Source organism: Schistocerca gregaria, chromosome 7 (genome assembly GCF_023897955.1).
Source record: "Schistocerca gregaria isolate iqSchGreg1 chromosome 7, iqSchGreg1.2, whole genome shotgun sequence".
NCBI lineage: Eukaryota > Metazoa > Arthropoda > Insecta > Orthoptera > Acrididae > Schistocerca > Schistocerca gregaria.
Genome location: NC_064926.1, coordinates 440,706,530 through 440,778,618, shown reverse-complemented (window position 1 = coordinate 440,778,618; position 72,089 = coordinate 440,706,530). Strand labels below are relative to the sequence as shown.

The following is a 72,089-nucleotide window of genomic DNA, read 5'->3' as shown; positions in this document are numbered from 1 at the left end:
CCCGAACATACCCATTTCAAGTCAATGATCGGTTCAGATGCACCACAGGACCCAGTCCTTTCCATTCAAAGCATTGTGGAGCCAGCACCGGCTTGCACGCAGCCTTGTTGAAACTTGCGTCCATGGCTACGAGAGTTCTGATCCACACTCGAACCTTACCATCATCTCCTACCAACTGAAATCGCGACTCACCTGACCATGCTGAGGTTGTCCAGTCGCCTGGGGTCCAACCGATATGGTCACGAGCCCAGGAGAGGAGCTGCAGGAGATGGGCTGTTAGTAAAGGCAGTCGCGTCTATCGTCTGCTTCCATAGCCCAGTAAGGCTTGAAACGTCCCCTTCGAAAAATTAATGCATTACAGTGACCAACTGCCCAACACTACAATAGCAAATATTCCAACAATGAAAACCAGCCACAGACTTCACAGAGCACAGTCAGTAATTTTCATATAACGCGCTACGTGGCGTTACCAGGATAAAAAGCCAAACAGCCTACTTACGAGGTAGACTGTGATTGAGCGGGTAGTGGAGCCCCTCCCACTTCCTCGTGGTGGGAACGGCTACTGGTCCCCTTCGAGGGCTTGCTATGTGGCAGGTTTGTAAATGTAAAGAGAAGCATTGTAACAATGCTAATCACTGTAGTTAAAAATTGTCAATAAAGACTGTTAGTTGTTAGCTGTTCTTAGTCGTCTGTTTTTGTTACCAAGTCAACAGACCAGTAGGTAATTGTAGATTTTTGGCAGTTCGTTAATTTCTGATACGTCTGCGTGTTAAGACAGTGGGAACTGGCATTTCTCCGCATCGTCGAACAAATTTTTTTACTGCAACGTTATGAGCTCCTCCGTCATGATTAGTCTGAATACTTCGCGCTTCTTCAATACTCATCCAAATAATATACAGTCTTCTTGCTCTTCCCTACCTTCCGTGTACTTTCGGACTACCAGAATTAACATGCAGTATTTTTTAGATCGAGCAGTGTGTCCTCCGCTACTACTGTCTCGCATCAATGCCCCCACCCCCGCACCTTGCAAGACGTGTCTCGCAGCTCGCTGGAACTCGCGTCGCGCCAGTGAAACACCGAATATTGCTCTCGCCTAGGAGAAATTGTAGCAGTCAACGACTTCCGACAAGATATAAAAAGAAATTCAAGCCTTTCCGTAACTTTTCTCGTTTTCAGTTTCTCCCCCCCCCCCCTCCCCCATCCCCCACAAAAAAGTATGGGAAAAACCTTTGTCGTCTACACATTTCGGATGTTGATTTGGTAACACATTTTTTAGGAGATGTGACGTGATACCGTATTGAGTAGCACGAAAAGTCAACTTCCCTGGAAAGTTTAAATATTTCTCTCTTTCAGTAGCACGAAATATGCACTGAATTAAAAGCGAAAAATTTCCGCACCTAGAAGAACCCAGCTCTAAGCGAAACAGTCGGACACCCGGAATTTGCGAGCTAGATACTCTAGCTCACACAGTGCTGCTTTTGCGAACCTATTCTATTTACCTTTGACTGATCTTATTCAGCCACTTACCTTTACACTAAGTTTGTCTACTATTTTTAAATGCATTGCTATGAAGTTGGATACCAGAGTGCCCATTCTCTCCCTCCGAATATGTCAGGATTAATTTTCTAGTTACCATCACCAAGCACAACATAGATCAGATGATAACAACCGGTATGCCGAAACGTTTTACTGTGTTGCTTAAAAAAAACTAGTATTTTGTGAAATTTTGCTCTGCCAGACTTATAAGGCATATATTGCAATACTTATTATTTCTTAACGTGAGCTGTAATTATTTATAAATATAAATATTGTTCTACCAAGGACCGAAGGCAGAATCAGTTAACAATTTATTAACAGTATTGAAACATGTGAATTTTAAAATTTTCCGGCGAATTGAATGTTCAAACGAAACAGTCTACACAACAGCGGGCAACAGCCATTTTGTGTTTGTCTGTCATTAGAGCGGCGGTAAAAGTCTGGAAAAGTACTTCGCTACTCTTGCCACTTAACGAAAACGAGACTTGGAACAGCTTGGTCACTTGCTTAGTTTCAGCTTGTACATGTCGTAATTAAGCAGCGATCCAAAAATTCTATCTCAGTTTTATCATGGAGGGACTTTTTATTAATGAAACATAAACTAGTGGTTAAATTAGTGAAATAACATCACATTAGGCATTACGTTCGTGGTTTATGTGGTAGAAAAACAACATGTTTAAACATTTTATAAGTACATAACACTGAATAGGTTTCCCACAGTTTATCATTGCCAAGAGCGCCGTGTGTTCTTAAACTGACTGTGACGATTACTCGATATTACATCCTTGACAAGAAATGATTAAGATCTGATGACGGAGAACAGGTGAATCTAACGATAATGAAGCCGTATTATATTATTGTACGGCAAATAATTTACTGGGCATGGGCGAGTAAAATTGGTACATCTTCCGCAGGTAATGCCAGCAGCTCAGTTCGGTCCAGCCAGGTGAAATTACTTCAAGGGCTACCTGCTCATATGACACACTGTATCCGCGGCTTACGTGACAAGAACTGATGCTTTAGCAAAACAAAGACATGGCAAACCCCCATAATACTCCTCATATCTAGTCAGAGGTATGACAATCTGGCAGCCACCAAGTCGCGAGCAGGACAGGGGCCAGGCGAGGGAACGGGTGGACAGTATACCAGACTACATTGATCAGTCTCCACTTCTGGACTCTACCATTACCATCTGTAGCCTGTTGTTCGAGTAGAGCTCAGTGCTGTGGAGCTAGCGCTCTCCAACCTGCGGCTAGACCCCCAGTCAGTGCCAACCTCTTACTATGGAGGTCTATAGTCAAGGGCCGTGCAGCTGCTCAGACGCCTTCGTTTGTGTGCGCAAACTACTTGCTGCCCACTCTGTTCGTGTGGGCAGAAACTGCTGTTGCTCAGCCACATTGGCTCCAACGCGTGATTCTCCACACCTCAGCTTGGCCCATTCTGTGCAGCTATCTACATTGTGGGCCGTGGCTCACTGCTGTGCTTACGATCTTTGGCGTATCGTTGCCGTCATCTCTCCACCGAGCTTCGATGTTGCACATCTCCACTTTGCCTGCTGACGGCCAAACCTCTTCGCAGCTCGTCTATCACTTATGTCAGGAGAAGTTGGTCTCTCCAAGTATCATCATCACTGTTGCAGTTGATGAACAATGAATGTATAGTGGAATTACATTTTCCCTGAGACATGATTTTTATTGGGGAGGGCATTCGACTAGAGCAGTCTATGCAACTCTGTTAGCCACACGGTGACAATGGCCTAATGGGTCACACATCTGCCTAGGAAACAAGAGACCTGGATTCAAGTCTCAGCTGCGGCACAAATTTTATTCCATTTCTTCAGCTTGCATTATTATCAGAATTAATGAATATTTTTGCTGTGATGCTTTCCTGACGATAGCCTGACAGCTGCCACGCATCCACTCATCACCGTATTGTTACCTCGCCCAGGGTGGAGAATTACTGGTCTCCTGGCCTCTGCCAAGACCTGCCACCCTGGTCTCTCTAAGTGATATCGGAAGTGGCTGCATCTGGGTCAAGAACCATGTCTCCTACCACAATGTGCAGTTAAGTAGTTTGATTTTGGTTTTTTTATATATTTGTGGCATTTTTGTTTTGTTTTGTTTCGTATATGATCATGGTTGGTAAAGAGATGTGAATAGGAACATGATGTTAAAATTTGTGAAACCTGAGGGATTGCTGGATTTGTCACAGTTTAGAAGGAGTTGTAGAGACTGATGTTTACAGCCATTGATGATATGCCCTTGTGATTGCCGAATTATTGGCATGAGGCACATCAGTGCTCATAGTCTTGATGGTTTATGATCTGTTGTAAGGACTGATATCATTTCTTGTATTTATGCCCAGGTATTTATGGTAGCTGTCCTTGCTTCGTTAATGTGTGGTGGACGCAAGGTATGTTGTATTTTCGGTAAGTAGAGCTTCCACAAATGTAGAAACACGAGCAATGGCAACGCGGGAAGCAGTTGATGAAGCACATGGCCTAAAGTATAGGAGAAGAACATCTCGTTACAAACGCAGGTGGACTCTTTAACGGCAGGTAATGCGCATAGACAATGTGAGCTACCCGGGACAGTAGAAAGAAAAGCTTCAGTCATTGTATCTGTTCCTCCTGTGCAATCTATTGCGGCTAGCCTAGTGGCTTCTTTTTCAGGTAAAGCGACTGACATGTGTCGGCGTCTATTGGCGATCTAAACATCTACGTCTCATCTCATCAACATGGCACAATTGGTCAAGAGTGGGATTTCAGCCAAATTGAACAACATTACAGTTCTCAGCAGGACAGCTAACCATAAATGTTACAATACTTTATTGCTCAATCCTGTCTCATTCTTCGGCCTTCTGAGTTCAAGGAGCGTGTGTGGCGGGTTCATGCTATGAACGTGCTGTAGGTTTTAAATGGTCACAGATACGCTCTGTCATATGTAGCAGAGCAGATACTGCAAGCCATTCCATTCGGTTGAATCCTGTCAGTCGAAGGGAGGTGTTCACAAAGAGCGAATGGCTCACTCAAGCGTTGTCGAAATGAAAGGAGTACCATAGCTGATCTGGTGACTAAAGGGCCGGAAAATATGTTGAAGGATCCATCTCAATACTGTATTCCATCAAATTACCCTCAATAGTGATGAGAATCATCCTTCATCCATACATGGTGCCGGCCCAAAATATGACTGACCCACCTCCAGAATAAATCCATGCAGACTTGACACCCACCTCTTACCTGTGGTATGCGAGCGGGCTAACATGGAAGGGGTTACATGAGCAGACGACAAAACATCAGCCATGCACGCTGACAAGGCCAGCATACGGCAACGCGAGCGCCTCTAGAGGTCGCCCGCCCATTGGGCCAGTTTACTCCTGTGGGCCACGTGATTGCAAATAGTTCCGCTCTAGGCGGACTGGTGATTTGTGGAGGTGCAATGCCGCTCGAACCGAATCATTCGTCGATCCCTGGGCCACGTGCCGACTGGAATCGTTACTACGTACGACGTGATGCCGTTTGGCAGCCATGGCCAGTCGAGCAAGCCACCACTATACATCACCACCATCACCAGGGCTTGACCTCTGCATTGGGAGTGACCAGGTCTCGAGTTTCAGCCGTCGATCTTATTTTTGTAGTTTGTTCTTCTACCAAGTGAACCTTAGACTGTATGCTGGTTTGTGAGCAAGTGATTATCAGACTTGCACCGTTTCATCATTAAGGCCTTCAGCGTAGGTTCAGACCCAAATAAATTCGAATAAATGATGACTAACTGAAAACCTCAGCTGCCGACAGGTGTTGCTGATATACCTCGATGTGGACAGGTGAAAATGTGTGCCCCGACCGGGACTCGAACCTGGGATCTCCTGCTTACATGGCAGACGCTCTATCCATCAGAGCCACCGAGGACACAGATGAATAGCGCGACTGCAGGGACTTATCCCTTGCACGCTTCCCGTGAGACTCACATTCCCAATTGTCCACAAATTTGAGTCTCACGGGAAGCGTGCAAGGGATAAGTCCCTGCAGTCGCGCTATTCATCTGTGTCCTCGGTGGCTCGGATGGATAGAGCGTCTGCCATGTAAGTAGGAGATCCCGGGTTCGAGTCCCGGTCGGGGCACACATTTTCAGCTGTCCACATCGTGGTATATCAACAATACCTGTCGGCAGCTGAGGTTTTCAGTTAGTCATCATTTATTCGAAGGAAAAGCTGCACGGTCATCAACAGTAACTGTTCTTTCGAGAACAAGTTACTGTATTCCTAAATAAATTCAATGCTAATGACGAACTATTGTTGTGATTAACTTCTCTCCAATGAGGAGTCTTTTGTTGTTGCATTTATTAATAAACCTGTGCTACATTGATTGCTGAACTGTCTTCCCATTGGGCCTCAATCGGCGCAAGACGTATCACCACGCAGATCTCATCCATGCCTTGATATCTGGCAGCCTCTAAACGCTTCTACGACGATCTTTTGACATCAGCCCAATCCTGTATTTTTCGGTGCAGATAACCAGATGCCCCTGGTCCAGGTTCCTGTGCATATATACCGTTGGTCAGGTTTTCGCGCAGTTACAATGCTGGGTGAGGTTGGGGGGGGGGGGGGGGGGTTGAAATTGTTCAAGCAACAAGACGCATAGAGGCTAAATTGATCGTGTGGAACCTGTTGCGTACTGTGAATGCAGCCCTTCCGGTTATCTCCAAAAAGGTAGCTCGCAGATCTATTACATTCACTGCGGGGCAACAACATGCAGTAACGAACATCAGCTGATATTTTGGGCAGCAGGTGACCACTTTAGAAAGTTCTTGAGTGGTTTGTATCTCACAACTGCGGCTGTGTTTCCGAATGCCGTCGCTGTGTTGTAAGTCAATTCAGCGGACAACTTCCCGTACCGACAACCCTTCTTGCCGTTTAGTGACAATGTTGGTACGACCTAATCTTGAAATGAGCCATCGAGGTACGTTGGTAAACTGAACAGTGTACACAAGCCGTGTTTTTCCATCTACTTAAAGGATTTAGCGGTGACATAAACAGAACGAGAGCCTCAGGAATGTTACTGAACAGAAATATTTTTCTCCATTAGAGGTAGTACAATGATCATTTGAGTCGAGTTAAAATATTGATCCCTGTGCCTGAACAGCGGTAAAATCCCTGCCAGAGTACTCTGGTAGGGAAATTGAAAGAATACAGAGAGACAAACGACACGCTGGTGGAACAGTTCGACTTTAATTGTTCTCATCGCGCGCTCACGGCCTCGCTGGCCCCGATACGTCAGCGACAGAAGCGTGCTGCTCGCCTCTCTGGGAGTATTCCATTATACTGCAGCAGTAGCTGCTGCGTCCGTAACCAATCGTAATGGCTGCAGCATCAACCGGCAAGATGTTCGTGGTCAGCGCCTATCTGTGTACGTATTTAACGTATACCCAGTAAATTCGTCCGAAGAACCATGCACATTTACAATAACATTTTGAAACAAACTGCGCTGAATAGCCAACAAAATTTAGAGCCTGCAGTCGGATGTAATCGACCTATTAGTGAGAATAAAAATTACTTATTTTCTTGTTATTACTTATCTCCAACTAGGAGATAATATTTATTTTCACTAATTGAAATAGACTGCGAAGTGGCAAGACTTCACCGTCAGTCGCATTAGCTTGGTAGTCGATGTTACATATATCCGCAAGAACACCAGGTTATCATAACCCTTGTAATCACAGCCGGTGATGCTGACTTACGTCTTCAAACAACAGTCATCTTACAAACTGATAATGGCTTGAAATGAACTCTCGTGCCAAATACACGGTTTAAAACCTGCGCAGAATAGTCCTAAACATCTCATTTTATGACATCATTTAAAGTATTTTATATTTTGTATGATATAAAATAACAGGTGTTGTCCGTATTTTCAAATAAATAATTTGGCGGCGATGCTTGAGTCTACAATCGATATTAATAAAAATTTTGAATCTTTGAATCCCGATGACAGCATCTACTACACACGTCAGCCCCGTATTGTGTCAGTAGGGGCTCACAATAGGCAAATATTCCAGGCGAATATCAAAAGCTGGAAAGAAAAATTGCAAATACGAGTAGAAATTGGACACATTATACTTACGAACTGTCCTTTTAATTAGTTATATCATCTACCAGTTTACTTCCGTATTTCTCTTGATAACCCAGTCACACAAAAGTTACGTGGTAGCTGTGTCGCCATTGCATACCATAGAATAATAATTGGTAATGCAATGGTCAGCGATAGTAGAAGTGCTGGGTTGATTAAGATAAATAAACGACTGTGGACGCCGTTGACCTACGACCATGGTGGTACCTCCGTGCTTTCGACACATCGCTGTGAGGGTATTTTAACTGATGTAGACCAATCATGTAGGAATAATAAGGGGAGATGGCACTACAGACTTAACTGTACTTTGCTTTCAAGCCGGCCCCGCCGTGTTTCATATCCCATAACAAGCAGGCTGCGGTTTACGATAGCTTCTTATTGTTAATTCCTGTCGTGTGCATGCAACAGTTGTTTTCAATAGAAAATGTTACAGTGCTTTAGCAATTAAGACAGCTTCGGGAAGGCATTTTCAGACTTTTCCCTGATCTGAAATGCGTATTTGATACAGTAATACTTCGCATTTCACCCCGCCAGTGTAACTTTCCTTTGTTATATGTTTTGAATAATGAAGAAGAGAAGCATGTAATATGAAAAAACTGGTTTGGAAAACAGCATTTTCCTTAATACGGACTACCGAAACTGATGTCAGCTCTATACCGCCGATCAGTGTGGCCGATCGGTTCCAGGCTCTTCAGTCTGAAACCGCGGGAATGCTACGGTCGCAGGTTCGAATCCTGCCTCGGGCACGGATGTGTATGATGCCCTCAGGTTAGTTAGGTTTAAGTAGTTCTAAGTTCTAGGGGACTGATGACCTCAGATGTTAAGTCCCATAGTGCTCAGAGCCATATGAACCATTTGAAGCTCTATACCCTCTTCCTGAAAATTCTGAGAACATGCTATGTTTGGTCTGTTTCCAATCTTTTCTTCTAACAGCCTTCACGCAGAGAGTTTCTCAAGTTGAGTTGATAGGAAATGTAAAGTCAAATTACAGAAATAAAACCAGTAGAGTAAAAGCAAACAGCGCAACCAAAATTCACGTATTGTATGTAAAAGAAACTACCACTTCTACGAGTCCATTTATGGGTGAAATGTGTTTTTTTTTCACATTTTAGGCTATACTCATAACGATTAGTTCACCTGAAAAACGATGCAAGTTCGCAATTTTTATCAAAACACTTCCATTATAAGCTTGTGTTTGGAGCAACTAACACGGCATACGGTGGCTGCAAGTATGTTACGTCGTGACAGTTCCCCTTATTACAACTCCGTGAAGGCAAGCCACAAAAGCATGCAATGTTTCGAATGTCCTTCTTACGTAAAAGATGTTCCCATCATTCCTTAAGGTAGTCATTGTCTCCAGTTGCATATATCACAGGACACTCTTCGTCGGAGATGGACTGTTAATTTCATTGCTCTTTCCTCAGTACTAAGACAAAGCACTATGGTTTCCAAGATGATTACTAACTTCAGAAGGATACAGGGAATAACTTACAATGAGGTGACAAATGTCATCGCATAGTGTTATGCACATTGTACAGGTGGCGGTAGTATCGTGTACAAGTATAAAAGGGCAGTGCTTTGGCAGAGCTATCATTTGTACTCAGGTGATTTATATGAAAAGTTTTCAACGTAATTATGGCCGCACGAAGGGAATTAACAGACTTCGAACGCGAAATAGTAGTTGGAGCTAAACTCGTGGGACATTCCATTTCCGAAATCGTTAGGGAATTGAATATTCCGAGATCGACAGTGTCAGGAGTGTGTTGAGTATACCAAATTTCAAGCGTTACCTCTCACCACAGCAACGCAATGGCCGGTGGCCATCAATTAACGACCGAAGGCAGCGGCGTTTACGTAAAGTTGTCAGTGCCAACACACAAGCAACTCTGCGTGAAATAATCGTAGAAATTGTACGACAAACGTATCCGTTAGGAAATTGAGGCAAAATTTGGCGTTATGGGCAACAGTCGACCGACGTGAATGCCTTTGCTAACTGCTCGTGACCATATCGGTGGGACCTTTACGAAAGAAAAATAGTGGCCTGGTCGGATGAGTCCCGATTTCAGTTGGTAAGAGCTGCCTGTAGGATTCGAATGTGACGTACATCCCCACGAAGCCATGGACCCAAGTTGTCAATAAGGCCCTGTGCAAGCTGGGCCAACTGAACCGATCATTGACAGGAAATCGTTATGACCGGCTGCTTGGAGACCATTTGCAGCTATTCTTGGACTTCTTGAACCCATGACAATGCGCCTTGCCAGCGGACCACAAGTGTTCGCGACTGGTGTGAAGGACATTTTGGAAAATTTGAGCGAATGATTTGGCCACCCTGATCACCCGACATCAGTCCCATCGAACATTTATGGGACACAATCTAGAGGCCTGTTCGTGCACGAAACCCTGCACCGGCAACACATTCGCAATTATTAATGGATATAGAGACGGCATGACTCAGTATTTCTGCAGAGGAATTACAAAGACTTTTTGAGACGATGGCATCTCTGGTTGTTGCACTAAACTGGGCAACAGCAGGTCCGACAGGATATTAGAAGTATCTCATGACTTTTGTCACCTCTGTGTAATGTGAGCATTACCAAAGTAGAAAAACTTTGGTGTGAAGGTAATGATAAAGTTGTAATTATCACCTCGAAAAAATAAAGTCACGTAATTATTTGTTTGTTTGTTAGCAAATATATGTTTGCAATCCTGGTAAACACCGAAATGCCCGCGCAACAGTACGGCAGCAAGCCGCTAGATGTCCGAAACAATATGGCACACCCAAATGATGGAGTTCCTCTGCCAGCGTGCTACGGAGCTGTGTCGCAGGGATTTCAATGTGTACTAGAACTGCAGACATATACCTGCAAACAAACAAACAGTTAATTACGTAACTATTTTTAGACGTGATAATTAAAACTTTACGACTACTTCAAATTCGTGTTGTCCCTTAGTAACAAAACAATCAAAATGCCTTCCCTATATCGTCTGCTTGTTTCACAAATATCAGATCAAAATGTGATGAAGAATATGAGGTGCAAATTGGAGTGTTTAAGTTCTTCAGAAAATCCTTACAAGTCATTAGTACGAAACAGCTGCAAAACGATTGGCTCAGCTGATCATGTGAACGGCCATTTTTTAACACGACAAAAACTTGAAATTGAGATCAAAATAATAAGTATCCAACGTATCCACTGTTAGCAATAATAATGTATAATTTTTTCACTATTAAATAACGAACGTATGCTTTTAAATAGTTTCTCAGTACACAATTTATGTTGTTGTAAGGATTCCAAATGTTAAAATACACACAGCTGACCATACAACAAAATATCATTCATTACATCAATCGCCAGCCGCTGTGACCGAGCAGTTCTAGGCCCTTCAGTCCGGAACCGCGCGACTGCTACTGTCGCAGGTTCGAATCCTGCCTCGGGCATGGATGTGTGTGATGTTCTTAGGTTAGTTAGGTTTAAGTAGTTCTAGGGGACTGATCACCTCAGATGTTAAGTCCCATAGAGCTCAGAGCCATTTGAACCATTTTTACATCAATATTCCTGTTCTTACTTTCGTGTTGAATGCCGCTGCTTTACATCTCGTTTCAGCTGCCTAGCAGTAGTCATTTTATAGAAATTCGGCGCATTAATAGCCTTGAATAATTTGAGTTAATTCGCGAAGCGTTGAAGTGTGCATCGTTCCTAAGCAGGGTCGGCCAGTCACCTCGCTTCGAATTGCAGAACGTGTGTGGATTTGCCTCAGTAAAGAGTACTTTGTTACTCATACCCTAGTGTAAGCCCGCCCTGTTGGACGTGCGGTCTAACGCACGGCTTTCCGGGCGGCATGGAGCGCCCGTCCCCGACTCGATTGTGTCGAGGTCCGGTGAGCTGGCCAATCTGTGGATGGTTTTTAGGCGGTTTTCCATCTGCCTCGGCAAATACGGGCTGGTTCCCCTTATTCCGCCTCAGCTACACTATGTCGGAGATTGCTGCGCAAACAAGTTCTCCACGTACACGTACACCACCATCACTCTACCACACAAACATAGGGGTTACACTCGTCTAGTGTGAGACGTTCCCTGGGGGCCGAACCGCACAATAACCCTGGGTTCGGTGTGGGGCGGCGGACGGGTGAAGTGGACTGCGGTAGTCGTCGTGGGGTTGCGGGCCACTGCCGTTGCGGCGGGGACGCAGCCTCTCCGACGTTTCTAGGTTCCCGGTTAACATGACATAACATAACATACCCTAGTGTTAATAATACTACGTCGTTTCAGTAGCGTTCAATTCCATGTGCAACAGTTATCGATAGGACCTCTTCAAGACACTCTAGCAGAAGAATTTTGCGAGACCCACCAGCTAGCCAACTAACTGGAGTGCGTAGAAGACAAATCAGTATCAAATCACGAGATACCAAGTACGTTGTCACAGCCGACAGGACCAATGACAAAACCCCGCAAACAACAGAACAGAAACTTTGCTGAGCAACCGCGTGCAAATTCAAACACGGAAAACTTAATCAGGATCTTTACTTCATATAACCTTTAGAAATTATCCTTATTCCTTTTGTCAGTTAGAGTTTAGTGCCTTTAGTTGGCTGTGGATTTCACTTTATTTAATGCAGTTCCTGGAAAAATTTGTAGGAAAAATTCTTTGAAATACTGACACGAATTTACTGTAAAGTACATTTAATTTCAGATTAGCGTCTTTTTATGAATTATTCATCCCAGAAATAATTCATCCCGAGCCATCTCTTTTATCTTTTCATAGAGTCATCGGTAATGCTCACATTTTTGTATGACCATATCTCACTGCTATAGAGCTACACAGATAATTTTCAGTACTTATGGAATATAGTTAGACAAAGCATTAACAACAGCGTAAATATTATTCTTTCACCCCGAGAAATGTGTATAAAAATGATATCATATGTGCTTGACATTCTTTAACTATGGGGCAGATCTAGATTAATATGAAAATAGAAGTAAAAAACGATTTTAAGTCTTTCATTTAGGTTATTGGTTTCGGCAAACCAAGTTGCCATCTGCGTATCTGTAAAACACAGATCGAAATTGTAAGCACAATAGATTCTTATGTAAATGTGTGTGTTACATTTTAATATATATATATACCTCATGCAACAGATTTCAATGAATCTCGACCATGTGCACATTATACCGTGTCATATCACAAAAATCATTTCAGAGCATTAAAAGCACAGCACATCGGCATGTCAAGAATAAAACAAACTTTACATAAAATTCCATGCATACAGCACCGACTATACATGTTCATACTTGTACAATAACTGAATGAGTACTGGGATTCTAAAGTAAACAACACATTTCTGACAAAACTACAACGAACAACAGTGTACGTTCTACCTTAGATTTCATGTTGCACTGTTGTTGGTAAGTAATTAAGTGATTTGCCATGGTGGTTTAAAAATGCACTAGTTAATTGTTTTTGTGTTCAAATGGCTCTGAGTACTATGGGACTTAACATCTATGGTCATCAGTCCCCTAGAACTTAGAACTACTTAAACATAACTAACCTAAGGACATCACACAACACCCAGCCATCACGAGGCAGAGAAAATCCCTGACCCCGCCGGGAATCGAACCCGGGAACCCGGGCGTGGGAAGCGAGAACGCTACCGCACGACCACGAGATGCTGGCGTGTTTTTGTGTTGCCACCAATATCACGACATGTACATTCATGTTCATAAAAAGCAGAAGGACTAGAGATAGGACGTTCATATTCACACGACATGTATGTTAATATGTTCTGCAGAAATGATTAGCATTTCAATCACCTTGGCTCAGAATGTGCCTAGTAGGCACTGGGTCCTCTATGGACCCTGATAACTTGTTCCATGCGTGATGCCATCGAATCGACATGTATACGACGCGAATGGCGTCCTGTGGTACAGCCATCCATGCTGCATTCACCTGGTTCCAAAGTTCACCTGTGGTGTTTGGTATTGGGTCACAGCGCTGCACCTGTCGTTTCATCATATCTCACACATTTTCGATTGGCGACAAGTCTGGTGATCTAGCGGCCAGGGCAAAAGGCTGACATCCTGTGACACCAAGAAGGCATGTGTTTGTGCGCCAACATGTGATCGCGCATTGTCTTGCTAAAATGGTGTGTTGTGCAGAAAGGGTATTACTACGGCTCGCAGGATGTCATTCAAGTAGGTCACCTTGGTAACAGTGGTCACGCACAAACTGTGATAAGTGGTTGTACCCAATAGCACCCCACACCATAGCGCCCTGAGTCGGCGCTGCACATCTTTTGCGAATGCAGTCACTGTGATGCCACTCTCCCTGTCTGCGGCGAACTAAACTGCTGCCATCATTTACAGACAAACAGAAACTAAATCCGCCAGAAAACACTATCCGATACCATTCCTGTCGTGTCGTCGTTCCAAACGCAATTGTCGACTAGTATGTTATTGTGCATTCGTCACAGGTAAGCGGAGAAGTGGACGACGCGCAGTAACCCGTGCTGTTATAAACGGTGACGGACTGTCACCCCCAGTAGTGTACGATGTGTTACACTGTTCCACTGCTGCGCCATAGCCGAGGAGAACCCGGATCTGTCCTACAATGCCATTCAGATGAGGTGTCAAGTTTCTCAGGAGATGATATGGGTAGTGCGATCTGACCCATCTCGTCGTGTTCTACGGCCTTCCATGAACCATTCGGCACACACCCGTTACACTGCCGAAACCCTTCGTCCCACACGAGAAGCAATTTCCCGCATGGATGCGTCACATTCTCTCATGCCAATAATGTGCCCTGTTTTAGACTCGCTGATTTGACGGTACGGTTCCCGCATAACTCTGCGAGGCATCCTGCACGTCTGCTCAACTCACACTGATCCACTGCCTCTAGTTTGTAGCGACAACGAGAGGAGGAGCAGGCACATTTTACGGTAGGTAATGTTGCGCCACGATATCTATGTAGACTTTATGCCCGCGGGGCGATATGGTTCAACTGCTAATCATTTTTGCAGAACATACTAATGTACATGTTCTGTGAATATGAACGTCCTATCTCTAGTCGATGAAGGTGTTTTTTATGAACATTCTACATTTCTATATTGTCTCTGTATCCTTGTTATATAAATATCAGGTGAGTTGTGTAAGCTATTTTCTTGATATATCTTCTGTATGAACAAACAACGTAACTGGTTTCACTACATATGTATTAAGTGATAAACTTTGTGTAATCGTAGATAAGATTTAATATAAAAAGAATTTAGTTTCTTAAATTTTAAGGAAGGCTTCTTAAAATGTACTCTGATTTGAATTATTTCGTGTTATATGTATAGGCGAAATGAATAATTTAATTGTATAATTCTTGGATGTTATTTACCCTTACGCATTATACGGTACGGTGTATTCCATCTGTCACTACTATAGTGCCACCTGGTGGTTGATCATAATATCTGCGGTGTTTGCTTCGGAATCTCAGTCTTCATTCCCCTGTTGTACGAAGATGAACTTCTATAGTCGGTACAGTAGGCATGGTATTTTATGTAATTTTCTTTTATACCCAACATGCCGATATAACATGGTTTTCATGTTTTTGAAACGTTTTTTCATTGGTTTTTATTGAGTAGTAACAAATTAAAAACGTAAGTTTGAAGGTTCTAATCTACACATATATTATATACTTCGTTTCCAGATTTGTCTCCTCCAGTAATTTATGGTTCTGTTCCCTCATATTCTTTGAGGGAACATATGATTGTAGTATTCAGAGGTCAAACGTGAAACATCACTCACCAAGGAAGTTTGAGACAGATATGTCTGCGTCCTCGGCTAGCCTAATGTTAAGACGATGGCTTGCGAAAAGCAGGATCTCTAAGTTCCAGCTTATTTCAGTAGTCACAACATATTCATTTCTCCTGGGCTTCGTTTCATATCACTGGTAAACATAATTTTGCATCATATATCAATTCCTATGTATTTTTGGTTTTAAATTCAAAATTGACGCTAAGAAATGTGGTCTCACGTAGGTTTCTGAAATATTTAAAATCATCCTTTTTAAAAAAATTCTCTGTTGTCTTATTTTATTCTTTTATATTTACGAAACTTAAAACTACCATTATGAAGTTACTCGCTTATTTTTTGCTTTATATTGTCTTAGTTTTTTAAACAGTCGCTACGTAGTAAGTCAGTTTCACTTGCCAGGTTCTTTGATTGACATCTTGAGATGTTGGTACCAGTTTGTACTAAAAGGAGCAAATTGTAAACTAAATCTGACCTATTAAACATATCTGAGGAAGTGAATCAGATATTCCATCAGTAAACAATCACATTCGCGAACCACAAAACACCTAACATTATATCCTAGTCAGAAGTAAATGATTTGGCTTGTGACTTGAAATTGTCTATAAAAACTGAAATTCTGTTTTTTTTTTTAAATCACAACAGTGAAGCCTTTCAGCTCAGTACTTTTTAGAGCTTTACAGGATGGCTTCACAACAAGTGTGTTTTCTGTGTTTTTGGTGAAGCAGAGACATTGAAAACCAATACAACATCAATGAATGGCCTATGAGACAAATGTATATTGCATAGGGAAGAACAAACCATCAGCTCTGCGAAGAAAAGTCATATTGCTTCGGCTTCGTTTTAAGTTAGGACTGATGCAGAATTTTACAAAGGCACTTGACAAACAGGTTGAAGCTTTCAATCATTTGAAAGAAATGATATGAAATGAAAGATCTGTGAGATTAAGTTTTAAGAACGTATATTTATCGGACCGCAAGTCAGACAACTGTCGATCGATGAGAAATTTTATGCTAAATACACGAATGTTGAGTTACATGCTTGATCGTACTTTCAAGGACATTTCTCTTGGCTTTTGGCCAATAGAAGAGAAGAGAATCATGTTGCAAGAGTGACTGCTCTGTTTGACCATTAAAAAAAGAGGTGTAGAAGGACGTTAAAAATATTTTTTTTTAGTTTCACACCTTAATTTTTTGCCACAAAACAACGGTGCTCTTGTCGATGAACAGGGTGAACGCTTCCACTAAAACTTTCTTACCATAGATCATTGCTATCAAGCACTGAAAAAGCTTCATCTATAAGCCTTATTGTATAAATGATGAATGTTTTGATGTTTTATGTAAGTATTTGAATTATTTTCGGGTTTTATGTATCAGACCTTGGTTTTATCAGTTTTTATCAGTTTTTGGGAATAAAGTCGATGCGACTTGCATCTCAGAAATGTGACGTCACAGAGAAAATCTAGTTGTGCTTTTGAATTCAGCTTCCCAAAATTAGATAAATCCACCCATTTAGAAACCAGATGCTTACAGAAGTTTCATTTTGATGATCTTTGTATTCTTTCATGTCACCGCATCTTCTTTATTTTCGTCCTCACAGAATCGAATTTAATTTCAGCGAGTTTAATTAAAGTTATAAATATCCTTGTGGTACGTCTTCCACTAAATCCATTGGCGAAATTGTGCTCTGAACGCTCCTAGGTAGGGAAAACTATGGTCGTAAGGTTCGAAAATTATTTATGAGACCAGCAGTTACAACCAAAGTTTGAATCAGTCCTAGAGGCATCTTCAAAAGCTGAATAGTTAGGTTATAAAATCTAAAATAACGCTCCTCGCTCACTACGCAGAGTAGGCTACATGGGTGCGAACGAGAAGAACAAGGTCGGAATTTCTCTGACATGTGGCAGTTGGAAAAATAAACTTTACGTCTTAAAAGTTGGCTTTTCTCGGGAGCTGATAGAATGAATATCTTTAAAACTGCCTATCTGCTCACACACTTCCAATCCTGGACGCCCAAAGAATTAGTGGGAGGAATGATACGGGGACTCTCAACCTCGAGATGTCAGCTGAGGAGGTACTTCACCGAGTAGTAGCGGCTGTACGGTCTAGAAAGTCTGCAAAGCGGCGGGAAAGCGGTGTGTTGAGCACATGCCTCTCAGTAACGCATCCACATGACGCCTCAAAGCAGAGGATGACACGGCGGTCGGTAGATATTCCTTGGACCTTCACATGATCAACGGTATATTATAACTAAATGTTAATACCTGACGTTATTTTCCGATCTCACTGTGTTCTGTACGAGTTCTTTCACGTGTGAAATCTAAAGTTCACGTTCTCTCAGAGAATCAACAAAATTCCCGAGAATAAATATTTTCTCTGCTCGCAATTGTTTCTCAACTTAAAAATTAAACTATTCTGTATATTAAACTGCAAATCAACATACACGGTTCCTAATTATCAAACAAATAATATCCATCTGCGATAAGAACGAAGACACTGCAACTGCCGTAACACAACTTCCGATCATATTCTGACCCTTTTCACACCACACGCACTTCTCCAAATTTTACCTATCTATACTTTCAACTATTCATATAACTATTCATATAACCTTGAATGGAACGATCTATTGATACGTAATCAGCATGGTTTCAGAAAATTCTTGTGCAACGCAGCTAGCTCTTTATTCGCACGAAGTAATTGCCGCTATCGACAGGGGATCTCAAGTTGATTCCGTATTTCTAGATATCCGGAAAGCTTTTGACACCGTTCTTCACGGCCTATGGGATATCGTCTCAGTTGTGCGACTGGATTCGTGATTTCCTGTCAGGAAGGTCGCAGTTCGTAGTAATAGACGGCAAATCATCGAGTAAAACTGAAGTGATATCAGGCGTTCCCCAGGGAAGCGTCCTGGGACCTCTGCTGTTCCTGATCTATATAAATGACCTGGGTGACAATCTGAGCAGTTCTCTTAGGTTCTTCACAGATGATGCTGTAATTTACCGTCTAGTAAGGTCATCCGAAGAGCAGCATCAGTTGCAAAGGGATTTAGAAAAGATTGCTGTATGATGTGGCAGGTGGCAGTTGACGCTAAATAACGAAAAGTGAGAGGTGATCCACATGAGTTCCAAAAGAAATCCGTTGGAATTTGATTACTCGATAAATAGTACAATTCTCAACGCTGTCAATTCAACTAAGTACCTGGGTGTAAAAATTACGAACAACTTCAGTTGGAAAGACCACATAGATAATATTGTGGGGAAGGCGAGACGGAGGTTGCGTTTCATAGGCAGGACACTTAGAAGATGCAACAAGTCCACTCAAGAGACAGCTTACACTACACTCGTTCGTCCTCTGTTAGAAAATTGCTGCGCGGTGTGGGATCCTTACCAGGTGGGATTGACGGAGAACATCAGGAGGACATCGGAAGGGTGCAAAAAAGGGCAGCTCGTTTTGTATTATCACGTAATAGGTGAGAGAGTGTGGCAGATATGATACGCGAATTGGGATGGAAGTCATTAAAGCAAAGACGTTTTTCGTAGCGGCGAGATGTATTTACGAAATTTCAGTCACCAACTTTCTCTTCCGAATGCGAAAATATTTTGTTGAGCTCTACCTACATAGGTAGGAATGATCATCAAAATAAAATAAGAGGAATCAGAGCTCGAACAGAAAGGTTTAGGTGTTCGTTTTTCCAGCGCACTGTTCGGGAATGGAATGGTAGGGAGATTGTGGTTCGATGAACCCTCTGCCAAGCACTTAAATGTGAATTGTAGAGTAATCATGTAGATGTAGATGAAGATGTAAATGCAATAAAAGCCTTGGCCTGGCGCAACATAAAGTATTACATCAGTCATTCAGTTATACACATACAGGACAGCTTTTAATTTCGTAATGTCTTCATAGTACCAGTGGCGCTCTGACACTCCGTGGCTGCCAGAGTGCTGTCATTCTGCTATGTGGCGCATGCAGTCCAGGCTGGATACTATGGTCATGAAATTAGTCACCCCTAGAGAAACCAGTAAAAGCAGAGTTTAATAGCGTGTAATTCCGTCCCTGTACTTGATAACCTCCTGGATTCGGTTATCGACTGAGACCACAAGATTGTGCAGCTGCGTCGCATTCAGGAAGTCACTTATTAAGGATTTGATTGTGCAATGTCACCAAATTGTGCGAATGCTGATCTCGGTATTTTACCCACTGTTCCAACATATCCCACAGATTTTCTATGGGGTTTAAGTCAGGACCCAAATGAGATATAATTGAGTGGGAGAGTGTTCAGAAAATCAGTCACATATTCTTCCAGCCCGATGAACTTTGTTGTTGCCGTCTTTACGTGCACGTGTGAGCAATGGCCTTTTGCGAGGTGACCAATTCCAAATATTCATTGCATGCAGTTTTCGTCGCAATTTTCTGTAGCTAACAGGTTCGAATGGACCTTCATTCACTGCCTGGCACAATTCCTGTCGGATTTGGAAGCGAGTTTGATTCACAATCCGTGAAACGCGTCTCCGGACTCTCTCAGTCAGGGTCCTTTTCCGAGAGCAAGTCTGACATCGTATGTCGTGGCCACGAGTGATATACCACTGTCTGCAGACACGACGAACAGTCCGGCTCGAAACACAACACATCCACCACCTTCACACACCTTATCACCACGGCCAAGGCCAAACACGATTGTACCTTTTTGCTACTCCGTCATGTCCATACAACGTTCGCGTGAAAGATAAATGTCTCACCCATTACTTACGCATTATGCACAAGCAGCGGCAGCGTGTGAATGGCTGAGCACGTCACTGGATTGCTCCGTCTACTGTTAAGGCTCAACGATCTATCTGTGTGTGCACAGAGCGGTCAGTAGTATTTTATCCACTGAGCTTATATCTTCCACAGTACTTCCAGACACTGTAAGGCATCGCTAATATTTCTTCTACAACAGTTCTATAGTAGATGAGCACAAAAAACCCAACACTTATGATTTCGCTTGGCCACCCAGCAATGAGTCATTTGTAAGAGGAGTGAAATTAACATACTAACGGTCGTGATAGGCCAACAGTCACAAGATCTATACAAGAAGACCATTGTATAGAAGATGTAGCTTCATAGATCACCCAGATAAATGATGCACTTACTTGCAGAACATACAGTATTCCTTATCACCGATCGCGAAAGTTACAAATCGCTAAGAATAAAAGGAATTAAAAACCGTCAACAACAGAACTCATAATAAAATTAGAGGGATCACAACACAAACATGTCATAGAGTTTTCTTGTGCAACTTGCTATTTTTACAACGCACAAGTTCGCAGAAAGATATCACAGCCAAACAGCCCTCCTCCCCCCCCCCCTCCCATTCCCCTCTGGTGTGAGGAGCACTGGAGATGTCTTGGTACTTGAACTTGATCCACCAACTAGCTCTTGTGTGGGTTAGGTGTCGCGGAAGCAGTGACACAGTCAGCTGCGGCTCCGATATGTCCATTAGCTGCGGAGAGGAGTCTGTTCGTGTTTGCAAAGTACGACTCGTCTGCCCTGACTTGTTGTGGCTTGACATGTCGACCAGGTGTCAAAGGTTGTTGCGGGTAAAATCCACGCCAATTTAACACGTTCAGATGACATTTTCAACAAGGTGCCGTTGCACAAAATGTCTATATCTCTGCTCAACATCGGAAAAGGGTCAGTCTACGATGACTGAATGGACGACCTGATTGAGTCCCTTCGCAACCCCTCATGTGAGTAGCTCTTAAAATCCTTACGTACATATGACTAGTGGTCGCTGTGACGAGAAGGGGACGAGCAACATACGTTGCTGTAGTGGTGTTTTAACTGTTGCACCAGTTGCCGAAGTTCCTGTGTATCTGGCAGTGATTCTGGTACTAAATAGTCTACTGGAATCCGTAGACCACCATATACCATTTCTGCACGGACGACCTAATGTCCGGTTTTTATGCCATTCGAAGGCCTAACAGCGCCAGAGCTGTCCATTTTTCTTGGTGAAACATATGTGATCCTTTCAAGGTTCTGCCTCAACGTTCTACCACAACTCTACAGGCAGTATGGTAGCTGTTTGTCTGCTGTCATTAGAAATCACACAGCCTACCTAGCTGCAGGAACAGTAGGGACTCAATCTGGCGTCTTGATCAGCTGTAAAATGGCACACAGAGTGAACAATGCACGTCCTCATGTGTTTTTATTGTTGTTTCAGCTGATATATCTGTTATCGGTGTTACCTCTGCCTACCTTGTACATCTGACTATTGCTGTGAATAAGCATCTGCATCCATCCTATGGCGGAAGGGGACTTACCTGGTCGACGTGTATATGGTCGAATGTAGCTGGTGCACCTTGAAAGTTACCGATCTCGGAGTGTATGTGGTGGCCCTTTACTTCATTTTCATGGAACACAGAAATGTATTCACTTGTGTGTCTTTCTTCATAGTAGTTAACGTGAAACAGTCCATAAGTAACATGACTGCAATATTGGCTTCAGGATGAGAAAGTTGTCTTTCAGAACTTTTTCAGAATGTGTGGTCGTGGTTTGTCTCAATAAACGTCGCACTACAGTTTCGATTTAGAGGAGGAGGGAGGGAGATTAGTGTTTAACGTCCCGTCGACAACGAGATCATTAGAGACGGAGCGCAAGCTCGGGTGAGGGAAGGATAGGGAAGGAAATCGTCCGTGCCCTTTCAAAGGAACCATCCCGGCATTTGCCTGAAGCGATTTAGGGAAATCACGGAAAACCTAAATCAGGATGGCCTGAGACGGGATTGAACCGTCGTCCTCCCGAATGCGAGTCCAGTGTGCTAACTACTGCGCCACCTCGCTCGGTTTCGACTTAGAGCTGGATACTGGACTTCGTTCGAGTTTTAGTCCTGTAAATGATTCATTTAACAGTTGTTGTAGCTGTGGGTCGTTGGCTTGCTCCACAGAAAGTTCTCTATAGTCTTTAATCTCTAATATTCCACAAACTAATCAGCCACTAAGTTTTCTGCCCGTTTTATGTGGTTACAGCTGTTACGCATTCAAAGTATTGGTACTGTCTTGATCAGCATTTGCCAATGTCATTTTTAATGCAGAGATAACGGGCTTACGATCTGTAAAAATGCACCAGTCGAGACTCCATTGGTGGATGCAAATAGCTCACTGCTTCGTATGCTGTAAAAAGTTGCCTGTCATATGCAGTCCACTTGCGTTGGGCCATTTACACCTCCTTAGAGAAAAACTTCAATGGTTTCCATTGTTCATTCACTTGTTGGTGGGATGCTGCACTGTTTGCCAACCGACGTGCATCCACTGCAACAGCCAGTTATTTGTAGAGAACTGGGTGAGTGAGGATAGCATTGCCGGCTTAAAATCGCCTGGAAGTCGCTGGTGTCCACTTAAGAAGCTTTTACACTGTGGCCTCATGTCCGGTTAGTGCATACGTGAGTGGTGTCTACAGTTCAGCCATTGCCAGAAGATGTTGCCAGTAAAAATTTACCATTCTCAAAAATGTCTCAGTTGTTGGTAATTTTCTAGTTTTGGCAGTATCGTAACTTTTTCTGCCAATGGGTGGACGCTGTCAGCTGAAACACTATAGTCCAGGAAGGTGACTTGAGTTTTCACCATGATGCCTTTGTTTTCATCGAACACCACCCCATGATCAAACATCTAGTTTCGTACTTGGCACAGGTGTTGTTCTTGCACTTGAGCGTCACAAGAGAACACTAAAACATCGTCTAAGTAATCAAAATAAAATGATAGTCTTTTGAGTATCTCATCGATGAAACATTGTCATGTCTGTAATGCATTCTTGGGGCCAAAAGCCATAAATAAAAATTTGAATAATCTCAATGGCATAATTATAGCCATCTTTGGAATATCGAACACAGGTGTCCAATCATATTTTCTTTACAGTTGAGAAAACCAAAAAATTTTGGTCTGGCCAGTGTACATATGAAGTCTTGTATGTTGGACGCCGGGATCCTGTCCAGGATTGGTCTAGCATTTAATTCCCAGTAAGCTGCACTTGGTCTCCTCGCTCCATCTTTCTTGCAGACTAGCTGTAGGGGCAAAGAACATTCGCTGTCCAACTGACAAGTAACTCCTGACTGTAACATTTCCCCCAAGACCTTCTTTGTATCTCTCAGCCTTTCAAGAGCAGTTATGCATGCATGCGCGAGACAGCTATCCTGGCGTTGAATGGCTGTGATTTGCCGCACTGTGTTTGATTCCATTGTGGTATATCTGATCTTGTGATCCATCTGCTGATTCTCCTCTATAGTCGCCTGAAGACTTACATGTTTCAGCTGTGTTACATTCCTTTGAGGAGAACGTATTGTCAGTTGTCTGTAATACTGCATAAGTTAGATGACTCTGAGCCCCTGGCACTGTACCGTTGTCCATTGATCTTAATAAATGTGCTTCCTGTACATCAACTGCTAGCACAAAATGTGCTAATAAGTTGGTGCTTAATACAGTTTCTGAGATATCGGCGATAACAAAACACTAGGTGAACAGACTGGAGAAACCCACATCGATGATGAACATTTTTGGTCTGTAAGTGTTGCCTGTTGTCTTCAACCATTGTTATACATACTGTTTGTTCCAAGGCGCATGACTGATATGGAGCGTGCTGGTGTTGCACTCAGTGTCTAGCTAGAACTTCGTGCCGGTATGTCCGTCTGGTACATATACTTTTCTTGACGTTGTAGAACGTGCATACAGGGGTGTTTGTTGTCAGTGGCATGTAGACAGCCCACTGTTACTGTAGACCCGTTTGTCCTTTAGCTGAGGGCAATATGATATGCAGTTTGCAGCGTCTCTGCCAAAACATTTGTGATACCAACACACTTCATGCGGGTCTTTCTGCTACGTCACGTTTTGAGCAGCAGTGTGCCTGCTTTGAACTGATCTTGATTTCTATTATTTACGTCTTGTCGTCGCTGCTGCATGCGCAACTGCTTTGTCAGTACCTCCATTCCGGCTCTCAAGTCCCTCCTGACATCGTCTGTAACGCTCGGTGGACATTGCGACTTGATGGCCTGCAGTCAGAAGTTGTAGATTCAATTGGGTTCGACTGACTGCCGCCAATTTCGTTAGACAAGTCCAACGATGGCACAGCAGCTGTTGCGATTTGTAACGTCGCGAGTCTAACCGCAATAGTATTTTATTGCAGTAAGCTACCTTGCAGTTCGGGCTCGTAGCTTTGGAGTCGGTGGCGGTGACAGCCGTTTGTATCTCGGCGTGATTCACTCGCACCTGTCGCTAGCACGACCGTGGGAAGCGCTTCTTTTGCCAGTTCCAGCGACAGAATATTCGAGCCCGTAAGAATCTAAATATAAAATGACGTAAATGCATCTGTGAATTTTGATTGGAGTAAAACAGTTTAGGCGCGAATATGATCTTGAAAAATTGACCTGATTGGCTGTTCATTTGATCAACCAATCAGAGTGAAGTCTTTCCCGCCCTCTATCAAATAGGATGTCCGCTGTGAGCAACGGCATTGAGGCAGCCGTAGTGTCGCTGTCGGACGCGTAAGTCATGTTAAATGTGTCCGAAAAAATTATATGTAAAATGAAGAAGGTACTGTAATTTCGCGTTCGGTTTATGTCACCGCGAAAGCAGATGCATTTACGGGACAGATTGTGAAAATTTGAGCTTTTTGAAGGAATTAGTTGGAGAGAACTCTCGGCTTTTGTGAAGAATTCCGAGTGGCATATTTCGTAATCGTTTACGGAATAGTTGGCGGGCAACTTCTTTTAAAGGAATCCACTGAAAAAGACAGAATGTAAAGCTCATGTTGTAGCTGAGAATAAACTGTGAAAATCGTGTAAAAAATTCAGGTTGAACATTGATACATTTCTGGCTGTCTTGCTTATGTACCAAATGGCAGATGAGGACAATGATATTAGCTATTAGTTTTAAATGCGGGCTGATGGCACCTATTTCATTTGGCATCAAAAGCAAAATAAAGAATTATTTGCCAAATTTTGACATTTTTCTAAGAGATGAAACAATCGCCCTCTACCCGAAAATTGCTATAAGATATTTACGTGACATTTAGCTACAGAGTTAATGAGGACTTTGCTAAAGTAAGTATTGACGATGTTTTTCTTCATCGCTGCTTTTAACATCGTCAGAACAGTATTTACGTTGCAGAGAAGCGGGTTGGTAACCGGACGCCGTAATCAGGTAGGTGGAACTTTTTTGGTGTTCACAATACGACGAAAGAAGAACTAAGCAGTTACGCGAATTTTAACCCAGCGACGCCGAAGGTTGATTCGAGTATTCCATACGCTCTGCGGTGTGCACAAATTTGTTGGGTGATCTCTTTTCATATACCGCAAACGCTGACCGCACTTTGACCTGAAGTTGTTGCTGCCAAACAACAATGCGAGGTGCATTCAAGTTCTAAGGACTCCGATTCTTTTTTTTCTCCAGACTGGAAAGAGATAGAAACATGCGCATTGTTTTAAAATGAGGCCGCGTTCATTGTCAATACGTCCCAGAGATGGCAGCACCGTACGGCAGATGGAATTTTACCGCCAGCGGCGAGAATGAGAACTGTTTTAAATACTTAAAATGGCGACGTTTTCCTTACTTGAACAGCGTGCAATCATTCGTTTTCTGAATTTGCGTGGTGTGAAACCAATTGAAATTCATCGACAGTTGAAGGAGACATGTGGTGATGGAGTTATGGATGTGTCGAAAGTGCGTTCGTGGGTGCGACAGTTTAATGAAGGCAGAACATCATGTGACAACAAACCGAAACAACCTCGGGCTCGCACAAGCCGGTCGGACGACATGATCGAGAAAGTGGAGAGAATTGTTTTGGGGGATCACCAAATGACTGTTGAACAGATCGCCTCCAGAGTTGGCATTTCTGTGGGTTCTGTGCACACAATCCTGCATGACGACCTGAAAATGCGAAAAGTGTCATCCAGGTGGGTGCCACGAATGCTGACGGGCGACCACATGGCTGCCCGTGTGGCATGTTGCCAAGCAATGTTGACGCGCAACGAGAGTATGAATCGGACTTTCTTTTCGTCGGTTGTGACAATGGATGAGACGTGGATGCCATTTTTCAATCCAGAAACAGAGCGCCAGTCAGCTCAATGGAAGCATACAGATTCACCGCCACCAAAAAAATTTCGGGTAACCGCCAGTGCTGAAAAAATGATGGTGTCCATGTTCTGGGACAGCGAGGGCGTAATCCTTACCCATTGCGTTCCAAAGGGCACTACGGTAACAGGTGCATCCTACGAAAATGTTTTGAAGAACAAATTCCTTTCTGCACTGCAACAAAAACGTCCGGGAAGGGCTGTACATGTGCTGTTTCACCAAGACAACGCACCCGCACATCGAGCTAACGTTACGCAACAGTTTCTTCGTGATAACAACTTTTAAATGATTCCTCATGCTCCCTACTCACCTGACCAGGCTCCTAGTGACTTTTGGCTTTCTCCAACAATGAAAGACACTCTCCGTGGCCACACATTCACCAGCCGTGCTACTATTGCCTCAGCGATTTTCCAGTGGTCAAACTCCTAAAGAAGCCTTCGCCGCTGCCATGGAATCATGGCGTGAGCGTTGTGAAAAATGTGCACGTCTGCAGGGCGATTACGTCGAGAAGTAACGCCAGTTTCATCGATTTCGGGTGAGTAGTTAATTAGAAAAAAAAAAATCGGAGGCCTTAGAACTTGAATGCACGTCGTAAATTGTCAGTCACTGCTGAGCTGTCTGCTAAGTTGTGCAGGTGCCGCCAGAACTCCGATGGTGTCCTGTCACCTCGTTTCTTCTGATACGACACCCGTCTGACTCTTGAGGTCAATATATTTTGTACAACTGGTGGTTCGCTCTTCTTTTAACGTGCTGTAAACTCCGTACACCATAATGTCAGATATCATCGGTGTGGTTTCTGATCTAAGCTGCTTATCACCAAAAATGAGCTGCTCATTGTCGGTGGTCATCTTCTGTTGTAGGGTTTCCCTCACAGCAAAACACGTGTGCGGTTGAGAGAGCGTGAATGGCACTGCAGAGGCGAGCCGCTGAAAATGACGGGCAGATACCTTCTTGCTGTAAATTGTGACCTGTGCTACAGCATTCGTCATTACATCTGGTCGAGACGCAGTTTGTTTTAGTTAAGCCTACAAATACTTTAAATCTTGCTTTAGCATCGTCCTGCGCTCCATCGAAAGTATCCGTCGTGTTGTGATGCTTGTGCGTTGCTGAATTCACGCCTTGTTGCCCTGTATAAGTTTCATGTTCGAATTTATGTGATGGCAAGCCTAAAGCCTCTGTCTGGTTCCGCAGCCTGATAATTTCCTCAGAGATGGCGTGCAAATGCGTGCCGTCTGCGCTCATTATCTCGTACGTAACTCAGCTACTCGCTATTTACAGCGATCGCCGAAAGGTACTGTACGAAAGGTTTTGGACGGGGTCACCAATTATGTAACTCCAAAAATCACCCACAAAAATGACGGCACGTAGCTCCAGAACGTACAAAATTCTTTATTACCTATCATGAAAGTTACAAATCGATAAGAATAAAAGGAACTAAAAACTATCAGCAACAGAACTCATAATAAAGCGGCGAAGATCACAATAAAAACATGCCAGAGAGTTTAGTAGTGCAACTTGCTATTCGCACGCCACACAAGTATGCAAAGAAGGTATCAGTGCACACACCTCTCAGTTGATTATAGAGAGCAAAAATGATCAACAGATACGTGCTGAACAAAATTTATTATATCGCAACTGTGTTACCTAAACCGAAATCCATATCCAAATATATCTTAGCCGTTTTATGTTTTACGACTGAAGAAAAAACACATTCACCGTTTTCTTCCATACTGCGATCGAATGAATGACAGATTAGACACTGCAGAGGCTCATAGACAGTGTCTAGCAATTTTTATATCTAGCACATGTAGAATACTATAAAACTATCGGGTGGGAATCATGAAAGAGCTTTTCTTTCTGAGGCCAGACTCAACGACTCGCCGATTTAGGGGTGCCTCATCATACTGCCCATCAGGATCAACTCGTAAGTAAATGTTGTGAGAGGGTTTGGCCTATAATGCTTCTATTTTCGAAAAAAATCGAGGCAGAGGCCGTGACGAACGAGCCGTTTTGGACCCTGTCTACTCTATACAAAGCTCGAAAATAAGGAATTCTTGCTCGAACATATTGGTCCGTAACATTATCGGTTCCGTGAGATCGATAAAAAAATAACTTCGATTCATTGGCCAGGCTTGACGCCTGAAGCCGTGCGTATGCGTTCGAAGTGCATTTCATGAAACATTTTTTCGTCTTTGTGAAAAGAGTGAAAGTTGTCCCGAAATTTGCAGAGCGTTGGGCGGTGTTCGTCGTAGACCAGTAGGGAAATCTTATCTATTTTTCTGCAGACATAGATAAGCTTAGTTTAGTAAATTTTTGTTAATGCTTCAGTGCATTCATCTGTTGTTTCGTAAACTGGCCTCCAACAGATATCGTGTGTGTAATTTCTATTGTAGATTTAAAATAATAATAATATCTTGATTAAATAGATAGGAGTTAGAGAAATTCCAGCAATAATAGCATAATATTTATGTTAGCTTATTCGTCTTCCCATTCCCTAAAAGAGAATAATATATTTCGTGAGGAAAAAAAGTCTTCAACAACAATAAAATAATGTGAAGCAAAATTTCGTTGACATGTTGGCTAATCAATTTCCCTCTTGTTCACAATAAATTTCTTTACTTTAAAATGAAAATATACATTAACTACAAGAAACTTCTCGTTCTGTTACTAAAGAGTAAACAAGTTGCATGAAGTTCGATTCAAGCTAGGCGCAAGGAAATTGACTTTGATATAACCATAGGCCTAAAGCCTTCCCATGCCTTCTTGTAGTGCACGTCCATCACTATTTCTTCCATATCTCGGGGTCTACTGGGTTGTGAGCCTAATATGTGTAAATAATAATTCCTCATTTTACAATGTACAAACGATTCCACCTGGTCTGACACGGATCCTGTGACACGACCTTTGACATCGATTTTTTTTTTTCGAAACATATGCGTGGTGATCTAAAGCCCTACACAAGAATTACTTTCGGGTTGTCCCCGACTAGTATGCAGAATCTCGTCGAAATCAATGGCTCGCATGGTTTGCCCAAAACTGCCGTAGGTTAATTCAGTCCCTAGGATGTCTATGACCGCACGCATAATTTGGAACTGCAGTCATCTACGAAATAGCACGCGTTGCCCGAACACGAGGACGATGTAGTGTGAATTCACTACATGACCATCACAAAGCCCAATATAGAAGAAATGCCGAAATAATTACTGGAAGACCATTTTTTTTTTTTTTTTTTTTTTTGTCATCAGTTTACTGACGGGTTTGATGCGGCCCGCCACGAATTCCTTTCCTGTGATAACCTCTTCATCTCAGAGTAGCACTTGCAGCCTATGTCCTCAATTATTTGCCCACGTCCTCAATTATTTGCTTGACGTATTCCAATCTCTGTCTTCCTCTACAGTTTTTGCCCTCTACAGCTCCCTCTTGTACCATGGAAGTCATTCCCTCATGTCTTAGCAGATGTCCTATCATCCTGTCCCTTCTCCTTATAAGTGTTTTCCACATATTCCTTTCCTCTCCGATTCTGCGAAGAACCTCCTCATTCCTTACCTTATCAGTCCACCTAATTTTCAACATTCGTCTATAGCAATACATCTCAAATGCTTCGATTCTCTTCTGTTCCGGTTTTCCCACAGTCCATGTTTCACTACCATACAATGCTGTACTCCAGACGTACATCCTCAGAAATTTCTTTCTCAAATTAAGGCCAGTATTTGATTTTAGTAGACTTCTCTTGGCCAGAAATGCCTTTTTTTCCATAGCGAGTCTGCTTTTGATGTCCTCCTTGCTCCGTCCGTCATTGGTTATTTTACTGCCTAGGTAGCAGAATTCCTTAACTTCACTGACTTCGTGACCATCAATCCTGATGTTAACTTTCTCGCTGTTCTCATTTCTACTACTTCTCATTACCTTCGTCTTTTTCCGATTTACTATCAAACCATACTGTGTACTCATTAGACTGTTCATTCCGTTCAGCAGATCATTTAATTCTTCTTCACTTTCACTCAGGATAGCAATGTCATCAGCGAATCGTATCACTGATATCCTTTCACCTTGTATTTTAATTCCACTCCTGAACCTTTCTTTTATATCCATCATTGCTTCCTCGATGTACAGAGCACTTCGTTCTTAATCGTCCACTCATATTATTCTCTCTTGGTTGTTGTACATATTGTATATGACCCGTCTCTCCCTATAGCTTACCCCTACGTTTTTCAGAATCTCGAACAGCTTGCACCATTTTATATTGTCGAATGCTTTTGCAGGTCGACAAATCCTATGAACGTGTCTTGATTTTTCTTTAGCCTTGCTTCCATTATTAGCCGTAACGTCAGAATTGCCTCTCTCGTGCCTTTACTTTTCCTAAAGCCAAACTGATCGTCACCTAGCGCATTCTCAATTTCCTTTTCCATTCTTCTGTATATTATTCTTGTAAGCAGCTTCGATGCATGAGCTGTTAAGCTGATTGTGCGATAATTCTCGCACTTGTCAGCTCTTGCCGTCTTCGGAATTGTGTGGATGATGCTTTTTCGAAAGTCAGATGGTATGTCGCCAGACTCATATATTCTACACACCAACGTAAATAGTCGTTTTGTTGCCACTTCCCCTAAAGATTTTAGAAATTCTGATGGAATGTTATCTATCCCTTCTGCCTTATTTGACCGTAAGTCCTCCAAAGCTCTTTTAAATTCCGATTCTAATACTGGATCCCCTATCTCTTGGCTCCTGTTTCTTCTTCTATCACATCAGACAAATCTTCACCCTCATAGAGGCTTTCAATGTATTCTTTCCACCTATCTGCTCTCTCCTCTGCATTTAACAGTGGAATTCCCGTTGCACTCCTAATGTTACCACCGTTGCTTTTAACGTCACCAAAGGTTGTTTTGACTTTCCTGTATGCCGAGTCTGTCCTTCCGACAATCATATCTTTTTCGATGTCTTCACATTTTTCCTGCAGCCATTTCGTCTTAGCTTCCCTGCACTTCCTATTTATTTCATTCCTCAGCGACTTGTATTTCTGTATTCCTGATTTTCCCGGAACATGTTTGTACTTCCTCCTTTCATCGATCAACTGAAGACCATAGCGGGACATATTATTAGCCCTACCATTTAATTTAAAGTCATTTTCATTGTGTTACGATGTAACCAGAAAAAGTGTTTCCAACAGGGCCGCGACTACATAAATTTTAGGTTAAAACCTATGCCACTTTGTAAAGTATGTAACCTCATCACACACACCTTAACTTAACGAATCGAAAATCAAACTTGAAGCTGGACAATAAAAATTTTGGCTTGAATCAACAGAACTTCAAAAACTACAATAAACATTAACCGGGCACATCAACGAGACTTGAGGCTAATTTCCAACGCACAAAATAAAACAATAGCTATGCATGTATAATGAGACATTACATATGCTATGAGTTAACGATGAAAATATCAACTACACAAGACTCCATGATACAGGTAGCAGAAGAGCACCACAAATTGAGAGATCGAACTATAAAATCTGGTTTCACAACATCCTTAAAATTGCGTTAACTCAAGTAAGAAGCTAAATTTCACAATTTCTTTTAATTTTACTGAGAAGAGATTAAAGTTTACCTATAGTTCTATTCATCACAAGCCGGCCGGTGTGGCCGAGCGGTTCTAGGCGCTTCAGTCTGGAACCGCACGACCGCTACGGTCGCAGGTTCGAATCAAGCCTCGTGCATGGATGTGTGTGATGTCTTTAGGTTAGTTAGGTTTAAGTAGTTATAAGTTATAGGGGACTGATGACCTCAGATGTTAAGTCCCATAGTGCTCAGAGCCATTTCAATATTCATCACAAGGGAAGTTAGTTACTTTACTTTTCCGTTATGAAAAGCTTTTTAGTTTCAACGGAAATCGACAGTAAGAAGATAATTTTTAGTTTCTGTGGCAGTGTGTGGCCACTTTGTAAAGTACCTTATTAGCAGGAATTTTAGTTTCATTTCTCTGAAGAAGTTAGTATATTTTTAAATGAACTTAAGGTTCCAAGAAGATTCGTTGAGAGACATTTTAGTTCTTCAAGAATTTTTATATTTGTAAGAAGATTTTTCATTTGCCTGTTTCAATGTTAAGGAAAATATTTTTCTTTTGATTTAAGTTGTAACCTTCATTAAACATGAGAACACTTCTGTAAGCACTGAAGAAAAGACAACGCCGCGCGAGACGGTAAATGGCAAGAACAACATTTTCTTCTTTGGAGTCAAACATTAAAAAATGAAAACTAAAACCAATGTGATAATGTATACGTTGTCTTGTTACATAGTCACATCGCTGCTTTTGATAACCAAATTCTCGTATAGGACTACAGGAATATTTTAGAGTAACACAGCTGCAGGTAAAAAGCTGTCTCCGTAATTTTAAAGTCCGTAATTTAAATCAGAGCGTCTTATCTGCAAGTTTATTGCCTTCTCTGCAGCCCCTAAAACAATATATTTGCTGAGATAAGTGATTTAGTTCTATCCGTTGCATTAAGGTACGTCCATCACCGTCATGGCCCGCTGTCTGTTTAATAATAATCGTTGATTCACTCTATCATATGTTTCAATGCACATTATCTTTGTTTGTCTTTCGATCAGGGAAATATCTGCAAAATTCTTGTATTGTAATCAAAATTTATTGTGTGTGGAAACCAGGAAACCATGTACTAATCACAGAGAACCTGATGAACAATATTCGGAGATGAATATTCGGGCTTAATTGCCCAGAACTGTTTTTTTTTTTTTTTTTTTACTTTTTGGCTGTCTAAATATGACCAGGTACGTATAATCACGTTACTACATCAAATACTCTACTTTCTGTTGCAAATAATCGCAAGAATAGAGATGAAAATCGTGATATTTTTACTTATGGTGATCAGTGGTCTGTGTTATTCGTAACTGTAGTTAACATTCGTCTTTGTTAACTCACTGATATTTAAGAATCTTTTTATTATTCGCAGCAGTTTTATACTGATTTAAAGTGGTCAGTATTTGAAAAGATCTTGCTGGCACAAAATATATATTTTTGGTATATTAGTCAATTACTAGAATATTTATTACAAACGTGCTATAGTACGTGCCAGTTCCATGATTTGAAGTAATAGATATAATTCTTGTCTACAGTTCAATGTCATATGTATGTATGTAATACATGTCCATGTCTCGTAATAGCTTTCGGACTTCCGCTGAAGTTTTACCATGGATTTCCAATCGGATTTAACCTTAGGGACTATTCGTTCCGTGGCAGGTTTACCCGCGTTACTATAGCTTACCATCATGAACACGGAGCGTACGTTGAAGAGAATGCGACAGGCTTTGTCAATAAATTAATTACATATTCGAAAATCGTCTTGGCAAGGGTTTCGTTACGCTCGAAGTTTCATTAAATATCGTATCCATTATGTAATGGACGATGTCACGCAGATTTGTTAAAGATTCCTGCGTCCAAACAGCTCATTTCAGAAGTATATTGTGTTACCGGTTCTTGAATATTCATCTTGATAGAGTTTCAGATAAAAGATCATATGTGCGTTTTCTTTCACTTCTGAGAATTTTTGTGTGCTTGTCTTGATGCTAGTGAGTAAAATATTTACGGTATGTTCGAATCCTACAGAAAGCAGATACAATACAAAGGTTTAAGTTTCGTATGAATATTTAGGATGTCATGTTATCTGTTCCTAGACTAAATGAGCTTAGAATAAAACGTTCACTAGACTGAGGAATGAACTCTGTTGCTACTGTCATGCAATAAAATCATTTTGATCAAGACTTTAATCAGGAAGTAAAGCTGTGAGGATGGCTCGTGAGTCGTGCTTGTGTAGTTCAGTCGGTAGAGAACTTGTCTGCGAAAGGCAAAAGCCACGGGTTTGAGTCCCGATCCGGTACACTGTTTTAATACTCCAACTTCTGTCTTCCCATACAGCTTCCCGAAGCGCCGTGCAAGTTATTCATTGATGTCTTAACACGCGTACTAACATTCTATTCTTTCTTTATGTCAGTAGTGCCCACATGTTCCTATCTGTGGAGAACTTTCTCATTTCTCCGCTTCTCGGTCCGCTTAATATTCGACATCCTTCTATATCACCAAGTCCCACACTCTTCGACTTTCCTCTTTTACAGATTTCCCACACCCCATAATTTATCTTTTTATAAGTTTGTGTTAAAACGAACATTCGTTAAAATTTCATCCACAAATTAAGGCCAATGTTCAACATTAGAAGAATTGCTTCGATCATGAGTGGCCCTTTTTGTCTGTGTAGTCTGTTTTCCATGTCGTCCTTGCGTTGTTCGTCTTGTGTTATTTTGCTTCGAAGTTAGTAGAATTCCTTCACTTTGCCTACTTCGAGGTCCACCATTTTGAATTTTAAGTTGATCGGTAATCTCAGTTTTGCTTCTCCTCATTACGTTCGTTTTTCTTGGTTTACTCTGAATCCATAGTGTCTGCTCATTAGACTGTTAACTCCATTCGATATATACTACAATCCTGCTTCACTTTTAAGGAGGATAGCAATTTCATCAGCGAATTCTATCATTGATATCCTTTCGACATGGATTTGGAGCCAACTCTTGATTCTCCCTTTTATTTCCGTCATTCCTTCTTCCATTTATAGAATCAACAGTAGGGGCGCAAGGTTGCACCCACTCTTACACATTCTTAATACTTCGTTTTTAGTCTTACATTCTCGTCGTCCCCTCATGGTTCTTGCTCACATTCGATATTAATTCTCTTTCCCTGACGTCTATTTTTCTGGGAATTCAGAATTGTTTGTGTCATTTCACATTGTCGAAACCTTAATCTACTAGGTCAGCAATTCCTATGAATGTGTCTTGGTTTTTCTTAAGTCTTACATCCATTATCAATAGCAGGGTCAGAATGTGTTAAGCTGATTGTGCGATGTTACTGGCAGTTATCTGCCCTTGCTGTCACCGAGAGTGGGTGGATGAAATTTTTGAGGATGTCTGATGGTATCTCTCAAGACCCATAGTTCCCATAAAATAACCTGAATATTCATTTGGTTGCCACTTCCCCAATGAGTTTAGAAATTCCAGAGAAATGTTACTTCTACCTTATTTGATCCCAGGTCTTCCGAAACTCTGTTAAACTCTGACTCTGATATTGGATCTTCTATGTCTTTCACATCTATTTCCATTTCTTTTTCTGCCACTTCATCAGGCAGTTCCTCCCCCTCTTAGAGGCCTACAATGTATCCTTCCCGCCTATGTGCTATTTCTTTTGTGTTTAACAGTGGAATTCCTCAATGTTGAAGCCTATGCTTTTAACTTTGCTATTTTACTGCATCAGTCATTCCGACTACCATTTCATTTTAGATTTCTTCATATTTTTGCTGTAGCCATTTCGCCTTGGCACTTCCTACTTGTTTCATGTCTATGTAACTTACCAGTATCTTGCTGTATTCCTCTTATTCGACACGGGAAAGAATGTGAAAAGCAAATATCTTCTTCAGCATCTCTCTCGCTGTGACGAGATACGCCAACTACTGTCTATCGGCCTTCGACTATTTGCCCATTTCTTGAATTTTATCCATAGTGGATACTCTTACAGCCGTGGCAGATTTAGAATATTGTGAAACATGAAGTAAAGAACAATTCATTGAATACTTACAAATTTTCATATTAAATGTTGAAAGTGTGCGATTCTGAGAATCGTGTAAACTCTGTTCTGTGTATATTCATATTTAATTTCTGAAGAGGATGTAGAAAGCAGTCCAAGTATTTGCTGAAATCGACACGCAGGTTATCCACTTTACCAAGGATCTGTTCGAAACCGTGTTTCCACACAAGCGTCGTATCATCGGCGCCCCCATCCCTCACTCCATCTCCCTCGCACCCTGAATCTTTAGTTGCTTCTTCCTGTGCTTTTACTCGTTTTACTCATGTCACAAATATAGTAATCCCTCTTCACAGCTGAATGGCATCATCCGCGCTTTTCACGCGATGGACAGGAATTCGATTACTGGTGACAGCATCATTTCAACTGTCCCACCCGTCATTGAAATGACATCAGTGAAAATATGTCGACGGTGCTGTGAGTCACATGAGATTTAGGAGTATTACCCGCATTTACTAGCTGCACTCGTCCACGTGTTGCTGTAGCTCAAATTGGTTAAATGGAAAAGAAAGAAAAGAGGAAGCACACATTTCCAATATTATTAATTTCACAAGGCTTGTGGATATACAGTACAATATTTTTTGTTGTTCCGTTATCTGCGCAGATACAGAGATTGTCTGGTTTGCCAACTGTACGACACGCTACATATAATCGTCCATATGAGAAGCAATCCGTGTCTAGATCTAAACCGCGCTATTCTAAATATTAGCCCTGAAATTTGTTGATGGTGACTGCAAACGCCAATCGAAATGTGAATTGCAGTCTTTTAAATCGAAATTGAGTAATAGGAGTGCGAGGAATGAGGACATCTGCACCTTTGAATGATCCTTTCAAGATTGTTGCTCCTCAGACGTTGCTCTTTATTTTCTTAAATTTTTTTCATTTATTTTATTTTGTTTATTTATTTTACTGCAAGTCGCATGTCATTGAAAATCTTTGGCTTGTTGATATTTCGCAATATGATAATTGACGCGCTGATTTTCAATTGCAATACATGCAGATCACTGGCAGATCGACTGAATTCGAAAATTCTGTTAGATAATTAACCGCTTCATCCGTTTCCACGAGAGTCGACGGATTGGTATGGTACTGCCTCATTCTGCCAATCGTGACTTTTATTAGTCTGAATACTGGAAAATACTGCGTCAAGAATTCTTCTTCCGACGTCACTAAATGCAGAAGTTATGATACAATGAAATTTGTCACAGTTTCCAACAATTGGCTTTTGAATTTCTCAGCTGCTCGATCATGTAGACACGCATATTTGTAGTCGCCACAGCGTAGAGTAGTTCACTCAAGCATATGTTTCGACCACTGATGACGATCGAGGAATTACAGGTAATGTTAACCTGAAATCTCCTGCAAGCAATAATTATGCGTTCCAAAGTGGTCATATGTTTTCATACAGACTTTACAGTGATCGATCAAGAGTCTCGAGCGATTTTTGTCTGCCATTGTGCTTTCATTTCAAACACTTTGCATTTTTTACGATACTGTCCCCATGCCAGATGCTTTGAAAATATTGGACGTGGGAGCTTCAATGAATCGCGTGTTCAAAGGCAATTTCAGAGCGGAATGGGCAGTTGTTTCACCCGGTAGCAATGTCGCAGCTATTCAGATATTTCGAAAGACGCAAGAGCTAAGGCTACGTCATTATGTTATCGAATTACTTCCAGGACGCATCTAAGAAGATTTCTCCAACCCCGTAATTAACAGTTTGCATTATTTGATCGTCAATGCTTTTTGCTCAAGCGTTAGCTTAGGAATATTACGACAGAAGATCATCCGTGGCGTAATTTTGTTCGCGACGCAATTCTACATTGAACGATGTAGGTGTAAATGTAGTAGAACGAAGCAGCATAAGACCGATTCGGTGATGTTATTTCCAGTTGGTTAAGAAATTTCTTTGCGATTTCTAAGCACAAAAATCTTCAGTCTTTATCAACCTTTCGTTGTGGATTTCAGCTGTGAATTTCAAGTTCGTATTTGAATTTCCGTCGTGTAGTCGACAGAAAATATCTCCAGTCATATGTAATTTTCTGTTTCTCCCATAACGTTATGGAGATTAAGAAGAGCAAGTAGTCAATATCATGGCAAAAAATGCACGAATTTGATTTCTATGTGATGTGTTGCTCGCGTCGTTAATGTATAAATTGTCGGTCTTTCTCAAATAATTTCAAGAGCTCGGCATGCATTGCGTTGCGAAAAACGTCATGCGCAATGCTGTTGACAATTTTCAATTGCTGGAAAGACGTTGTTGGGCTAGGCACATTTACCAACAGCATGCGAAGGAAGAAGTATTTATCTCGATTCGGATGCAAGGTGTGTAGTGTGCCTATCGTAGTTTCTTTCAATATGCCGGGTTGTCCTTTGATTCGCTCTCCCGGTTTATGTAGTTCATATGATTCTCTACTCGCATTCCATATGCAATACATAGACATTCCCGAACGCAGCAGTGTTTTCACAAATACATCATTTTGACATAACGTGAAAAAAGCAGTTAACGTTGTTGCCGGTGGATTCAGGGTTATTTTTTCCACATTTGCAACTAAGAAGTAAAACCGTTGTCCATTTTCTAGATGAACTGCTAAGTGAACAACAGCTTGACTTAGTTCGTGCATTGGGAAATGAAGGAAATCGCCATACAGCTTCAGTGCTGCTTCTATATCTTCAGCCTGATACTGTGCGATTTCGTCGATATGTAGAACAGCATTCCTATTAATTCTTTTGGTTGCACTCCGAAAAGTGTCGTGTTGATGACATTATTCACGGACTGATAAATGTATTTGATCGCGTTACAATATTCTACGTTTATGTGCACTTTATATGTTTTAGATAGCAAAGGCAAATATGGAACAACCCGCCGGTTGTCTGCATTAAGACTGCTTTTTTACTCCTGTTTTCTTCTGACCTCCGTCTGTACAAACGGTATCTATTGTTTCCTGTAACTGTATTGGATGCTAATGGTCGAGGATATCGCTTAGCGCATTTTCCGCCCATCAAGTCTTGTGCATTTGGATTCAGTGTACCGCAACGTTAATGTATCATATTTTTCGTCACAAATTCACCCAAATCCTTATCGGCTATTTCAGCGGATGTTGCATCGTGGCTTTCGTCTGAGGTGATTTTGTGATAAGAGCCAGATTACTGTATTGCCATTGCAGTGAGTACATCCAGCAGCACACAGACAAAAGAGTTTATGTTTTATCATGAAATCCATCAGCGATTCTACCTTCTTTCCGAATACATGTGCTGTGATGGCATGCCTCTCCATCGGCGATTGCCGAGGAAATAAGTTGTTGCGTATCGTCCAAAGCTGAATTACATGTGAATGTAATGAATAGATCTTGAGCGCACCCAGGCATATGACATGGACTGTCTGTATGTGAAGATGACAAAATCGTTACTTGTATTACCATCATTTACAACTACATCTCGCAAAAGAACGTATTTTCCAGAGCGAAGCTTGGTATGATTAAAAGGGATAAATGTCAAATGTTCTGATTAGTTTTTTTCTTACGTATCTACGATGTATCGGTGAAATAATTGGCGGCATTTAAAAATGTGATTGTCTTCATCCTCTGGAACCATTAATCGCTACAAATAATAGTTCAGTGTGCTGTATTTCTTATTTTTTTCTTCGCCTCTGACTGGATTTATCATTTTTACGTTGAAGTCATATTCATCGGCACCATACCAAGAAATAACTGGATATTGCAAAGCATCGTAGCATCGATGAGTTTCTGCAGCTTTTGTCACTTGGTCTTTTCTCAGATAAAAAATATATCTATAGTTTGGAATTGATCTCCGACTATTACAACTGTCAGGTCGTGTAAAGTCGAAGTACTGAATCTTCGCACATGTTCTTCAGCAGGCGTTTTGACTGCATGAATAACAATCTTGCGTGCATCAGATGGTATCATGTCAACTGCTGTTTGGAACAAACTCACTAAGTCTTTTTTTTTTTTCGTGAAGAATCTCGTGCAGTTGGGAAAAGATGGAACATTTTATTCCGGTTGAAATTTCGCGGCGTGTATTTATTTCATCACAGACATCACCAATGAAATACATTTATAGGAATTTCCGTTGACCGTTGATCCTCTAGGAGCGGAAGCTGTAAATTTTTCCCTTTACTTTGAAAGTTGGCAAGAATTCAACTGTTCAGATTTCTGCGGCGAACGACGTCATTTGGAATCATGCGTAGTACTTCCTGATGAGAGATAGGAAATGATTTGATTCGGTGGTATACCCCGCAAAAAAGTTTTTGGTGGCTCTGGCGGTTCTTCAGGTTGATTCAGTTTAATTCTTCCGGTTTCACAATGCAATAGGAACACTCTTCAGTTGTAGTGACGATGAAAAATGCCAGGTCAAACTGTAACCGTCAGCTGAGTTATATCGGAATGCAGGACGCTTGTGATCGCGTGATTGTTGAACATGGCGTCGTGTTTGGCGCTGATCTGCTGTTTCTGTTGACGTCTTTCAGCCATACTCAGTCTGTCGCGTTCATTCTGCTGAGAACGGAGCAGATCTAAAACTGCAGAAAGCAATTATCCTGCTCGCAGCCGTGCATCCTCAAGTCTGACTGCACTCGCTTACTCAGCACTTATTTGAACCATTGTCTGTTTCGGCCGTTCGTGATGCCCGTTCTTACTCAGTTTGATTCGCAATTACTCGTCGCACTGCTTCCGCTCCGGGAGTACGACCACCTAAGTTCGATCTCGCACGAGGTATTATTTTGATGAACTGACGCAGATCCACTGCACTGGTAAAAAATAAAGAAAGTTACAACAAAAACATTAAAATTGCAGAGCATTAAAAAAGAGAAAAACAAGAGCTACAACGCAAAGAAAAAATTAAAAACACTAACGAAATATTTCAGTTCAAACAGAAAAACAATTGACACGTGTCTTTTCCACCTCAAACAGCACTGAAAAAGAAAGAGAGTTAATAAACTAAATGAAAAACAATGAGACACGAAAAAATAAACTGTACTCACGAAATGAAGGCAATGGTAAACGGCACAGCTCAAGTCCAATGCAAAACGAAAATAAATTTAAATCTATGAAAATTCAATTTAACAATGCGATCGGAAACGCTAAAAATGTTTAGTGACAGCTGTCCGACTTGAGCAATGTTTGGTATTGCGTGTGCTGCTGTTACGTTCAACAGATGGTGCATCAGTAGATGCATAGAAACATGCGCTTATTCGAATGCAACGTTGCGTCAAAATTTCAAAGCAATCGATGAAAAATGTTCAGAGATTTAATATTTTGTACAATATATTCTCTACAGAAATTATGATAAAATTTTTGTTAATATGAATACAAGGTAGATCACAATCTATAAAGACACTATTGTTTGGAGAAGTGAAACACCAAGACCGAGAGATGTGATCACAATGAAATTTATTCCACCGATTGAGGATATCACTCTACACAAATGATTGACATTACAGACCGCACATGCACTGTGACTATGGAAATTCAGTGCAGCAATTAGTGAAATCAGAGCTGCTAGACATCGTGGCGTGGAATCAAAGAGCGCCTGAATATGCTGCTGGTAATACACTGTCACGCGGTTTGTAGCTGCGTCCACGAAGCAGCAACGATGGCTGCTGGGGACCTGAACGAACAAGTTGCTGACCGACAATGACCCAGACATGTTCGACTAGCGACGTAGTAGGCTAACGAGCATGTCGGGGAGGCAGTGGTAGCCGTCGTTCTCTGAAGAAATTTTGCACATCCCTCTCCACATGTTGCCGGGAGTCGTTCTACTGAAATTTGGCATGTGCAACGGCCTGCAGGATGAAAACCTCCCTGATGTAGCGGTAGCTGTTCAGATTGCCCCCAAGACGTAGGAGGCGAGATCATTTGTTATAGGCAATGGTACCCCCAAACCATCACATCTGGTATTTATCCGCTATTCCACTCATCAATAGAGTGTGCCCGATTATGTTCACCACGGCCCCGTCGAATGCGTATGCAGCCATCATTGTAGGACAAGTTGAAGCACGACTCGTCCCGAAAACACTACATTTGCCACTCAGCACACCAGTGTCAGCGTTCATGTGTCCATTGCACTCTGCAGCGTTTGTGGGTTCTGGTCAATGAAAGCTGACGCAATGACAATCGTGTCACCAATCCAGCCCACAGAAGACGGCGTCGAATCATCGATGCATACATGTCTACACTCATTGCAGTGCTCCAACGACACGCCAGCACTGTGGACGAATCTGTTCTCTCTGTTATGGCCAAGCGAACAAGATGGCGGTCCTCTCGTGCTGTGGTCACATTGTGTCATCCAGTACCCTGTCGGCGCTGTGTACGACCCTCTTCTTTCCTCTGATTCGTTGAAGCAATATGCCCTGTACCAGCCGCAATGCCACACGGAAAGACCGAGCCACCTCCCAGAGACCAATCATTCGAATGCACTCTCATGCCGATATTTCGTTCTGAGGTGTAGGTTACGCATAGTGGTTCTGAACACTATGGGACTTAACTTCTGAGATCATCAGTCGCCTAGAACTTAGAACTACTTAAACCTAACTAACCTAAGGACATCACAAACACCCATGCCCGAGGCAGGATTCGAGCCTGCGACCGTAGCGGCCGCGCGGTTCTAAACTGTAGCGCCTAGAACCGCTCGGTCACTCAGGCCGGCTACACATAGTGGAACTGCGTGCATGCCACCTCTCTGCCGTTTAAATCACTTATGGTTCCTCGGTTCTGCGCATCTTGTTATTGTGGCATGTTGCAGATCATTGTTTCAGAGCGTTTCACTTTTTACAAACAGTAGTGTATTATATGTTAAATTCCCCATAACGTTTTTCTGTCCACACTTCCAATTAATTATATCCCCTTATTGCATCCTTCCTGTCTAACCGCGCAACCTTTATCGAAATTAACAATACCAATTCCAGTACCTTCCATCTACTGCAAACTGCCCCAAAGCTTTGTCCTTTATCCCTGTGTAAACTTCTCAAGATCAACCCCTGCAAAACTCAGGTAAAAATTATACGGCAAACCAACCGCATGAATTTTACCTTACCATTTATGACCGTCCTATCTAGTTAACTAATACTCAAAAATATCTTGGCCTGACCCTCAACTGTTAACTGATGTGGAAACCTCAACTACTAACAGTCCAACAGAAAGCCCACAATAGACTAAAAGTTCTAAAACTACTAATGGGCGGAATTTGGGCATTATGCCCCTTGCTATTCTCCACATCCACAAAACCTTGATCTGACCCTTCCTCTGCTACACATATGTTGCAAGGATCTCCACCCCTCCCCTCTCCACAAGTTCTACAAGTCCCTCCAGATACATATTCCAAGGATGTCCAACCCTCCTCCCCCCTCCACAAGTTCTACAAGTCCCTCCAGATGCATGTTCCAAGGATGTCCACCCCCCTCCCCCCTCCACAAGTTCTACAAGTCCCTCCATACCTTTCGTCTCACTTTGCACATCTATTTACCTTCCGCCTCGTGGATCCTCTCCCATCTCATCAACCACTAACCCACCTCACCCACACTGGATCTCCTACACTATCTGCAAACTAGATTCCAGTAACCCCATTCTCACCCCTCTGATCACCACCTCTGGTTTTACAAACTGTCCTTACACCTCCACACACTCCATATCACCTCCCAACTCAACTTCAATCAACTCCCTCTCCCACAATAAGATCTGCCCCCATATTTGTCCCTCTTACCAACTTCAAATTTTCCCGCTCCATCTCTCTCCATAACAGGGATCCCCTTCCCCTTTCCCTGTCCATACATTCCCGCCCCTTTCCTCTTGTTACCTCTAACTTACCCTCCTCCTCACCCTCTGTTATTCCGACCTTCTGACTTCCCACCAACCACCTCAGCAGATACCTTCATCTCCATAGTTTTCTCACCTGACAGACCTCTGTCCCTTCCACCTGCACACTTCATCCCCACGGCACATATTTTCTCGTCCCGAAATACTTCTCACCCAGTGCATGTCTTTCAGATTTTCAGTGAAAGTGCAGTGCTTCAGTGCATTTCCTTCAAAGAATTTCACTATTCTACGATGTAGTTTTAAAATGTGCATATTTTCGTTTTTTAACTGTTTTTGATTCTTAATTGAAATAAGAAAAAGCCTAATATATTTTTTGTTATTTTAGTTATATTTTTAAAAATTCTCTTGGCTGAAGAGCAGAATATTTGACCGCCGTCTGCCCACCCCACATCCGTAAGCGGTGAGGGGGCTGCACTAGCAATAAAGGAAAAAATTAAAATTTCTATCAGTATGTGAATTAATATCTCAGGAACTACTCTAGAGATTTTGATATGGTTGTGACTAACAGATAGACTAACTCATGGGAAAGTTTTTGTATATAATGCCCACCCCACATCCGTAAGCGGTGAGGGGGCTGCACTAGCAATAAAGGAAAAAATAAAAATTTCTATCAGTATGTGAATTAATATCTCAGGAACTACTCTAGAGATTTTGATATGGTTGTGACTAACAGATAGACTAACTCATGGGAAAGTTTTTGTATATAATTTATTACTGCTATGCCAGACAACTCTTCGGGACGCAGGTACTTGATGCTCTCCGTGTGAAGCCCAGGTGTGCCGCAAGTTAATAGTATATGACAACAGAAGCAAAAACGCCCTAGTAAACATTGGTCTGCAAAAATACGGTTTGCGAGATAATTGTGAATGCGTGTCTGCGAGCCAGCACTGTCTTCTGCATTAATTATTGCAGTACTTAGTATATTTGAAATGTTAGCAACGAGGGTTTCGCAGAAAGTAATGCAACGCATTTATTTCTCAACTGAAAACATTGCTACAAAAGCGAAACGTTACGTATGTACGTATTATTTGAAGACTCCTGAGTGATAGCGCCAAGTTTCCGTCACTTCCGACAAACAACAAGAGGACAGTTTCAAAACGGTGTCTATAATGTACGTTTCAAGCAATCTGCCTTCATAGAATTTCTCAGTACAGAGAAAAAAAACTGGTAAATTTTCACAAATTCTCGTGCAAAGTCTATGGAGCATCTGTTGTCGACAGAAATACAATTAGTCGCTGGGCACGGAGGGTGAGGTCATCACAATGCGGTCCAGCAGAGCTCGACGATTTGCAGTGGTCGGGGAGACCATCCACCTGTCACACCTGACACGTTGCAGCGAGCTCATGCTGTCATTCGCGAGGACAGACTCATTACGACTCGGTAGTTGGCGTTGCATCTGTTAATGAGCAAAGGAAGCGGCCCCAACAAGTCTGAGGACTGCTGAACACATCGCAAAACAAAGCTGGTCAGCGTTACCCCATCCACCCTGCAGCTCTGACCTAGACCCCTCGGAAGACATTTTAAGGACAATGAGGAGGTGACTCACACAGTGAAGCACAGGCTGCGCCACCAGGACAAGGATTGGTCCCGACAGGCATACACACCCTTGTTTCGAGCTGGAGGAAGGCCGTAGATCGGGATGGAGATTCGTGGAAAAATAGGGTGTGTGGATAAAACACTGTTCTTTCGCGTGTGTAATTCTCATTATGTTTAATAAAGAACTGTTGAAGAAAAAAATGCGGTGCATTACTTCCTGGTCAACACTCGCATCGGTTAAGTCCCTATCTAATTGGGCCCAAATTTCACCCAAATCCTACCTTTTCTTGCGCAACGTTGCAGAATGTGGTACATGCATGATGTGGCATAAGCAAATCTTGCTGTTGATGAAAAGCGACTTCCAATGTGACAATATGATCTATTATGAATAGGTTGAACAGGACTTATACCTTGGGCTTCAACATCACCTCACCTCAATCCTCGGGATTCTTCTGACTGTGCACATCTCAAAAGTGAAGTGTACTGCTATCCTGCTGATAACTAGGGCAGCGAATTGTGTGGTTTTGTCAAAATTTGCGAGACGATGCTGAAGTTTGAAAGAATTTGTAACTGAATGTGGAGGTTTTTTGCCCTGTCTACATCCGGTACTTTAATTCTCACACTCTGTCCAACTGAAGGTTTTGGAATTTTGTTGCATGAGCCTACTTTAATATTGTCTTGGCCTGCAATTGGAGACCTTCTTTGGCAGCTTCTTGTATCCATTTCACATTATTGACACTGTTGGAAGTTGTCAGCGTCTCGTTACAACCGTCAGCTGGTCCGGTGTCTCGTTGTTTACTGTCGTCAAATCCTGTGTCTCTGGTGCATCCTCACCTACTGCAGCCTCACTTTCTATCGCCGTTCCTTCTGTTCCAATACTTGATTCACTGGCATCAATTCCTTGGCCGTCAGTTTCGGTTTCTTGTGAGTCGGTGGAAGTGGTGTTTAACATTGTTTTCAACTCTTCTTTGGCGTTTATACTTTTTTATTAAATCACGTGGAACAACTGAGGTCACTATGCCCATTTTTATTGGAACCCCAAACATGACTTCATATGGTGAACATCTGATCCCTTCATGATAAGCCCTATTTTTCGCTATATGCACAAACATCAGTCCTTCAGACCATTTTGAAGTTTCATTTGTTTTCATCCAAGTTGTTAACATGTTTTCGATATCTTGATTTGCTCTTTCGATTGGTCCCTGAGATTGACTGTGCCTCAGTTTCCCGTGAACTATCTCTGTATCATTCGACAACCCTCTTAAACTTGGTTACAGAACTCTCTACTATTATCAGAATGATGCTAAAAATGCCCAAATGCTACTATTATCAGAATGATGCTAAAAATGCTACGTCATCAGCCCTTTTCGAAGTTAGTGCGCGGAGGATAACAAATTTTGTCAAATGCTCTTGGCATACAAGTATGAAATTCGACTTATTGTGTGCATTTGCCTGTATGTCGATTAAGTCAATTTGGCATCGTCAATTCATTTTACTGTGTATGACAGGCTCCACTACAACACCCCCTTTCAATGTTTCTTGCTTTTTCTAAGATGGTTCACATAATCTCACGTAAGTAACGATTGACTCAACAGCCACATTCCTGTACTAAAGATTCAGTTCCACAACCATCCGCGTTCGGCCGCCATGGTTTATAGCAATGTGGTTCTCATGAAGTACAGTAAACAGTTCATCAAAACGAATGTAATTAAGAAGTTCTTCTTTTCCAGAAGACACTGTTGCTATGATCTCCTCTTCACCTCCGATGTTGAGAACATCATATCGCTTCAAATTTCTGTAGCGAACAGATTTTTTATTGAAAACGATTTTTGCATTTTTCACTTCACTTAAGAGAGTATAATATTGATTAGCAGTTACATAAAAATTGTTGTCCTCCTTCTTCTTATTCACTGATTCACTCAAAAATTCGTAAGACCTGTTACGCATAACATCAATCATTCTGATGCGAAGCTGCAGAAGAAACGCCACAGAAACGAATCGCAAAGATGACCGTACGCAGGATGCTCGACACACTGAAACTTCGCAGCAGTGAGCGGACTGAGGACTCATAACTGCCAACAAAGAAACTTATCTGAACACAAAATTGGCAACAATGAAACTTGTCTGACCCTGTCCGACGGAGGCGGGAGTCTTCGATTCAGCTTTCACCAGTTTGCATTTGTAAATCCTAAGATTTACCCATGTTTGTTACATTAAATGAGAAATTTCGGACTTTCACCAAACCGCGATGGTAAATCTTCGGTTTCGTCGCTTAATTCTAGGATTTACCAGTCATCTTACTTTTACACTAACATATACATTGAGAGGCTAATTCCAGAATATCCAGACTAATGAAGAGGGGTCGACAAGAGGTTCGCGAACTTACACCACTTTTGCCCGACCCGCCCGGTTCTGAGCCAAAAATATACGCGAATGAAAATAATCAAAGCAGACTACTTTTCATGTTAAACTAGCACTTACTTCAGACCGTTCGAATAGTAAATATGGCAGCATTAAGTCTTTGAACAACATCCAGAATGTGGGCTTTCCTCGACAGTCTACTATCTACCTGAAAACCCAGAAATTTGAACTGATCGGTTTCACTAATCATATGCCCAGTCTGTGAAATTAAAACATAGAGTTTTGTTGGACTATGTGTTAGAAACTGTAAAAACTCAGCCTTAGCGAGATTTAGCGTTAGTTTCTTTTCTACAAGCCGTGAACTTAAGTCATTTATTGCACTATTTGAAACAGTGCCAACGTTGCACACAACATCCTTTACTACCAAGCTAGTGTTATCAGCAAACTGAAATATTTTAGAATCAACTGTAATACTGGAAGGTATACCATTTATATAAATAAGGAAGAGAAGTGGCCCCAACACTGATCCCTCGGGCACCCTCCACTTTACGGTACCCCACTCAGACCCTACATCACAGCCGTTATAAACATTGTGAATAATGATCTTTTGCTGCCTGTTGCTAATGTAAGAGGTGAAGAAATTGAGAGTTACTCCCCGTATTCCGTAGCCACGCTGTGGCTAAGCCATGTCTCCGCAGTATCCTTTCTTTCAGGAGTGCTAGTTCTGAAAGGTTCGCAGGAGAGCTTCTGTGAAGTTTGGAAGGGAGGAGACGAGGCACTGGCAGAAGTAAAGCTGTGAGGACGGGGCGTGAGTCGTGCTTGGGTAGCTCAGTTGATAGGAACTTATGCACCAATGAAGTACATCAAAAATTAATGGATGAGCCCGTGGTCTAGTGGTAATCGTCGTGCATTCTAAACTCGTAGTCGCATGTTCGCGTCCAGTGTACTAGCCGGCACGGTAACTCAGCGTTTTCGGTCAGAGGGTTTAGCTACCCACTGTAATAAAAAAAACTGAGTGAACGTATCAACGAACAACCCGGACGAGTGTCATCGAACGGCCGCCATGAACAAAGTCAACGAACAATATAGAAAAAAAAAGTTGGTAGAGCACTTGCCCGCGAAAGGCAAAGGTCCTGAATTCGAGTCTCGGTCCGGCACACAGTTTTAATCTACCAGGAAGTTTCATATCAGCGCACACTCCGCTGCAGAGTGAAAATCTCATTCTGGACCTTACAATACTGTTTATAATTGGCTACTGTAGCTTGATTGTGACCGATTCTAACATTCTGATATAGTTCCCGCTTTGTTTCACGCGATGTTCTTATCCCATTAATCAACTACACAGGTTGCCTTTTACTGCTAGTACCGAGTTTAGAACATTCTAATGGAAAGCAGCTCGTTATTGGTACTATAAAAATCCTGCCACTCTTATTCCTTAACAAGGTTTAAAAACCTCTCTATTGCCTTTGGATTAGCTTTTCTACATAGTTTGTAATTATGTATAACATTTTTTTTAGTACAAAAACCTTTCATTGTTAAAATTTGTGCATCATGGTCTGAAAGGCCATTCATCTTTTCATTAATAGAATGTCCATCTAGTAATGAAGAATGAATAAAAATATTGTCTATAGCTGTGCTACTGTCCCGCTGCACATTTCTGGAAACAACACAGCCTGCATCAGATCATATGAATTTAGGAGATCTTCCAACATCCTACTTCTTGCACAATCACATACATACTTAATATTGAAGTCATTACATAAACTAATTTTGGTACTTCCTATAAAGTGAACCAAGAACCCTCTCTAGCTTGAGCTAAAATGCTCTGAAGTCAGAGTGAGGGGACCTATAAATTACAACAGTTAGAAGTTTAGTTCCACTAAATTAAACTGCCCCTGCACAACACTCATACCTGTTCAATGCAGTGCCGTGATACGTCTACGGACTGAAATGGAATACTGTTATTTACTCCGCAAAGAACTTCTTGAAAAACAACCAGCTAATCTGTGTCCTGGTAAAGGAAGACTCTGAATTGTTAAATTATTTAAGTGGTGCGTCGAAAGACGAATAATGTCAGAGTAAATGTAAAAATGTATCAGTTTGAGGTAAGGGACCTTGGTCTGGAAACGAACGAGTTATGTGCACTTGTTCAATTGTTCAATGTAAGAGCTGTGTCTCACAGTAGCAAAGATGAACAAGTGCTCATAGCACTTAAGGCGTGCAATTTATGTATGTAATCAACTAGCAATGGAATATAAAAACTGGGTACAAAGATTAATTATCAAAAAACTAGAATATCTTACTAATAATCTGAATGAGGTGTACATAATGTAGAAAAATATCAGAGATGTCAACAATCTTTTGTAACGTGGAACCCATTTTAGAAAAAGAGGAAGTTTAATTAGATTAATATTGGAAGATCAGTAAAGGAAGCAAGGTCATTGAGATGCTCATTTCAATATTATGGAGCAGGAATGTGATAAATAGAACAAAAAACTTACATTCAAATCGATTTTACACAGTACAGTCCAGTATGGAACAAAGAACTGGACAACTAATCAGAGAAAAATAAACGGGCTGAAAGTATTACATTTGGATTTCTGGAGACAATCTGCAAGGCTCTCATGGAAAGACTACATGTGGACCACCAAGTGATAAAGATAATAGTATTGGAAGAAGGAATAAGTGATATGATGGATCGAAAAAAATTACAGTGGTATGTACATGTGAGAATGATATAAGAAACAAGAATACAGAATTGATAATGAGGTGAGAAATTGACGGAAGAAGAGGGAGAGAGCGACCGATGACTTCCTGGTTCCAAACTGTACACATGACAATAGGATGATTTGTTGTGGAAGATGAGAATTCACAATACTGAAGTACCAGGAGAAATATCACGAAGAGATAGTGCTCAGTAGTTGTGTAATACTCATTGGAGTGCGCTCAGGGTATGGAGCCACTGGAGGCATGTCTCAGTAAATGAGTACCATTGGATCCACGAGTTCCCACGCGACTGCTATCAGTGTCAGATGGAAACTTTCAATTCCGTTGCTGTGATGCCCGTGCAGTGGTAAGGATACGTAATACCACACAATAAATTATGTATCAAAAGAGAGAGAGAATACGTTTCTATTGAAACAACTTAGTCAAGATCACCACTGGAAAAACGTAAACAGACACCGTCTACTTCGAATTTGTACAGTTTCTGTCTACTAAAATGCTACTGGTCTGTTAAGAATCACGAGGGAAGAACTGTATTGAGGAAGGTAAAGAAATTTATGCTGTCTCTATTGAATTGGAAAAATGTTTCAACAGACTTCAATGGAACAAGCTGATAGACATTATGAAGAAGAAAAGAGTATACTAGTAGGAGAGACTACTAGTACAGAACGTATATCTACAGTAGGAAGAAAGAATAAGGACTGAAAATGGAATGTCGGAAAGAAGTAGCATTGGAAGACAAAGTTGTTGCCTCTCTACCTTGCCTGTTCAACTACATCTACATCTACATTTATATTCCGCAAGCCACCCAACGGTGTGTGGCGGAGGGCACTTCACGTGCCTCTGTCATTACCTCCCTTTCCTGTTCCAGTCGCGTATGGTTCGCGGGAAGAACGACTGTCTGAAAGCCTCCTTGCGCGCTCGAATCTCTTTAATTTTACATTCGTGATCTCCTCGGGAGGTATAAGTAGGGGGAAGCAATATATTCGATACCTCATCCAGAAACGCACCATCTCGAAACCTGGCGAGCAAGCTACACCGCGATGCAGACCACCTCTCTTGCAGAGTCTGCCACTTGAGTTTGCTAAACATCTCCGTAACGCTATCACGGTTACCAAATAACCCTGTGACGAAACGCGTCGCCCTTCCTTGGATCTTCTCTATCTCCTCCGTCAACCCGATCTGGTACGGATCCCACACTGATGAGCAATACTCAAGTATAGGTCGAACGAGTGTTTTGTAGGCCACCTCCTTTGTTGATGGACTACATTTTCTAAGGACTCTCCCAATGAATCTCAACCTGGTACCCGCCTTACCAACAATTAATTTTATATGATCATTCCACTTCAAATCGTTCCGCACGCATACTCCCAGATATTTTACAGAAGTAACTGCTACCAGTGTTTGTTCCGCTATCATATAATCATACAATAAAGGATCCTTCTTTCTATGTATTCGCAATACATTACATTTGTAATTTGTATCTGGGAGAGTTTATTGTGAAAGGCTTGGATGGAAAAAGAGAAGTGCGTATTGCTGGACAGAGAATACAGTGCGTAAGATTTGCTGATGACATGGTATTAGTGGCAGAAAGTGAACAAACTGTCGGTAAAATGCTAAAAGATCTAAATGAATAAGGGATGAGAATCAATACAGTAAAAACAAAGAGCATGGCGATCGGCTCACGAAGAAGACTGGCAAATTTTGAGATAGGATAGTTTATTATTAGCCACGTAAGAGCACTTATACATCTTGAAGTTACGATCACTGAAGACTTGAGAGGCCATCAGGCGGTGAAAACTTGCGTTGCTGAAGCGAAGAATGTATTCAATAGGAGGAGGATATTATTATGTGGCAAACTAGATAAAAGTCAGAGGATAGATTTTGGCTAGGTTTCGTCTGGAGTGTGACACTCTATGAGGCAGAAACATGGACACTGAGACAAGAGGATGAAAAACTGCTAGAAGTATTTTAGATGTGAATGTGTAAGAGAATGGAGAGAAGAAGTTGGATAAAAAGAGTGAGTAACGAAAGAGTGTTAGAAACGTCTGATGAGAGAAGAAGAGTCTCGAAGGTTATAAGAGAAAGGAAGAACTGGAAGAGACATTCTTTGCGACAGGAGAGCTTGCTAACAGAAATTTTGGAAAGATTAGTCTGTGGAAGGTGATTGAGACGAAGAGAGGCAAGATGACAGACGACAACAAGAAAGCACAGAGAGCTACGATGTCTTTGTGCTAAGCACTAATGATGATGATTGTTATTATACTGTGAGAGTGCCTACAAAACACACACACATACCTAATGTGAACAGCTAACAAACTAACAAATACTGTCGAACTAACACCCTCTGCGTGCCTCTGTTACCAAACGTAAATAAGTGTCAGACTACTTATGTCGTATGGACATCGTGAAAAATCGGATTCTTGCATTCTGCTGGCGTAATTTGCTATTCAGACTGAGATAGTGTAGCTTGCTAGGTCCATTTATGTCTACATATTTTCTTTTAGAATAGCAGAAATATGATGGTCTGTCAAACCAATGAGGGTAATTAAGTTCAATGTGAAAACAATTACAGCTGTTCCAATTTAGGGACGTTCAACTGATTATGTATCACCAAGGTCGGGTTCATTTCTTACCTGAAAAATTTCAGGCGTCACATTTTAATGAAAGTATTCCCTTTGGTTTGCTATATTCTCGTTTCGAAATAAATCTGCAATGTGACTCTGATTAATGGCTATAAAAAATACTACTCTTTTCCAGTGAAAATCGAGTTTGTGGTTTTTGCATAGCAACTCCTGATTTATTGTGTTCTGTTTCAGGATGCAGTCTTTCCAGTGCAACGCAGAGGCGTCTAGCCAAACTTTCCTCTCAATTCCTCCGCATTGTACACGTGAAATGCTTCGAAAAGCAGGTGACTCGCTAGGCACAGTTAATGGAGTGACATACAAAGAATATTTCGACGACTCCGGTCACACAGTACTTACTCCATCACCGAAGAAAATTTCGAAATATGAACCACAAAAAGAAGAAATCTTTTATAAGGTAAGCTCAGTCTTTACTCTACATGAGGAGGAGGAGGTGAAACCATCCGAACAAAAATATTCTGAGGAGTTCGTGGAGCCTGAAGACGATGAAAAAGACAAAGACGCGTTACATGTTGTTGAACACCCAGATGTGCCCTCTCCGGAGGAACATACTGTGTTTCCAGAGGTTCCCACAGTTGGTTCGCAAGGAGACACTGCTTTAAGCGAAGACTTGCAGGACACAGCTGTACAGAAATATATTGAATTTAGCCCCAGCATGTCGCCACCTGCTTTAGAGAAAGGTCATGATTACCGTTTTGATACAGAACGCTCGAGATTATCTGACAGTGAGCATTCACTGGTATCGTCGACGAAGGTGGAAGTAGGATCTCAACCAGACTTGGGATCTGTGGACGCAAGTTCGTACGAATTGGTCTCCCTTATCGGCTCAAGCCTAGTTTCTAAGCCACTAATGGAAGCACAGAGCGAAGGAAAGTGCCAGAAGAAGAAGAAGACCTCTAAAAAACTGAGAAGGGTCTCAAAATCTGTGCCTCACGTAGTGCCGGAGGAGATGCAACATCTAAACGATTTCAGCCGAGTAGTTACACAAGAAGCTATCTACGCCGAGATGTCGTCCGGCGATGACGCCTTTGCTGCGAACCAAGGCCAATACGAGGACGAAGAGGAATCGTCTTACAGTTCAGAAAGCGACGACGATGCCTCGCAGACGAACAGCCAAGAAATTGACGACCTAGCTATTGAAAGCAGCTCGAGTTTTCCTCCACCTGCCCCCCCTGCTTCTGCGACGAGCAGTACAGACGGGTCAAGCAGTGCCGCCTCCCATCGAGAGGTGTCTCAGTCGAGTGACGGCACACTTCAGGACGAATCAGGAAGCAGAATCTCGTGTGGACAAGGCAGTTTAGGTTTGGAACTGCTGACGGAGTCCTACATTGATCAACTCGGCCACGAGAGCAGTGAAGGGCTCATGTCGAACATACTCGAGCATCCAGAGATGAGTCTCTCTTCGTTAAGTCCAGAGCGCAACACCGACGTCGAAAACAGCAAGTCTCCATCCCCGTGCGCCACAGGATCTGCTTGCGTCTCCACCACTACTGCGAGTTCGCGACAGGAGGAACGCGAGTGCAAAGCGAGAAGGTTAGAGAGATTGGTTGAAAAGTTGTGCCATGATTTCGTTGCACAGAATCCGGCAGTGAAGCAGAACCCTGCGTCGCTGGTGTCGTACTTCGAGAACGCTGGCGCAATAATCCGTTCTCTGCCTGTTACCGAACTGAAGCGCAGTTTCAAAAATGTCTCGAAGGATATTTCGGCAGCCGCAACACCGACGGATAAGTCACAAGCTAGTTCCGAATCGTCGCAGGTTGCGTCACTGGACAGCATTAGACCCACTCGAAGATAGAGCTGTTACTTGACCAACAGAACAAATACTCAAGAAGCGTCACTGGTCATTGAAGTGAACTTTTTTAAATCTTGAGACGTCAATAAATTTCAAGTACTTTCAAATTTGACGTTACTTAATGCCATCTGTTTTGTTATGTAACTAAATGTTTGCTGAAACCTCCAGGCAGATTAAAACTGTGAATCGGATCGGGACTCGAACCCAGCACATTGCAAAGATCCCAGGTTATGGTCCCCGTCTGACACACAGTTTTCATCTGTGCACACAGTTTTGATCTGCCATGAAGTTTAAAATCAGCGCATGCTCCGCTGCAGAGGAAAATTCATTTTTGAAGTATGTGCTGATTTGAAACTTCCTGGAATATTAAAGCTGTATGGCGGATCAGGACTCGAACCCATCACGTAGTTTTCCCTTGGGTTCCTAAACAGCGGAAAGTTTCGATGTAGAGTGAAATATTACATTCTGTAACGTTAAAGGCTGTGGCTAAACTAGTTCTCTGCAACATTCTTTCATCCAGGAATCCGATCCAACAACGTATGCAGGAGAGCCTCTGAAGTTTGGAAAACAGGAAAGAAACACAGGCAGAAGTGTAACTGTGAGGGCATCGTGTCTGTATGCTCAGTCGGCAAAAGCATTACCCACGCAGCGAATCGTTCAGGGTTCGAAGCACGGTCCAGAATATTTGTAGGCTACCAGGAAGTTTCAGATGGCAGGTGAACATATTAGACGGACATATGTTTTGTTTCCGTAGTTTCCTCTCAGTTTTGTATCCAAAGGCCTTATTACCAATTTCAGTGCTCGGTCAGTGGCACAGCTCTCAAGGAAACCTAGCCAGGAGGTTGTATGGGATATTTGAATGTCCTCCAGAAAACGTCTTAAATGGTTAATTATGTCATTTTGTCCTCTTTATATGTCTTTTTCCTCGTGAATTTTTTTAAAATGGAAGTGAAATTCAATCAATTTTAAAGCCCTCTATCAAGCTCCATATAAGTCATGTGACGTCAGTGGCTAGCACTCTGCTCTTACTGTCGTAATGCTCATTCACTGTGATATCTTGTCCTGGAGTGTACGTTTCGAAAAATGGGTTACAAATGTTGTGTAGTACCACATTGTACAAATACATCTATAAAAACTCCGTAAAAATTGTTTTTGAGTGTTCAAAAGAATGAGAAGATGCAAAAACTTTGGTTGCATCTTGGTCGTAGATTTCTGAATGAGATAGCGCTCACTATGTGTATTTATTTCTGTTAGGTTGATTGTCACGTAAGTGAACACTCTATATCTCTATATCGCTTGTAAAGTAACAAGTAGCGTGTTGGACTTTTAATGCAATGTTCGAGCGATCGATCCTCATTTGGAACAATGTTCTTTGTCCCTCCTGTTCTCTTCGTTTAACACAATTGTTTTCTTAAATTTACGTTATTCGTAATACAGTTATGTAAGAGCTTTAAATTCTATGTCGTATTACACTTCTATGTCAGTTTTCTTTTATTCTATCAATTTGAGATGAGTCACAAGGATGGTGTTAAAGAAATGTGTGTCAAATCCTGATAAAGCTCTTAATCTGAAGAATCTGAGAAACCATTTAATAATTTCCGGCCACATTATTCGTCCCAAACAGTTCGTTGAAGACAATAATTTGTCACTTTCAGTTGTCTCCATTGAGCCTGTTGTAAAGTTGTGTGATTTTGACGACAGAAAAATTGAATATTGCTTGAAACCTATGATGAAATTTAATAAGATCTGGATATTACTATAAAATGAAAGTTGGTCCTTCTTAGGCTCTTTAGTGTTTCAGCGGCAGTTAAGAATGCGGTAGAACAACAGATACTTTAAGGTTCTACCGCATCTACTGCATATTTCAAAGACGTAATTTTCCGCTGGTTTAAATTAATGGCGTGGAGAAAAAGAAAATTCCAATGTGTAAAGCTGCTGAAGACAAAAATGATGATGCGCTGCAGCTACACACGAGAGTTATTGCTCTGTCTGAAGATTTGTAAACTGAGAAAAGAGTTACCTAGAGAAGAGTATAGGTCTAGCAAGAGTCGTAGAAATTAACAGTCAGAATTATCTTCTGAATGAAAAAAATCACCCTGGAAAACCTTTTCATCATGGCTGAGCAAATATTTCAGTTCCAGATTCACTCAGTTTTAAGACAATTCTGCAAATTATTGCTGTGTCACAGTACTTCCGCCCCAGTCGCCATATTATGCAGTTTTCATATTTGTTATTTCTGTAGCAAAAAAATCTGAGTTGTTTCTGAAGAACAAAGAAAGCATAAAACCACCAACTTTCGGAAGGTTTCCACTATGAGCTTTCACAAAAGTCATTCCCATTGTTACTTAAAAGTTGCCATCGTGTTTTCCATTACTAAATAGCTACACTTTTTGCAGAAAATGCCCGGAAAAATGCTAGTAACTTCGGCTAAAGCTTCTATAACACAAGTACAGCTTCGTCTTGCACCTAGTCTGTGACGTCACCAGAGCTTCAGCCAGTAACAGAGCGTTGTCGATCACATAGAAACACAATGATTTTCAAGCTTTAACTACATAAGAATAACAGATATTTTGTGTGAATATTGACCGAAAATGCTATTTTAATGTTATAATAACTCAGAATAACAACAATCCAAATCATAATTTTAATGAACCTATTGGTCGCAGTGGCGTTTTTTTCACTTGATTTTTGATGGTGGAAATGGCCGAAGATAAGCAGAAAGAGAAACAACGCAAAAATTTTACTTTTTAAATGTAGTGTGTACGTTATAGAAGAACGTGGAGACCATAGTATTTCATTCATTCACTTCATAAAGGTTACACCATGTTCGAGCGGTCAGTCTACTGTGCCAGTTGATCTCCTCACAGTTTTGGCGTCCGATCTAGATGTTCTCAAAGTCCACGTTTCGAAGTAGCGCTTTTGGATTTTTTCCTGATGTTTTAGTGTCAAATATATTTATGAGAAAGATACTACGATTAAGAGCTGCTCTATGAATTTCAGTTTCCTTTCTGTTGCTTTTATTAGGCTTCGGCCCATTGTTACTTCCTTTAATACGACTAGATTTTGTGTTCTCTCGATCCAGATTGTTCGGGTCGCTTACCGCCAAACACACATTTTTTCCTCCAGTCGTTTTTTCTCTTTTCACCACAATGACCAGCTTTCACATTCACTGAGAGGAGTCAAGACCAATGAATTTGTGAAGCATTTCCGTATTTCTACAGTGGTGTGATTACTTGTAAGGAAGTTTTTTCTCTAGCCGTAAATGCTATTTTTGCTAATGCTCTTCCTCACTTTAAATTTCTTAAATATCTATTTTATCCTGCAGTTGTACTGTCGAGTTGTTGGAATTTCCGGGTCGACAATGAACCTTTACATTCATTTCATGTGTTTAATATTGTTGCTAGCTTCCATTACCTTCTCTTTCTTCTTTTTTTACTCCGCATTTTTTTCTATTTTAATGTCTAGATACCAAATGGAATATTTCGTCCGCTTTCTTTCGTGAACCTACAATTCTCATTATGTCACCATAAAATGTATGCTGAGTATCTTTTTAGTACAGAGCTTAATTAATTTTGTTTCCTCTCTCAGTATAGTTATGGAAGCAAAGATAGCCTTCCTTATTTCTTTCCTGATTTTAGCCTTAGCGCCTATTCCATTTCGTGCTATGATTTTTGTACACTGCATAAAAAATTCTTCCGTCCTTCCAATCCAATGCAGTTACGCTCATAGTGGAAAAAGTAGCTCCACATTCATCCTACTTTTCATTGCTGGTCTTCCTTCGAACAGCATACATAATCCTGTAATTGCGTCTCTTGGTTCTGTACACCTTTTTATAATAACAGACTTGTCTGCTCCAATACAGTGATGTACTTGTTTTTTACTCTTTTTTCCAATACACAGGAATATCTTTCAGGCATGAGATTAAGTAGGTAGTGTCCTGTAATTTTTGGAGTCAACTGCCTATGTTTTTTGGGGGGTATTTATTGTTCTCTTTACGAAACCCACAGTTAAGTTTCCTTTTTCTGTCATTGATGAATTATGTTTGACGGATTTTGCTACACTTATTGTCCTACATTATTCAGAAATGCTGTAGGGATGTAATAAACGACGATTGCTTTGTCTGAAGCGCAACTTGAAAATCATGTTTTGGGACAGGAGGATCCCACTCTTCCCTCACACTGTTATCTTTGTTTAGCATAAAGTTCTTTTCACTTTAGGATGTTTTGTCGCTTTAGAGTTCTTCCATTGCGGATCCTCTTCATCATTATCCAGAAATAATTCTCCATCTTAATTGTGGCTGTTACAGATATTGTCCTTTGTGTACATTTATAAACTCTAACCGTCCAATAATCTCTGTGTGGTCTTGTTGGTGTTCATAGCGTCTGTCTACGTGGGGTGCTAAACACATTGAAACTAGTAAAGGGCAAATCCGAACATGAACTGTGAACGGAAATTGCCAACACAAATAATTAATGGTTAACTGTCTCCTACTAAGTTTCTGTTACTGACTGCCTCAAGTAGCAATATCTCGCAAACCATTTACGTTAGGACATGTTTTCCTCTGAGATTGATCCCTACTACAACATATTGCCCTATATTTGCTTCTTCTCAAAACATCCAGAAATTCGCTACGGCTTGAGGACCAGATAGCGCGAAATGGAAACGAACAGCACGGGAACGAAATCCTGTCGCTGTTAATCCGCTACAGTGGCCAAAGCTTGTATAGTTCTTATGCAGCGCCAACAAACATTTTGCCGTATACCCAGTCTGTTACATATCCCCGCTTTATAAACATAACGCACGAGGCAGCTAATTTAAGAAAACATGCATAGTGCAAATGGCAAATGAAATACGCTACGTTCTCCTTCTTACAACAAGGGGAAGTTTCGAAAGAAATCAGGCACGCCGGCCGGGGTGGTCGAGCGGCTCTAGGCGCTACAGTCTGGAACCGCACGACCGCTACGGTCGCAGGTTCGAATCCTGCCTCGGGCATGGATGTGTGTGATGGCTTTAGGTTAGTTAGGTTTAAGTAATTCTAAGTTCTAGGGGACTGATGATCTCAGCAGTTAAGTCCCATAGTGCTCAGAGCCATTTGAACCAAATCAGACACAAAAAAATTTCCAGATCCCCCACCGACAAGAAAATGTAGCAACATATTTAAGAGGTAATAAGAAATTCACTCTTCTGGATTGAGATTTCACCAGTGTGTGTTGCATGTAATTTACGGTAGTGACGTGGCAAGTGATCTGGCTCGTGATATGGCACCTAGTTTATAACTTCACTTGGAATAACCCAAATCTATGAAAATCCACGCATTAGTCACTGTTGCGCTAGTTACGTCTATGTGATTCCATAATATCTTCGACAGTCGGTTCCTTATGTGACGCAGACACTCGTGAATATCTCGTAATAAAGGATACCAAAGCTGAAATTCTTCCAGAAAATTTTGTAATTTAAGCAACCAGATACGATGCTTCATTAGCGTCATCTTCGGTCCCCTATGCGGAAAACGAATGGAGACATCCAAACAATGGCGCACATAGAATAGCTGCTATACTGTAAATAGCTACTATACCGTATATATTGAACTGGACACCGTGGCCTTCCATTCATTCGGTGAATACACTCCAAACTCACGACAGTAATAGTAGGTTAATGACGACAACTACTGCTACAGCAGGTGTGCGTTTGCATTGTACAGGTCGAATAAACAGAAGTCCACGATATCCATTTCAATATATATAGTACACATTCTATGTGTGCCAATGTTTTTATATCTCAATTTTTCGCATAGGTGCCTGAAGATGACGCTAACAAAGCGTCGAAACTGGTTGCTTAATTAATAAAATGTTTAGGAAGAATGACTGCTGTTGGCCCCGTCTATACATTGTGCCGTTTGTAGAGTTCTATATTTCCGAGCATGATGCACATGGTCCATGTGTGGCAACCGGGCACTGTGGTGGCGTGTTGCTAACATCGGAAGTTAGCCTTTTCTGGTCGAGTACGTTCATGTTAATGAAATGGATTTTTTGCTATCGCTTCGTGTTAATCTTTACTGTGTTTGCTGTGTTTTCGCGGCACATAGAAAATGTTGTAAGAGGACCTGGTGTTTTTCCTACTACTGCTCTCCTACATGAGATATTAAATACCTGAACGTAAACAGATATGTAAGTTTTACACTGAGCATAAATAAGAACGTAAATACTGTACATAAACGCGCTACAAAGAAAATCATTTCAACAGTGAGAAAGTCAGGGTTATTTGACAAGAAAAATAAATGTCGATGTTATTTGGCACTTAGCAAGGAACCATCACACGATCACACGATGGATGAACGATATAGGCGTCATTTACTGCATTCTAGATGGGGTTTGATGTGTTTAGAAGCATATATTTTCTACAACAAGTAAATGTATGTGTTTTGAAATGTTTGGAAGACACTTGTCTTGTTGTCTCAGTTCTTAGGATTGCAGAGAATTCATCACACGACTTTTCACAAGAACATCCACCATAAATTTTGCTGTGCTCATTAACAAACTGTATTATCATTGCTTGATCCTAAATTTTGTTGCTATATTTCGATTTTTTCGTAAAAACCGTAGTCCCTTATGATCTCACTTTCGCCGTTTGGGTGCCAAACCGCACAGCAGACAGCTCTCACAAAACAATCTATTTTGTTGCTGGCCTGTAAACGTAAATGACGTCTAGAAACAGACGAGGCTCGGCAAGAGAATAAAACGCCAGGGGTGCTGAAGTAGACTCACTTTTTTCGAATAGTCAAATGAGACATGGTTGATCATGTAAATGGCGCTTCAGTATGAAGAATGACTGTCAGAGAATACGTTAATGAATCCAAATATTATGACCACTTGCTAAAGAGCCTGTTGGTTCACTATCGGAAAGCAATATAGCAACGTTCTGCGTGGCATGGGTTCGACAAGTCCGTGGAAGTTTTCCAGAGGAATGTGGCATCAGATATCTATGCATAGGTGACGTAATCCCCATAAAAGACGGGCCGGTGGTTTGTGGACGTGGAGCTGGCTCCCGTTAGCGTCAAGATAGCTCCCATCAGGTTCATATCAGGCGAAGTTTTTGGCCAAGACATCAAGGTGAGTTCACTATGTGTTCATTTTAACTGAAGACAATGAAATATCTCGAAAACTACACATCGGACCAAAAGCTTATAATTTCAATTTGTTTGTCTCGGCGGGGGACATCCAATGCTACCACACTCGACCACCCACCCCAGCCAGAGCGCGGGGGGACAACTTTGAAATCTTCAATTTGAACCAGAGTTTTTTTATTGTAGATTACGATTCTACGGCAAAATCTACATTCGTTTCGCCACAGATGGTGCTGTAATAGGAGGAATAGAAATGAGTACACAACCGTAATTTACGACCTGCTACTCAATGGCCCTTGAATATCCAATGGCACGTTGACGCCACCTCCATGCCTTGAGGGTAGGAAAGCCAGTATTTCATAATTGCTAGCTAGAAACACCATTGTCAACGTTGTATTCCTCCGACGTATCACACAGGGGCTAGTCGACGTACATCTGTGGCCGTGGCTAGATGCGAGCGGTACTCTACCTTTCCAGTGAAAGTAAGCATTCAAACGTATTACCGCCAACTTCAACACACTTAGTGATCCGCTTTTCAAATGACAGTATACAGGACAGAATCATATATGCAGGAACGTCTGCACAGGAGTTTCTCGTGCGATCGACCATGTCTTCACGGCCTGCTGGCACTTGCTGGTATATAAAATGACTTATCTCAGTAATATGAATATAGATATATGTCACCAGTTGGTCACGTATTACGATTTGGAGGAAGTTATTGTTCTTTAAGAGTTAAAGTACGACTCTGTTGGCTACTTGGCCGTATCGCGGATAGCTTTGAGCCCAAGTTTTCGTAGCTTTTCATACCTAAGGGACCACTGTTGCAAGTAAATAAGATCAAACAGCAATCTGCTTTTCGTGAGGAAAGGAGATTGCTTGGCACACAAACTTCCTTCAAACTACACGTCCAACTACATTAAATATGGTCAGATAAGTTCAGCACCATAAATTCTGTCGATTGATAGACGGCGATGACAATGAAGTTCACCTCCTTTTCCAAAAATAAGATATTTCTATTCTTTACTTCCAGAAATTTGTTTTACAAAATGTTTGACAACTCTTACACCTACTTTACTCGGTTTTATCACTAAAATATCAATTTTCATTAAATGTAACAATACGTTCTGGGCGACGGCCTAGCAACATGCCCTCTTTCCACAAGATACAGATTACCAGTCCTCTTTTTTTGCAATAAATCATTTTTTTTACTACTATCGTTGTGGGGATTGCGCGCTAAAGAGTTTCTTGCTGTCCAGCTGAGCGCTTCACTTCACATCAAGTTCCTTTTTAATCGCATTTACATTTACGATATTTACATACATTACTGAGCTTCTCAGAATAAAATCAGGCACAAATTAGTTTAAAAAAATGCAGTGAGGCACACACAACATTACAGGTACACGTTATTTTTTAAATATCACCACAGAAAGAAACCCAGATCACAAGACAAATTCCGTTTATACAGAGCTAGATCCGCCTAATACTGATCACAGCCCATAGTGCCAGTCAGCTGTACACTCGAACAGAAGACGTAATCAACCACACTGATCCAACGCGATATGCCAAAGTGTAATGAAAAACATCACGTTACCTCCTGTTGCTGAGCAGACAAAAAGAGAGCAGCGGTGTATGCTTGTGGTTCTCACGTCCTCAATACGAAATTATTACCACATTCATGCAAAGTTCTCTCTCTCTCTCTCTCTCTCTCGCTCTCTCTCTCTCTCTCTCTCTCTCTCTACCTCTCTTTCAGTGAATGTTTTTGTAGTGATCCTCATTACTAATTCATACCAATGTCACGCTTTCTATCCACAGTAGTGTCAAAACAGAATATGCCAGACAACTTCTACCGACCACTTCCTGCCCAGCACTGTCTGCATGCTCTCAACCGCAACAACTACAACACTCTAGCTGACTGCTACACCAGCCAACTGCCACTTCCTTGTTACGAGAGCTAGCCTGCCCAAGTAAGGCGACTATATCCTCGCTATTCATTGGCTGAGTCCAACTCGCTTTAAAGACGACGGACAAAGATTTAAGTCAGCCAATATAGCAGATAAAAAGCGGAAGTTGACCAATGTGACTGACTGACTGAAGTAGACAATTTTCTACTTTCATGTTCCTCGAGCCACTGTAAGGTTCTCGCCATGCGAGACGAACATTTATCCTGCTGGAAGATCCCATTGGCCTCGTGGAAGACACAAAGCATGAAGGGATCAGTTGATCCTCCATAATCTTCACGTAATCCACAGCAGTTGTGGTGCCTTCGATTACTATCACAGTTCCCACGGCAGTACATGTAAATGTCTCCCATAAGATAATTCTGCCCCCACCAGCCTACGTCCGTGGCACTGTGCACGTATCGAGAAGCCTTTCACCTGGATGGCGGTGTACCCTGCGGGTTTTCAAATACCTACACACCCTCCGACTCAACGTTGCAGCATTAAAAGTTTTGACTTGTTTCGTTGTCTAGGGGCTGGGATACGTAGTTGCCGCATTACAGGCCAAGCACTGCTGTGTATACAGTATACAATTTGAATATACACATGAATCGAATGATCGAAGTTTCCTATCACTCGGCAATTGCGAATTATGAATGTAACATATAAATTTATAAATTAAAGATTGCAATTAAATAAAATCTGCAGGTACTATCTTAACGACTTTAAATGATGAGTACGATAGTAGAAATACTTTTGAGAATGCGGTATATTTCTGCAAAACACTTATTGGTGTCGATGGTCCAGCAAATATATAAATTATAAGTTGAAAAACAGAGAAACAATAGATTCCTACTGCACGTAATTAGTTACAAAGGACAACAAATCTCGCGAGATAGTCACTTCTGAACGCACACTACGTCTTCACTGCAGAAGCCACGGAAATCACACAAGAGCACAGGTCGGTACTCCGAAATATTTCTATCTTCCGCGACCACGCGCAGACTGCTCCACTGTCCAAGTCTTTCCGCCGACTGTGCTTCAGTCGCGCTGTACAGTCAGCGTCCAGCACTCACTCCCGTGTCATGTGCATTCCTGTCCAGAATTGCATGTGTCCTTCTCTCCCGATCTCGCTTCCATCCAGTCTCCCCATTCGCGAACTCTATGATTGGCTAGAGCGCTCGCGCCATGTCTTCAATCCAACGTACACTCACAAACATATTTAAACACATACGAAATACTGGAGTTACATTTAAATAACTTGAAATTAAATAAATATTCCTACGGATTCACCATAAACACTCTCTAACACACATACATAAACAAATTAAACCAATATATATCAAAGGAATAGAACAAAAGGTAGGCCAGTAACCTAATGTCTCTGTGATTTCTAAAACATAGTGAATATTTAGCCAATTTCTTCATGAATGGTATATGTCGTATATAAACAAAAACATAGATGAATAAATATATTTATAAGTATGGTGCTACCGTTTTTTCGTGTAATTGTGGAGTACTTACGGCCTGACGCGATCGATAGTAATCGGCCACTTTGACCTCTAATAACTCATGTACTATTCAACTTACATGCCTGTATTCATACCAATTTAAGTTTACACTAATAGCTTTCTAAAGACCCGGCGATCAACAAAACCGGATGAAGAGTTTATATTTTGGATATTCGTTGCTGCGTGTTACTTGTATAATTTGCAGTCAGATACTAAACTTTAAACTAATAAAGATATTGAAAATCTAGTTACACCATCAGAATCGTCGTGCAAATAATGGTAATGTACATGTTTCTTTTTTAGGTATCATGATTGCTCTGGCTACTATTAATTTCTATATGAACTGTGAAACGTCTGCCATTAAGGTTGCACAAAGTCCGCCACCTTTGGCACTCCCGGCATAGACATCTCCTTCATCGACACAAAGCACCGTCCTCGTCACAGACTCACCATGGAATTCCCAGCCAGGCGGCTGGACTCCTCTTGCTTCGGCCAGCGTCTGGCACCACGTGGTAGGCCTGCCGAGCTTCCCTCGCCCGCCAAGCGGCCCGTGCAGTCACTGCTTCCTCCGAACTTAGAATATTTTCAGGGCGCCACGACTCGTCCGTTACCTCACAACCCCGAAACAACCATCGACCTAGTGCAATAGAAACGTGATTCAGCCGACCACGTGAAACGTTTCCATTGATCCATCTCGATGATGCCGTGAAAACTGCAGTGGTTATCGATGATGTCGTCGGGTCAATATGGTAACACGCAGGGGTCATCTGCAACGAAACCACATGTTCAAGAATGTCCGCTGAAACACTTTTGCCTGTAACAACACTCTCCTCTTTAAACGGACCTGCCACAAATCCTGTTTTACAGGACGTGCAGACCTGCGACCTCCACGGTTTTTGAGAGACGTGGACGTCCAACAGCTTGTTGCCTACTAGTGGTTTCTCCTTCCTTCAACCTCTTTTCACATATGCTCGCGACAGTAGCGCCGACCAGTTTTACCGTTTCCGAGATACGCATTCGCAGGCGACAGGGCATAACAAGCTCCCTGTCTGTTCATTTCTGTGGTTTCCACAAAGCGTTATTGGATATATACAATTAGTAATTAAAGTTCCAAGCTTTCTATTACTGTTAGATTACCTGGTACATACAGCATCATCGTTCATACTCGTACTCTCCAGCTTAATGCACTTCCAATTAAAGGGTGCTGGCCAGTTCTTAAAAATTTCATCGTGATTGCACATCCACTGATGAATAAAGGTCCCTTTCAGATTGCCTCATCCGATACTGCTCTCGGCCATAGTAGTTCACGTTACTCCTGCGTGTTCTCTGATTTTATCTACCCTTGTCCCATTACACTGTCGTTTAGGTCTTCCTTATCTCTTGCAATCGGGCAAAGAACTTCCAATCTATCTACCAACCGTTCTCGTGTCCCCATGTCCGCTCACCTCATTTAATTCACGTCATAACTACGTCTTCCACTCTCGTCTCTTACCTAATCTATTTTTATTCCTGTCTCACCTAGTAATTCTCGATTACCATTCCTTCGTTGCCCACTGATGAAGCCTCAATTTTTTGTGATTTTTCAGTTTCTCCCAGCTTATTACTTGCTGAAACAGTCCACGGGTGTATTGCCGGTCCATAGTGTCCAACAGGCACAATATTTCGGCGATCAGACATGTCGCCATCGTCAGGTGCGCTGATGAACTTGTTTCTTGTTAAAAATTATTGTCTCACGGCCATTAAGCGAAAGTTAATCATCTTACAATTTCTGAATATCAAAAGCTTACTTTTGACAATTCTTTACCAAAAGCCCTCCATTCCGCTTTTACTCTGCTATTTAGCGATCCAGGGGTTGCTTTCATCTCCCTTAAATACAAAAAGGTAACCAAGACGTTTTATGAGTTTCGTCTACATCTACATGGCTGCTGTGCTATTCACCCGTAAGTGTTTGGCAGAGGATTCAAAAAACTCTTTCAGACTACTTCTGAACCGTTCCACACTCAAATAGCACGTGGAAACTGTGAACACCTTAATCTCTCTGTGCGATATACGAAGATAGTAACTGTTCTCGAAAGAACAGATACCATTGATGACCGTGCAGCTTCTCTAGAACAAATGACGATTAATTGAAACCCTCAGCTGCCGACAGGAGCTGTTGATATACCTCGACGGGGACAGCTTAAAATGTGTGCTTCGACCGGGACTCGAACCCGTGACCTCCTGCTTATATGGGAGACACTGTATCCATCTGAGCCACCGAGGACATTGATGAATAGCGCCACTGCAGGGACTTATCCCTTGCACGCTTCAACAACACCTGTCAGCAGCTGAGGGTTTCAATTAATTATCATTTATTCTAGAGAAGCTGCAGGTTATCAATGGTTTCTGTTCTTTCGAGAATAGTTACTATCTTCACATATATAGTTAAAGGTTTCCCAGCCTTTGACCTTCGTGGGAATCGTCACCTTAGTGTGCGCGAGTAATGAGTGGATGGGCAAATATCTATTAGGTACATTACGTATGTAGATTGTGGACACTTTGATATGTGGGTCTCACGGGAATGTGAATCTCACATTTCGAAAAAATTGTAATCTAGTTAGTTACTGCACATTTCCAAATTTTGACAAGAAATGTTTATGGTTTTCAATAAATTCTTTTAGCAGATTACATAAAAATTTAATACTAAAACTTAAGTCTCAGTAGCATATGTCACTTTCCCATATGAATGTCGTATTCAATGCTGAGAGTTAAAGTCACCCACAACGAAAAAATTGTATTTTTTTTAAATTTTTTTTTGTAGTGCCCATGAAATCAGTAGTACACATTATTGAATGAGCGTTGATATTTCTAAGACTGTCCTAAAAGGTATTTTCAAATTCTGGACTCTGCTTGCACATCAGTACCTCTTCAAAAAGTATGCTGTTAATATAATTCAAAAACAATTACGGAATCTTGTTTTTCTAATTTTTTTCGCGTGGTAATAACCTCCTTGGCATTGCTAGGCTTAACCACTGCACCACCTGTTTGTGGCCATACAAAGGGATTCATGTGTTGAGAACGTGGCTGTTACAGACTGAGCGATCCAGTCTTGTTTGCATAAACCTCGTAGTCACCTTATCGTGTTGTTTGTTGGGGCTTCGTATCGAGTGTGTCAAACCAGAGGCCATATTTTTGCTGTAATGTGCTCTGCTACAACATAACAGCGCCTGCTGACATAATGCTTACACGCGGCTCAGACTGCACGCTGCAGCTGTTGCCGCCAAACCGCCACGACAATGGAATTCCCGTGTATGTGTATCTTGTAGCAGCTGTCTTCATATTTTATCAAAGCGATGCGCCTGGCCTTATCGCCTCCATTATCACACAAAGTCCGACGTTACTGTAACTTACACTTTCCTTTCGCATAAGCAGTTAGCTAGCTAAGTCGTCTCGCTAGGAATGATACGTTTCACAGGCCTACTAGGGGTTCTGCTGAGAAAAAGGACGAGAAGTGGCAGAAGAAGGGAGGCAGGATTAAAAGTTATCAGTTCAATGGACGGCAAGGTCATTAGAGGCGAAACACAAGCTCAATTGGGCAACGGTATGGAAGAAATCCAACCTTGGACATTTTAAAGGAAGCATCTCAAGCGATTCAGTAAGCCGCACTATACCTTAATGATATTTTGCAGTCTTTGTCGTCCCAGATCGAATTCACTCTTAACAACATCGCCCTTATGGAATCCGACCCTTGAAATGAATCCCTATAAACTGCAGTGGTATAGAGCTATCATCTAAAACATTGTGGCTTAAGATTGGTCATAGGTAATTCGCAAATTTATGGTAATCTCTAGTTCCAACAGTTCAGTTTTCGCGCGTGTGAATGGCTTTGAATTCAGACATCTTGATGCCCTACAATTTTCATTATTACAGTTTTTTCCTTTTCACACAGGTCAAAACTTACTACAGAGAGAAAATGAGTGACGCTACGCCAAGTATTGAGTTCGATAGATGGCATTTCATCACAAAGGACAGCATTTTATAACAGCGTCTCAATGTGTCTAGTCAACAAGCAGTACCCATTGGCAGTTATGAAACTATCTATAACGTTGCTCTTACAAATAGTATCTCAGTAACAATAAATGATAATTCTCAATCTTTCTCTTTATTTGTTATTTAGCAACAACAAAAATCGTGTTTATAGCATTTCTGGAATTACCATTGCTTTCAGTAGACACATTGAGAACCTTAACTGTTATATGTACTTACCTACAAGGTTTATAGCATTGAAATAGTGTATATAGACACTCCAGTCATATAAGAACACATGGTAAAAACAACACTGTTTCTGAAGATACGTTTCATATTTCGTTGATTAACTTATTTTGCTCACTACTTTTCCACTTAAGTATTACATTATAATTCACAAATTGTATAATCACCGGTCTTTTGGATCAGATACAGAAAAAGGATAGGGTTAAAATTTTTCAGAAGCAATATCCATATTACATAAATATAAAATCTATATTCACGCAATAGGAAGTTATGAACATACTCTCGTTGTGCACCACGTATATTACTTAAATTTACAGGACATTGTTATTAAAATGTATTGTGGAAGAAATTAAAAAATCAAACAACAGCGTTAAATACATATAGGACTTAATAAGTCTGGATTACAAAACCACTGCAGAAGATCATATTACAACTGATATGAAATGAAAGAACGCTAATGATGATTTATACTTTGAAAATATTTTATGATTCATTTCTTAAACACGTTAAACAAATTAGAATAAAATACTTAAGTAGAAAAATCAAAAAGTATTATGTTGAAAGAAGGATTTTAAAAATTCTGTTATCAAGAAATAATACATTTCTGCTTCTAAAATTAAGAACATATTTAGTTTTGCAAAATATAACCAAATACAGGGATGACAATACTTCGTGTAAAATGCTAAAGGCATATGGTGTAATGATTACTGCATCTTCTGAAATGGGTGATAGGAGGCACGTCAATAATTACTGATCTATTTTGTTGCTAGTGTTTTCCATTATTCTGGAGAATGTAATACATCCTAGACGTCCGATGTCCATGGCGAGGTCCATCTTTGCAACTATGACAAAGCTGCAGCGCGATACAGATGGGCCCATCAACATAAATGACATACAGGGTACTTAGTACATCACGACTGCATTAAAGAACGTTGCTCAACTAAATGTGTCATTTTCATGTTCAGTTGCCAAATTGTGTGGGGAATCAAATAATAAAGTACTTCCACTCGCTTATATCGTACACATCACAGTGAGCCATATTTTTGGTTGAATGTGTTTTATTTTCAGACAAGAGGGCAGTGGCTAATTTACCTTCAGGTTTGTCTCTGTTTTAGCTAACAATCATAGGGATTTGCTACGACTTCTAAGATACCGTGATATGTCCGACTTGCTTCCAAAATATCAGGGAGGCGTTTTTAATGTCTATTATTAGGTTGGTTGACGCATTCATGTTTTTAAAAGTGATCATCCACCCACAAATTCCTTTATAGCTATAGTAGCGTCCTTCCTGTAGTCTATTATCTGTGTTTCAACAGAACACTTTCCACCATTTGAAAAAAATTAATTATTTTTAAAGATGTGCGATAGTGCGGTTAGCGGGCAAACATGTGTGACTGGAATAGAGTGAGTGCAGTTGATTAGTAAGTGTCTCTTATTATCAATTTGTAACATAGGGTGATTACACACATCAAAAACAGTTTTGCATCACCCCGATTCCCAAAATTTCTGAAGATAGACGTTGACTGTGGACACTGTATCACAGACACAGTCCCTTTGACTGTTCAGAGATGTCATTAAACCCGTCCAAAGATGTAAACAACCACGCATGAGCAGCTCCTATTAGACGGAGGGGTTCCGACAGCCGATCAGTTCCAGTAATTCTACCAGGAAGGAGGTACACAGCTCATGTCGTCTGTAGTTCAACCATACCTAGACGGTCAATATCGCGGTTCGATCGCACCTCCATTGTTACTTTGTGCCAGGAAGGGCTCTCAACAAGGGAAGTGTCCAGGCGTCTCGGAGTGAACAAAAGTGATGTCGTTCGGATATGGAGGAGATACAGAGAGACAGGAACTGTCGATGACATGCCTCGTTCAAGCCACCCAAGGGCTACCACTACAGTGGATGACTGCTACCTATGGATTATGGCTCGGAAGAACCCTGTCAGTAACGCCACCGTGTTGAATAACGTTTTTAGTGCAACCGCAGGACGTCGTGCTACGACCCAAACTGTGTGCAGTAGGCTGGATGATGCTCAACTTCACTCCCGACGTCCATGGTGAGGTCCATCTTTGCAACCACGACACCATGCATCGCGGTACAGATGGGCCCAGCAACACGCAGAATAAACCGTTCAGGATTGGCATCACGTTCGCTTCACCGATGAGTGTCGCACGTATCTTCAACCAGACAATCGTCAGAGACG

General features: G+C 41.6%; 1 protein-coding gene across 3 annotated transcripts; it reads left to right on the top strand.

Moving 5' to 3' along the window:
* Positions 1–32,824: 32,824 nt before the first annotated feature.
* On the top strand, positions 32,825–69,764 carry LOC126281462 (uncharacterized). 3 transcript variants are annotated; one of them, XM_049980454.1, is made up of 4 exons: positions 32,832–32,905; positions 32,987–33,043; positions 33,147–33,326; positions 53,444–55,178. In XM_049980454.1, the coding sequence occupies exons 3-4, from the start codon at positions 33,319–33,321 to the stop codon at positions 55,062–55,064; spliced, it is 1,629 nt and encodes a 542-aa protein (XP_049836411.1). In that variant the 5' UTR covers positions 32,832–32,905; positions 32,987–33,043; positions 33,147–33,318; the 3' UTR covers positions 55,065–55,178. The 3 variants fall into 3 exon arrangements, 2 of the variants coding, with proteins under 2 accessions (XP_049836410.1, XP_049836411.1); XM_049980453.1 differs by having other exon boundaries at positions 32,825–33,043; XR_007551271.1 differs by lacking the exons at positions 32,832–32,905; positions 32,987–33,043 and adding an exon at positions 69,561–69,764 and having other exon boundaries at positions 33,118–33,326; positions 53,444–55,142.
* The last annotated feature ends 2,325 nt before the right edge of the window (positions 69,765–72,089 follow it).